The 72,089-nt window shown below is 40.7% G+C and overlaps 1 long non-coding RNA gene across 1 annotated transcript; it reads right to left on the bottom strand.

Annotated features, from left to right (window-relative positions):
* Positions 1 to 51,778: 51,778 nt before the first annotated feature.
* Positions 51,779 to 71,486, bottom strand: LOC115648633. The gene is made up of 3 exons (XR_003999625.1): positions 71,408 to 71,486; positions 68,629 to 68,634; positions 51,779 to 51,789 (listed from the first exon to the last, which is right to left on the bottom strand). It is a non-coding gene; the product is annotated as an uncharacterized LOC115648633 (long non-coding RNA).
* Between the last annotated feature and the right edge of the window lie 603 nt (positions 71,487 to 72,089).

Genomic DNA, 72,089 nt, shown 5'->3' with positions numbered 1-72,089 from the left:
ATCAGCTGAATGGGTAGAACTCCACATAGTCTGTCTAGAAAGTAGCTGTGCACATCCTGGCAGAACACAGGCAGGCCAGAATGAGATTTGCGCTTTGCTATTGTGCTGCCAATATCCATTTTATGATTTGACCTGGCTGTTCTTTAAAGCCTCCACTCTTTAGCATAATTGAGGGCTAATTCAGCAGAAAGAGGCAAGGTACAAACTCTTGTCTTCGTGAAACGGTGTTTATCACAAACACAGCTCTTTCTTTCTGGCAGCTGTTTTTGCCTGAAAACTCTGAAGTGCACAATCATGTTACAAGTGAAGCAAAGCTGATCTCTGAGCCAATAATGCTCTCTGGCCAAGTTAGTTCCCTTAGCCCCATTTAAGAAGTGGCAGATCCCTCATGCTATTGGCAAAGTGGTGGAAGCTGAAGGTACAACAAGCCCTCATCATATGCCAAATGCTGTTGTTTATATACAGAGATACAAATTTGGGGAAAGAAGAATTTTAGAGGTATGGCCTGCTGAGAAATCTTGAAAGGAAAAATTTGCCCTTAAACACATATTTTGCAATTCACATACCTGTTTGAGGAATAAAGCAACACTTCACAGGGCTAAGATTGTCTTAAAGCCTTGCCGACCCGAAGGCAGCAGTGATGCTGCAATGCACTTCTCCTCAGATGTACATATAAAGAATTCCAGAGAGAGAGAGATGAACTAATTAACACACTTACAGCCCATAACGCGCAACTTTTAAAAACTTTTGTCTAAGCTGTTTCGCCTTTTTAAATTAAATCTATGTAAAAGACTTCACTGAGAAAACTAGCTTATTTGTGAAACATTTTATAAAGACCTTAAAGCTCTATCCCTTATGAGTTTCGCCTAAAGCCCTGAGATACTGCCTATCTGAGTTGAACAACTGAAACAAAAATAAAGCATTTAATTTAAAGAGTATGAAAATCGAGGCCCTTGGTCAGCAAGGTATTTAAAGCACATGCCTCATTTGTTGAAAAAATTTTATTAAGGCAAAGATACAATAAAATGATAACATAGTACACTATACATTAGTTATTCTGGATCATGTTAACATTCAGAGCACCTGGCTAAAGATTCTGGTTGTCCAAGTGGAGAGCCCTCCTCCTCTGAGTATGCTAAAAAGGGTGACCACATTTCTAAAGACCTAATATTTAGGATGCACATTCCTGATTTTAAGTACACGGGTAGTTCGACTGGCTTCAATGGGATTAATCATGTGCTTACAGTTGAGTGTGTACTTAGATACATTGCTGAATTGGGGGCTTTAATACTATCAGGCCAATAATTTTGGGTACGTCTACACTACCTGCCAGATCGGCGGGTAGCAATTGATCTATTGGGGATCAATTTATTGCGTGTAGTGTAGACGCTATAAATCGATCTCCGAGTGCTCTCCTGTCGACTGCTGAACTCCAGCTCGGCAAGAGACAGAAGCAAAGTCGACGGGGGAGTGGCGGCCTTTGATCCCGCGTCGCGAGGATGTGAAGTAAGTGATTCTAAGTCGATCTAAGATACGTCAACTTCAGTTACGCTGTTCTCGTAGCTGAAATTGCGTATCTTAGATTGATCCCTCCCCCCCGCCCGTGCAGACCAGGCCTTTGTACTGAGGTGATACCCTGACAATGCACAAGGAGAAAATCTGGCTAGCTTCCTGTCACATTACTGCATAAATACAAAATAAACACTTCACTCTACATTCCTTTTTCTGCCTCAGTCACAACTCCACTGGGTAATCCTCACTTAAAAAGAAACAACCACTCTATGCCATATGTAGCTTTTCATTTCACAATGATTATTTGCTAATGTCCTGGATTAAAAAATATCAAGGAGTGCTATCATATTTGTATTTTATTACCCAACGAGATTTTGATTTTTTATTTTCTCCATCAGCAAGGATCAGTAATTTGTTCCAACACATTGTGGTTCATGTCTCTTGAAGCCATTCCATTACCATTTGACAAAAGATGGAGTCTGCTGCGATCCAATCATGAAAAGTACCCACCTCACTGATGCTTTTTTAATCATCAAGGATGACATGCCTGTCAAGCTCTTGATATATTATGTCAAAGCATATATCATTCAACATGCAAAAGTAGCATTCTAATACAGCACATTTGAGTACAAATGGGTTCATTTATGGAAAGCTGAAATTTAAAGAAAGCAACTAAGAGAGAAAAGGAAAGAAAGAAAAGATACAAAAGAAGTGTTTTACATTGCCAGAGGAAAAGCCACATTCTTTTTTCAATCCTGGTCCTCTCCTGCTTCTCATGCTGATAGAGACTGTGCGAATACTGAAGAGGCAGTGGATCACTTTTGCTATCATTTGTAACAGTGTAAAGTTGGCACAATTTCAATGGGTTCCATTTTCAACCCCAGCTCTCCCCATCTCCCAATCTCACTGCCCAGCCAGCCCCAATCTCCTTCACACCCAGCTTCCAGTCCCATTCCTCTTAAACTCAGAAGCAAGGTCTTCCCCCTCTTCCCCACTTCCCCAAATTCCAGTCTCACCAGGCTTCTTGTGCAAATATACTCCTTTCCTCTCCCCCAGCCCAGCTCTTGTCCCCTCTGCCTTCATGTCAGGGGGCTTCCTCCTCAATGCTGCCAGGGCACCAGCTGTGGAGTCACTGAGGTCATAGGAGAGACAGGCTCCCTGCTTTCAGTTTTGGTGCCTGATCACATCCTGGCCCAGGAGCAGCACTTTCACCTCTGTCACCTGAAGCATGCTCAGTCATCCTGTAGGGATTGCACATACCCAGTCTGGTTACCACCAGGAGCTGTGAGAAGCCCAGTCACACTCAATGAGGTTGGAATATTCAGATATTTTAGCTGCTAACCTCTAAGTCATCTCTACTAGCATGTGAGAACTGAGATTTATAAAAGCTTATAATTTGGCCAAATTTGTGCAGATATCCACAGGAACAGCAAAAGGCACATCCCTATCACATAGGCCACTATCCTTCCTGCTAAATTTCAAGTCCCAAACTATGGGATCGTTTCCAGCATTTTTTTTAATTAGCAGAACTATGTATTTTTCCCTAGCCTTGTTCTAAGAAATGGCAGAACTGTTTTGTCTCAAACTTTCCAAAAATCTTCAGCCTGAGGCAGACACCCGCTATGGAAAGTTTCAGACCAAGAGCTTCAAGTTTGGCAAAGTTTAAGCAAATGAAAACAGAAGATGATAATGGGAAATGTTGGGCAACAATAATGAATAACTGGCTGTGCTACCAGCCCCATCTATAATCTCTCTCCTCCACTCCTTTAGGGGAAGCCATCAAAATGAAAACCAATAGAAAACATCTCAGGCCAGACAAGCTGACGGGGGAGGCAAAAAGGGCAGGGACATTAAAGCGCTGCAGTGGCTGCGCTTTAAGGATGGTCCTTTGCTGCGTCAGCACTGGACCACTGATGAGAGGCAGGGAGGGGTGGAGGCATAGCAACGTTAAAGCGCTGCCGCGGCAAAGGACCTTTCAGCGCTTTAAGGTCCCTGCCCTTTTTGCCCCCACCTCGGCCGCTGATGTGGGGGGCAGGAAAAGGGGTCGGCTATTTAAAAGGGCCCGGGGCTCCAGACTCTGCTACTGCAGCAGCGGCATCTGGAACCTTGGGCCCTTTAAATCAACATGGGAACCCTGGGTGGCGTGGACCCAGGTGGCCTGGAAGGGCTAGCTGGGGGATGCTGACTGGTACGCAAGGGGGGGTGGCTCTGGCCCTTCCACCCCAGGCCCTGCCCCTTCTGAGGGCCAGAGCCACCCCCCCGTACCAGTAAGTGTCCTGAGTTACTTTCACCCCTGTGTAGTAGTAACAATCTTTTTATTAGATTACACATTTTAATTTATATTATTGCAAAGAACCATTAACAGATAGGCCTGCAGTATTTGGGACCCTGTGAATACGTATGTAATCCTAGATAATTATACATGTATATGTAGATATCTTAAGATATTTCAGCATGGCCCTCTTAACCCATGGTCTGTTAAGATGCGGTCGTTACGGCGTGACACCCGACATCCGCGCATAAATGGGTCTGTACTGTACAGGCTAAATTTGTAGCTCTGATTACAGTTCATGACATCTTGAGACTACAAATATAATACAGAAAATACAAAATTGTTGATAGAATTTTAACTTATGCATGTCCTTATTTTATTTTAACTGAGCAAATTATTTTTCAATTATATATACATAGACTTGACTGACTTCACCACAAAGCTTCAACATTTATCTGTACCTTAACATTTTAAAATCCTCTTTTACTATTATTTTTTTAAATAAAAGTTAAAATAGAATAAAAACGCTCAGAGCGAGGCAAGACAGTATAAAAAAATTAAAGGAAACCAATGCAATTTTCACTGCATTTCACATCATGCTAGCTTCTGATTCATGTACAGAAATTGAGACTCTACTAACAACAGCTGAATTCTCACTTTTGCTTTAATTCAATAATCTAATTATTTGGCTTCCTAACAAAACAAAAAGTGATGTCCACTACTATCCCTCCACAATGACAGCAGCTCTCAAATGTCATCGGACTTGAAATGCTACAAGTACACGTCAGCATAATTGGACTGTTTTGCTAACATTGTAAGGAGCAAACTGTCTGGACACTCACAGTTGATGGCATTTGAAAAAGATCACCAGGGAACTGATGGTCAAAGGGTAGTTTCAGTGCACTGATTTCCCGATATGTTTTAAAAAAAAATAAAAATAAAAAAAGGAAAACTTGTTAGCACAGGTGTACTTATTATGCAAGGACACAAGGTATAGAAAATCCTCCTATAACATTTTGTAAATTTGTGAGCTTCTGTCTCTCTCGTCTGATACATATACTACATACAGTACTCATCTTCTCACTAATGCTACCACTCAAGCTTTAAGATTAAGTATAACCTGCATCTTAACATGTCTTCCTTCTTTCTCTATTGTCTCAACAAACAAATGAAATAGATGACTGACACATGAGAAGGTAGTTACCTGCTGATAAAATCTCCTTCAGGATAAAGAGAGATTATGAGTCCTTTCAAATTGGAGCTATAAATCTTTGCCTTGAAGGACAACTACTTATTCCACAAAGATAATGCAAGATGGGTTGAAGTATAAAGAAAAAATATAAAACTATTGAAACATGTCAGTATTAAAATGGTCATCATCATCATCGCTGGCAACCTGTGCAGAGAAAGCTTGTCCTTCTCAACAACAGAAGTTGATCCAGTAAAAGATATTACCCTCACCCATCTTCTCTCTCTAGCATCTTGGGACTGACACAGCTACAACATTTCATTAAACTTTTCCAAACAGTTTGCTTTCAGATGTTTACCTAGCACATCCATTTACATTTGTGAGAGGTACATACACATAACTGCAGGCAGAATCTGGCTCAGAATGATTCCAGAAGTATGTTAATACATCAGTATACAGAGATGGTATTAGGGTAGACATGAAAAACTGCTGTTGCACTTTATTAGAGCCATGTGCTAGGTTGTTCTTTGCTACCATCAGATTCTAAGGCCATGGCTACACTCACACTTTACAGCGCTGAAACTTTCATGCTCAGGGGTGTGAAAAAACACACCCCTGAGCGCTGCAAGATACAGCGCAGTAAAACCTCAGGGTAATCAGGGCGGCAGCTCCCAGCGTTGCACTCTACACTCGTAAGGGATGTGGTTTACATGCAGTGCTGGGAGAGTTCTCTCCCAGCGCTGCCGCTCCGACTACACTCACACTTCAAAGCGCTGCCGCGGCAGCGCTCCCAGGGCAGCACTTTGAAATTCCAAATGTAGCCATACCCTAAGTTTTTCAGGCTGTGATTTTCAAAGGGGCCTAGAAGAGTTAGCTATAGATCTTCCTATTGACCTTCAATGGGAGTTGTGCATCTAAGTCCCCTAGGTCCCACAAAAACTCAGCCTTCTTACATGCCTATAACGTTCCCAAAACATAATGGATGCTGTCCACATAAAATAAAAAGTAACTTTTTTTTTTTTTTTACTAAGGACCAGATTTTTAAGGTATGTAGGTGCCAAAGGATGCAGATATGTGCCTATTAGTGGGATATTCAGACGTGCCTAAGCATCTAACTTCCCTTGATTTCCACGGAACTCAGACCCCTAGGTGCTTTTGAAAAGCTCACAAAATACCCAGGGTCCTGAGTCCCATGGAAAACAATGGAAGTTAGGTGCCTAGGCATGTCTGAATATCCCAGTAGGTACATATCTGCATCCTTAGGCACCTACATACCTTAAAAATCTGGCCCTAAGTGCCCAGTATGAAATTACACCAGTATTTTCAGTTCATCTGAAATTGTCATGAGACCATGTAACTGTGTGCCTGACTTTAGTAGTCACTAGTGGCCTTATTTTGAAAGATAATGAGCACCTACAGTTCCCATTGACTTAAATGAGTTTTGTGGGTATTCAGCTCTGAGAAATCAGGCCATAAAGCCTGCCACCCACATCCAGTCAGAATTGTTGATAGAACTGTGATGCTTTCTTTGCCTGAATCTGCCTGACAGAGCATGCCCATTCTCAAAGCTGAAGTGTCTACACCTGATTCTGAAGCAGTATGTCTGAATCAGTTTTATATCTTTTATCATATGGGGCCTTTTTACCCTTAGCTCAAAGTGAATATGATAATCTATGAACACTTTACATAAATACAACTAGATAGGCTTCAAGAAGGAAAAATCAGCTCAAATTAAAAGGACTATCAGTGTGCATGGCAACAGCCATATAGTTCAAATTATCTAACCTTTATGTGTCATTTGCCTGGTGTGATAGGAACTTTCACAACATCCTTCTGTGAAACGCAGCAAACAAAGGCGTTGTTTGGATGGCCCCATTTCAGTGAGACCTAGCTCTGAACTTACTCATACCTATCCAGTCAGTTTGCTAGCATATCACAGTGTCTCTGTTTTCAAAGGGATCTTGCTATTCAGGCATCAAGAACACATTCTGGCAGCCACTTTCATAACTGGTATCATTCTTCCTCTTTGCTGCTGAAATAAGATAAGAGTTTTACTTATCTTTACCACTAACTGCTTTAACTTATTTTTTCTGAAGCCAGCTGGATGGTAGGAAGCTCAACTGCTTGAAAGAGATTAGAAGGGATCGCAAAGACTGTCATGTCTTGAAACAATCTTCCCTTTCAGGTATATTTCAATCTATGCTCTCAGCTGGTTATAAAACTTAGCCCACAACAGACGCTAAAAGAAATCATAACAAATTGCTTCATTTTTGTGCACTGTATGAGGCAAATATATTAATGTATTCTTTATTAGCTAGGAAGACAAAAAAAAAAACCAAAAAAAACCACAGGTCTTCGGTAGATTGCATGAAAGCTATGGAAGAGCCTGGATATCACCAAAATTCTGGAGAACATGTTCTCCATTAGAGACTAACAAATTTATTTGAGCATAAGCTTTCGTGGGCTGGGCTGTAGCCCACCAAAGCTAAAGCTGAAATAAATTTGTTAGTCTCCAAAGTCCCACAGGTACTCTTGTTCTTTTTGCGGATACAGACTAACACGGCTGCTACTCTGAAACATGTTCTCCATTATACAATAGGAAACAGAAAACACCCCTTTCCTAGTAATAACTATAGTAAGGAGAGTAGTAGTAAAACAACAGTGACAACATTGACAACAAAGTACTTTACAAAGGTTGAGGGGAAATAGTCTCATTTTACACATACAAATACAGCAGGGGCACAATGAGGTCAAGTCAAGATCATAGAGCAAGTCAATGGCAGAGCCAGAGCTGGAACTCCAAGGGTGATTTTCAAAGTCAAAAAGGCAGTGAAATGCCCAACCCCTCACTGGAAATCAATGGACTCTGCGTGTCTGAAAATCTCTTTTCGGCATTATAGATTTCATATAATACTGTATCCAGCTCCAGGGTTTCTGCCGCCCCAAGCAACATAAAAAAAAAAAAAGGCTGTGATAGTGACCAGCGGCAGCTCCACCGCACCACTTTCTTCTTCGGCGGCAGTTCGACGGCAGGTCCTTCCCTCCAAGAGGGACCAAGGGATCTGCCGCCGGATTGCCGCTGAAGATCCGGATGTGCCGCCCCAAGCACCTGCTTGCTAAGCTGGTGCCTGGAGCTGGCTCTGATCCCTAGATTTTGAGAAAATATAATACTGAGTTCTGATCTGATATGAGCACATCTCAATCTTTTTCTTATCATTGACCAGATCTTAATAGGGGGACTGTCTCCTAGGCCAATTTCCTTCCATTCATAATCACATAGCCTACTCTTCCCTCTTCAGTCACAATTACACAGCATTCCTTTGGCAACTACAGCAAATGCCTACATAGAAGAGTAATGCTGGCAATGTGGCTTTAGCAGTCTTATAATACAATACAGCAGCTGGAAACAAGGAGACGAGCCAGAACCATGTAAGGACCATCAGCAAATATTTACTAGACCAATGGTTACGAGACCACAGCTTGAGGACTTCTGCATTACAATATGTAGTTGAGATAGAATTAGGAAAACTCATTTCTGTACCTTGACTATCATTTACCAGGTTTGTTTACTTCATAGCAATTAATTTACTTAATTAGTCACTTAATTACTGAAGTGTTATTTAGCAATATTTTCCTAAAACCACAGAACATATGGAGTTATGGAGTTAACACAACAGGCAACTGTGCAGACTGCTAAAACTACTTACTGATACGAAGTTAGTCAGGATAAGAAAACAAATAGTATAAGACAAATTGTTTTCCCCTTCAAAGAGCTGATTAACTAAGAGAATACTCCCCTAAACGAGAGAGAGGGAGCAAGCTAAGGAATTCTCTAGCAGCATTTCAATTTGCATTTGGGAAAATTAATGTTTTCCAGTGAGTAGTATGCAATCCTTTAGTTTTTTTGAGTATGCAAATAAATGTGATTTTTATAAAAAAAAATTATGGTATGACTTTCAATGTCTAAAAGTAGCAACAGGTTACACAAAAGACAGGATGCTAAACCTACTAGGAAAAATCAGAATGTGGTTTAAGTATAGGATTGCAGAAAAAAATGGTTCAAATGTTTCACTAAATGGACTGGTCAGATTTTGTTTTTCTAAATAATAATAAAAGAATTATGATTTCTAAAGATGATAAAAAAAAAAATCAAGGTTCTGCCCCTGACATGGATAACACTTCTTGCCTATTCAAAGGAGTTATATAGTGTTGTGATTTCTATTTTCTTCCTTTAATAGACTTCAGATATTCCCTCCTCCCCGCCCCTCGAGTTGCTCAGAATCCTTTCTCCTACTCCAGTTAAGTCTCTTTCCTCTGTTATTCACAGTGACATAACTATTGATAGCAGCTGTAATGTAAATGCAGGTTGCTGCATAATAGAGACCTGCCAATATGATGTACATAGCAATCGTTTCTGTACTATGCTACAGGCTCTGCCATAGTTATCAGACAACCCTTTCCTCCCTGTGTTCATTCCCAGAAACCAAACCTGATGGTCAAAGTAATCCTGAAACTTTCTGCAATAATGTAGGTGAGCAGAAGTGTATGGAGCCTTGATGAAGCGCACGTTGAGTAAAGCCATTTTCATTTACTGTACATTGGCAGCTTAGAAGCAGCAACTGCTTTAGACTGAATTCTAGGATTTAAAATAAGATTAATAAAAATTTAGTTTAAATTTCTCAAGTTTCTTACTTGTTAAATTATGAGGGAGTTTTTAGAGGAAGCGATTGGGGGCGGAAATAGGTGAAGGAGCAAGCATCAAAGTACATTGCATTAGAATTTACATTTGATCCTGTAGAGCAATTAGAACTGAATAAGAGAACAACCTTTCAGCTCTCACGGGAGAGAGAGAGAAAATGATCAAAAGTAATTTCATTACTTTTAGACAACTAAGGCTTCACTACTAAATAAACTGAACTATTTTAGTAAGTGAACATAATATTCTAAACCGAGGTTCTCAAACTGGGGTCAGGACCCCTCAGGGGGTCATGAGGTTATTACATGGGGAGTCGTGAGCTTTCAGCCTCCACCCCAAACCCCACTTTGCCTCCAGCATTTATAATAGTGTTAAACATGTAAATAAGTATTTTTAATTTAAAAGGGGGGGGGGGTCACACACAGAGGCTTGCTATGTGAAAGGGGTCACCAGTCCAGAAGTTTGAGAACCACTGCTCTAAACGCATGTGTGTACTATTAATTCTGAAAACTCTCACCTTATAAAAGAAATTGCAAGTGAAACAGATTGGCACTTCAAACTAGGGTGACCAGACATCTCAATATTATCCCGCTATTAGAGGCTTTGTCTTACATAGGCAACTATAACACTCCCACCCAAAACAGAAACTGCCCCAATTTTTCACACTTGCTATCTGGTCACCTTACTTCAGACACTCATCAGTTCTCCAACCTGCACTTTAGGCTGCATAAATCAACTCTTTTTGTCAAACCAAATCACAAAAAAAATGCTTTGCAAATGCAATCGACGGTGAATGGCCAAAATACCAGCCACTGTTATTAAATAAACAATATTAATCAACCTACACCAGACAGGAAGTCTTTGCCAGACTTTACCAAGATCCAGCATGCTCTGCAGGAAGCACACAATTTTGGACACACCTTGAGAGTAATTACCATTACCTGACATTTTCTCAGCATGGTACAGTTTATTCTGCTGTCACACAGGTGTGTTGTCCTCTCCTAACAACTGCAAAGGGCAAGGCTTCAATCTGTGGATGAGGACAGATTTACAGCCCAACACCCTGTTGCCCTCCCCATGCTCACACATATTCAAATAAGGAGGGCAGGTGGCTTGATCCAGCTGCTCCCTGGATCATGGTTTATTGACGAAATGTGCTTTTATACGAGAGAGTGACCTTTGGCAAAGCATCAAAGACGTGAGTAGGAAAAATACAAATTCAAGTAGGTAAATATAGTCTGGTAGTAGCAATATTCTGGTAAGATCACAATTTACAGGTACCAGTTAAGTAGTTTTTAGAAACTGAAAATAATTAAGCCATTATGTTTTTTTATGTTAACATTCATTTGTGCAAGAGCTTTTTCTAGGATAAGGGAAAAGGAGCACATTTGAGTAACAACTCCTTAGATTTTATCATGCATTATCCATGCGCAAGCATGTCAGGTGCTTAAATGGGAAAGATAACAGAGAATAATTAAAAATAGATTTTTACTCACAGGAAAGCTACAGCTCTACCTCTTTAATAAATTGAACTCCTTTTTACTGTACAGTTAAATAAATGGAAGAGTAAGTCATGATTAAAACACCCAACAATTAATATTCCTACTCAAGGGATAGTATCTCAATTAATCAGTGCATTCTCCAGATGTCTGTTAATAGATTCATTAATTAGACAGCTGTACTGTTAGAAGATAATTTAATTGTTTGGATTAATAACCCTACTAATTAATCCTAAAGAAAGTTATCAACCTTATAGTTGAGAAAACACTGACTTCCTAAATGTCCAGTTGTGTGATTAACATCCCCATTCTAAAATATGGTAGCTAGCTATAGACTGACTTACAGTACCATATGTGCTGTGGGAAGACAGGACACCCTTGCTACAACAAATCCATTGGGATCCAGGCCATTTTTCATTATAGCTAAGGGTTTGTTATAGCGAAAGAGCCTCGCCATAGGGATGAGGGCAGCTGACAACTCCTCCAGCCATGTCACTGTGGCAGGGCTCAAGGTGGGATCCAGGGACCAGGTTCATTATAGCCAAAGGTTCGTTATTATGAAAGATATTTTTAGCGAGGATGTACTTTATTGTTACAGAACAATTCTAAAATGAGTCATGTCTCAAGTCTCTTCTACACATATACGAACTGTACAATATCACAATTATCCAGGTATTTCTTGATTTTCTGCTATGGCATTGATGAGGGGATCTGAGAATAACAATGGCAGACAACAAACATCTGTGGAAATATACAATCATGTGACAAAGCATTTCTTAAGTTAAAATCACCAAGATAGGCAAAAAACACACGTGTGAAAAAGAAAATATCTTCTATGAGTATGTTTAGAGTTGGGCCAAAATATTCATATATAACCTTATTTAATAGCCTTGTCTGATCAAGAATGTAGCTTGCTTCCATTTTTCAGAAAATAATATTTTTTAATTATATAGAGGATTTCATACAAACTATATAAATTCAAGAATCACTTCACCTACCACTGAAGTGACAAATGATTGAAGGTCATCAGAAGGGCAGCCAACTCTTGGGTGGAGTGTCCTTGCTGTTCAACAGCAAGTCCAAAACCCCATTATGGGACTTTCCTCTCTTATAGATGGAGTTGCTAGCAATACTTGCAGTTAAAGTTGCCAGCACTGACCATTAGAAGACCCTTTTTTTCTGTTGTGTATACGTTTAAATGTGAAGGCTGAAAATTTCCATACTGGATGTCTGCTCCAGGCTTCTTTTTGCTGGAAAGTTTCAGCAAAAATGGTTCAGTCATTTTTGAGAACAAGAGCTAGTAAAAAACATGTCATTTTGCCCACGTTAAAAAGATGCTTACAACCCTATAGTTGAGAAGCTCTAGTCCTTCCATGATTTGGAGCAAGGACTTAAAATTTGTCAGAGGGGGTTGTCTGGTGTCACGAATGTGCCTTTTACTAATCCCATGAAAAACTGTGTAAATGTGGTCAAGTGGTCAACTGCCTAAATGTGGTCACACCTCCCATATGTGCAGTAGAGACAGAGTTTGGTAACTGAATGATCTGAAAATTCTGTCTACACTGACCATGCTCTGTCCCAAGGCTGAAGGGGCTGAGCAGGACTATCTCTGCAATTGCTATTTCGGACTGTTGTGGTGCCCAGCATCAGAACAGCAGAGAGAGTCTCTCTCCTGTGCTCTCAATGTTCCCACTTCTGGATCCCAGGCAGTGTGATGGAGTCATCACGCTGAAATGCAGAAGAAACAAGAACTGCACCAAGGCAGGGCCAAGGGAGTATGCAGGGCCAATGAGTCTAAGAGTGGGGAGACAGAGATTGGAACATGAGCCAGGGAGGCAGAAGGAAAGACTGGGCAAGAAGACTGGGGCAAGAAGCCTATGAGGGGAAATGGGATGAGGAGTCCAGAGAGGGAGACTAGAACTGAGTTGGGATGGGAAGAAAGGCTGGGAGTCCAAAGAAGGCTGGGAATGGCTGGGCAAAAAGAATGGGATAAGAAGCCTGGGGAGAGATGTCAGGAACTGGCTAGATGAGGAGATTGTGATGAGAGAAAGAGATAAGACTGGGCTAGGAACAGACTTGAGAGGGGTCAGGCATGGGGGGAGAGACAAAAGGGTCCATGATTACGAGCAAACGCTCCCCTCCAGAACCTAGAATGGAATCCAAGAGTTCTGAGTCTCAACATTTGTTTGCAGTCAGCAAATATCTGTGAAACCCACTGGCAACATGTCTCATCCTCCTCTAGCACTAGTCCACATAGAGGATGACAACCTACTGCTGCAATCAGTGACTTCGTTAACTCAAGTGGCAGTGGTCGGTGAGATAGATCTAAAGGTTTCAACCCTGTTGATGAACCTGTGGCTCTCAATATGATGCTACATGGTGGAAATTACACACAAAAACTGAGTTAAAGTAGTATTAAGGAAGCAAAGTCAAGCACTCGCAATCTAGGAAATTCCAGAGTGAAGGCTGCCTGTGCAATTTTAATTCTGCACCTTGTACAGATGCATTATGATACATCCTTTTGAATTACATGATCACATACCATCTTTTCCACAGAATCCCTGCCTTATTTGGTACACAGGATCGACCTGCTCCGGGAATTAATCGGGATGGTGTAGTGAAGGTGACTGTTCTCTGTCGGACAGCTGCTTCATTTGTTGTATGAGCAAGAAGTAATGTAGTGAATGAAGTAGGGAATTGCAGGAAGAGAGGACAGTCTCATTGTTAAGGCAGCTGAATATTGATCTGGATACCTGAATTCTAAATGCTGCCTCTGCCAGAGCTCCTTTGTGATGCTAAACTTTCCACATGTGGCCACTAATTGTATATTCCTCATTTTCTGTGTGCCCAACTTGAGACTCAGGAGTCTAATTTGCAGAAGTGCTGAGCAGAAGAGCTGCAGCTGAATGCAATGGGAGCTGTGGTTTGAACATAAAATGCTATATAATGCAACATATACTGAAAAATCAAGTCCTAGGTATGTCAAATTGAGCACCTAAAATTAGCAGATGATTTTGCCCTTAATCTCTTGGTGCCTCAGTTCCTCAATCATGAAACAGAAATACTACTACCTCATAGGAATGTTGTGAAAATACATTCATAATTTTTGTGAAGCAATAAGAGACCATAGTGATGAGCACAAAAAAAGCACATGAGGAAATAAATAATTCTTTATTCAGAGCAGAGTTTGAATAGTGTGCAGAAAATGAGACATTGGGCATATATAGAACAATAAGGATAAAACAAAATTTTGACCACCACTCAACCTGTGCACTGATTGAGGGATGGGTCCTACAGAAAAAGTAATATGTGATCATGTAATTAAAGATTTTTTCGCAATGCATATGCCCAAAGGGAATGAATTATGACTGTACAGATAACCTTAATTTTGACATTTCCTAAACTTTTGATTGCTTGATTTTGCAACCTTATTTGTCTTTTAATGTAGGTTTTTGTTTGTAATAACATTAATTTTATTAATGAAGTATTTGCACATACTTCACATTAGTACTATGCACAATTCTCCCAGACACCATCAAGGGCCATATTTTAAAGATATTTAGGTGCCTAAAAATGCAGACAGGTGTCTAATAGTATTTAGGGAGTTAGGCACGTAGGCACTTTTGAAAATCCCATTAGGCACCTTTACCTTTTAAAATCTTCCCTAAACCCATATTTTCAAAAGTAGAGACCCTAGGTTCATGAACAATAATGTATGCACCATTATGACTCTGCATACCAAGAGTATATGTGACTGCAATGCTATTTAGATGCCTGACCAGACTTAAAAATCTAACACCAATAATTTCATTCACAAATTTAAGGTGAAATCCTGTCCCCATTGAAGCCAATGGGAATTTTGCTAAGAATGCTTACTTAATATTCAGTATGACATTTGGACATCCCTACAGAAAACAAGGTTCCTATTCATCAAAGAGTGGAAGGATATGGATGTGGCAGACTTACAGTTTTCTCCATCCTTAGAAACATATTGACTACATTTGGAGATGACAAAGACTGGTGGATCTGAACATTTTGGAGCTATGAGAGAAGTTATGACTGGAGCTGGAGGGCCTTTGGCTTGCGTGTCTACGTGTTCTTTCATTGTGCTGTCCTGCATCACACAAACAGCTGGTTTAGCAGACCTCAATAGTGCCCAGTGTTATTAAGTGCTGAAGACTGAAATGGTGTTGTCTCAGTAACACTGTTCAGGCTGCCCAGTGATTCTGTCGTAAGAACATAAGAATGACTATACCAGGTCAGACCAAAGGTCCATCTAGCCCAGTATCCTGTCTTTTGACAGTGGCCAATGCCAGATGCCCCAGAGGGAATTAACAGAACAGGTAATCATCAAGTGATCCATTCCCTGTCGCCCATTCCCAGCTTCTTGCAAACAGAGGCTAGGGACACCATCCATGCCCATCCTGGCTAATAGCCACTGATGGACCTATACTCCATGAATTTATCTAGTTCTTCTTTGAACCCTGTTATAGTCTTGGCCTTCACAATATCTTCTGGCAAGGAGTTCCTCAGGTTGACTCTGAGTTCTGTGAAGAAATACTTCCTTTTGTTTGATTTAAACCTGCTGCCTATTAATATCATTTGGTGACCCCTAGTTCTTGTGTTATGAGAGGAGTAGATAACACTTCCTTATTTACTTTCTCCACATCAGTCATGATTTTATAGACCTCAATCATATCCCCCATTATTTGTCTCTTTTCCAAGATGAAAAGTCCCAATCTTATTAATCTCTCCTCATACAGAAGCTGTTCCATACCCCTAATCATTTTTGTTGCCCTTTCCTGAACCTTTTCCAATTCCAATATATCTTTTTTGAGATGGGGCAACCACATCTGGACACAGTATTCAAGGTATGGGTATACCATGGATTTATATAGAGGCAATATGTTTTTTGTCTTATTATCTATCCCTTTCTTAATGATTCCCAACATTCTGTTCTCTTTTTTGACTACCGCTGCACATTGAGTGGATATTTTCAGAGAACTATCCACAATGACTCCAAGATCTCTTTCTTGAGTGGTAAAAGCTAATTTAGACTCCATTATTTTATATGTATAGTTTGGCTCATGTTTTCCAGTGCGCATCACTTTGCATTTATCAACACAGAATTTCATCTGCCATTTTGTTGCCCAGTCATCCAGTTTTGAGAGATCCTTTTGTAGCTCTTCGCAGTCTGCTTGGGACTTAATCTTGGGTAATTTTGTATCGTCTGCAAATTTCACCACTTCACTGTTTACGTCTTTTTCCAGATCATTTATTAATATGTTGAATAGGACTGGTCCCAGTTCAGACCCGTAGGGGACACCACTATTTACCTCTCTCCATTCTGAAAACTGTCCCTTTATTCCTACCCTTTGTTTCCTATCTTTTAACCAGTTACCAATCCATGAGATGACTTTCCCTCTTATCCCATGACAGCTTATTTTGCTTAAGAGCCTTTGGTGAGGGACCTTGTCAAAGGCTTTCTGAAAATTTAAGTACACTATATCCACTGGATCCCCTTGGTACACATGCTTGTTGACCCTCTCAAAGAATTCTAGTTGATTGGTGAGGCATGATTTCCCATTACAAAAACTATGTTGACTCTTCCCCAACGAGTTATGTTCATCTATTTGTCTGACAATTTTGTTCTTTACTATAGTTTCAACCAGTTTGCCTAGTACTGAAGTCAAGCTTACTGGCCTGTAATTGCTGGGATAACCTCTAGAACCTTTTTAAAAAATTGGCGTCATATTAGCTATCCTCCAGCCATTTGGTACAGAAGCTGATTTAAATGATAGGTTACAGACTACAGTTAGTAGTTCTGCAGTTTCACATTGAAGTTCCTTCAGAACTCTTGAGTGAATACCATCTGGTCCTGGTGACTTATTACTGTTCAGTTTACCAGTCTGTTCTGAAACCTCTGCTAGTGACACCTCAATCTGTGACAGTTCCTCAGATGTCACCTAAAAAGAATGGCTCAGGTCTGGGAATCTCCCTCACATCATCAACCGTGAAGACTGATGCAAAGAATTTATTTAGTATCTCCGTAATGGCCTTATGGTCCTTGAGTGCTCCTTCAGCATCTTGATTGTCCAGTGGCCCCACTGGTTATATAGTAGACTTCCTGCTTCTGATGTACTTAAAAAAATGTTTGCTATTACTTTTTGGCTAGCTTTTCTTCAAATTCTTTTTTGGCCTTCCTAATTATATTTTTACATTTCATGTGCCTGAGTTTATGCTCCTTTCTATTTTTCTCAATAGGATTTAACTTCCACTTTTAAAGGATGCCCTTTTCCTTTTGCTGCTTCTTTTACTTCGTTGTTTAACCATAGTGGCTCTTCTTTGATTCTCTTACTATTTTTTTTTTAATTTGGGTATACATTTAAGTTGAGTCTCTATTATGGTGTCTTTAAAAAGTTTCAATGCAGCAAGCAAGGATCTTACATTTGGTGCTGAATCTTTTAATTTCTGTTTAACTAACCTCTTCATTTTTGTGTAGTCCCCCTTTCTGAAATTAAATACGATGTTGGACTGCTGTGGTGTTTTCCCCACCACAAGGATGTTAAATTTAATTATATTATGGTCACTATTACCAAGCAGTCTAGCTATATTCATCTCTTGGACCTGATCCTCTGCTCTACTTAGGACTAAATCAAGAATTGCCTCTCCTCTTGTGGGTTCCAGGACTAGCTGCTCCAAGAAGCAGCCATTTAAGGTAGTGGTCCCCAACCTTTTTGTCTGGCAGGCGCCAGATGAAGGACCGTGGTGGCGGTGGAGCATCCGCCGAAATGCCGCCGAATTTCTGCAGCGTTTCAGCAGTGATGCCTCTCAATGACATTGCTTGTTGGCGGCAAGTGGCATCATCGAGAGGCGTCGCCGCCAAATTTCTGCCATGGTGCCCGCGGGCACCGCATTGGGGACCCTTGACTTAAGGTCTCAAGAAACTTTATCTGTGCACATGAATCTGGTTCCCACTCATTCAGGATCGGACGGCAGGGGGGGCTGCTGGCAGGTATATGTAAATTATTGTTGAATTACCGGCACTGACTGCCAAGTACTCCCAGACATTTAGGAATAAAATTTAAACTACATTCAGTGTCTCCTGTCCTAAGGTTTGTCTTTAAGGAGAAATACATTATTACAAATTTTGGACATATTTCAGTTCTGACACAAATGCAAAGGAAAGTAAAATCTAGTGGAGAAAATACCAGTAGAAAAGTGTGACTAGATATTTTTGCTCAATGCACTGTCATATGTGCAAGGGAACATTGTGGTGTTAGACCCCCAAGTAGGGCCCCAGGGCGATGGGTGCTCCGGCCTCCACCCCCCAACGGATTTTTCCCCCAGCCCCCAGAACTGCCACTGGTCACGTAGCTGCTCAGAAAGCAGAACTTGTAACAGGAAAAAGCAACCTTGTGGTCGGCCGGCCTGGAGGGACAAAGTTCCCCTCACGACGGTTGCTTCCTGGGTAGGGATGTTGGGGCCCGACTGCCTCCCTTGTATGGGCATTTGCCACTCGCGACCCCCCAATTGGCTTATCACAAATTATGACGACAAATTCGCTATATATTGCCGGCCCCCTCCCGGGGACAGGCGGAGAGACCTCGAATTCCCGTCGAAACCGTATCCAGGCCTGATCAACCTGAAGAATCTCTCTCGGCTCACGCGTTTCCTGAAGCCTAACCGCTTGCCGGCCGTAATGAAACTTTTGTGGTTTGTATGTGTAAGTAGAATTAGCTGTTAAGTATACTGTGCTGCTAGATAAGAGGCAAAGACTGATTCCAGCCGCCCCAAGGCTCCTGCTAGGGGAAACCCGTTGACCAGGAAACCTTGAAAGCAAGGGGGACCAGTCGAGCCTCACAATTTGTTTAGTGAGATTAGTTGCTGCATTTATGATTACTAATAGCACCAATATCACTTTTACTAACCCCTGGAACGACCTGAATAATTACTGGGACTTGGAAAAATACCAGGGCCAGCTTCTATTTGTAATTGCAGTATTTGTATTATTCGTTCTGGTATTATATTGTAAGCCCAAGCTGTAACTAATCATGTTGTCCCTTATCCTAGTCTGTGACTCAGCTAATAAATCCTCATTCTCTTTAACACTAAAAGTGATTGCTTGCGTTTTCTCCGTCGCTACCCGTGGGCACTTGACACCCCCCCCAGGGCATCCAGTGATCGAACCTCCGCCCTACCCCAACGCTCATTACCCGGTAGATAACGGGCACCTGGTGGCCATATCGGTGGAGCAAGGGGCGAGAGTAATCAGGAATCAACATGTGGTAAGGGGAACTAACTATGTATCTCTTGCAAAAATAATCCAAAATGCAAAATTTCAGATCTATGTTATGAATTTGTGGGATATATCCCTGAAATAATCCTTACATCAATTTTTCTATTACATGGTGTTACAGAAAGATACCTATTTAGATTCTTGTAACTTCAGCCAATAAATGTATTTTATTACTACTGTTCTCAAAACAAATGCCCAGCACAGAAATGTATTTGACAAGCATCAAAAGAATTAAGAGAAACTGAATGACTTACTGCCTGTATTAGATTAACAACTGAAGCGTATGAGGAAAGATGGACCAAGTGGGATGAACTGGTTAAAAATAAATCATTGATATAACATTTGTTGTAATACCTTTGACTCATAACTTACATTGTTTGACTCTTCTGTATCCCCTTACCTTCTATATGTGACACCCAGTTTTTCTGCTTATGTAAGAAAGTAACTTGCACTGTGAACAATTCTGTTTATTTTACATAAAAAATAGTACCCTGAAAGCTACAAAATTGAAATATTAATTTTAAAATGAAAAGTTAAAAAATAGATTAATTTCAGAATATGGAAGAGCATATTTTAAATGTGGACAACAAAGTTATAAAATTATGTAAAAGAATATTTTTGGCCTGATCTGGCACTCAAACCACTGATGTCAATGGGGAGTTTTAGGCTGAACAAGGAGTGCAGAATCAGGGCTATTGAAGTTAATCATTATTACCACTATTGCCAAGGGCTAGCACCACTGGTGACCTAAGAATGTAAAACTCTTCTGTTATTCATTAGTTTTCTGATTTACATTATGTCCCCCTCAAGTCAATTTAATTTTAAAAATATATACTATTCAAACTAAGTAATTACATAAAGTCAGAGATTTTTGAGTTAGTGCAAAGTGGTTTTGAATAGGAAGGCCATTTTTTAATCTGTTGATGTATTTGATAATGTCAGGGGCAAAACCTTGAACTGTAGAGCACATTAAAATGTAATGCATTAAATCTTCAGTAGTTGGTCAATATCAGCTGATGATAACTGATCTGTCAGTCAGCAGCCTAAGGCAAAGCCAAAGGCCCTAGATGCTTCATCAAACAAGTTAATTACTGTAATAACAATGTGTATGGAGAATACTGGTACCCTTACAGTTGAGATAATTGAGAAGTCTTATTCCAGTAGTCCTGTAATAGAGATAATAATTATTATTACTATTTATAAAGCATTCCCTCCCTAAAGTGCTTGGATAATTTGTGCACAACACACACAAAAAGTACAACTAAATTTTGTTTAGGGGAACATTTTAGTTTTTACAACTTTCATATATTATAATTCAAAGATTATATTTTGAAAGGATATTACATACATGGAGGGAGGATGATTTAATAAGGGGAAAACAGTTATCAATTTTTTTTTTTTGGTTTATATGAAGAAAAAAGGCTTGAAGGTTTTTGGGGTTTTTTTAGGGATGTCAAACAATTAAAAAAATTAATCACGATTAAGCGCGTGATTAATTTCACTGTTAAACAATAGTAGAATACCATTTATTAAAATATTTGTGGATGTTTTTTATATTTTCAAATATATTGATTCCAATTACAACACAAAATATAAAGTGCACAGTGCTCACTTTATATTTATTTTTGATTACAAGTATTTGCACTGTAAAAAACCAAAAGAAATAGTATTTTTTAAATTCACCTAATACAAGTACTGTACTGCAATCTCTTTATCATGAAAGTTGAACTTACCAATATAGAATGATGTAAAAAAAACCTGCATTCAAAAAATGAAACAATGTAAAATTTTAGAGCCTACATGTCTACTCAGTCCTACTTCTTGTTCAGCCAATCACTCAGACAAACAAGTTTGTTTACATTTGCAGGAGATAATGCTGCTCACCTCTTGTTTACAATGTCACCTGAAAGCAAGAACAGGTGTTCACATGGCACTGTTGTAGCTGGCGCTGCAAGATATTTATATGCTGGATGCGCTAAAGATTCATATGTCCCTTCATGTTTCAACCACCATTCCAGAAGATATGCGTCCATGCTGATGATGGATTCTGTTCGATAACGATCCAAAGCAGTGTGCACTGACGCATATTCATTTTCATTATCTGAGTCAGATGCCATCAGCAGAAGGTTGATTTTCTTTTTTGGTGGTTTGGGTTCTATAGTCTCCACATCAGAGCATTGCTCTTTTAAGACTTCTGAAAACATGCCCCACACCTTGTCTCTCTCAGATTTTGAAAGGCACTTCTGATTCTTAAACCTTGGGTCGAGTACGGTAGCTATCTTTAGAAATTTCAAATTGGTACCTTCTTTCCATTTTGTCAAATCTGCAGTTAAAGTGTTCTTAAAATGCACAACATGTACTGGGTCATCATCCAAGACTGCTATAAAATGAAATATATGGCAGAATGAGGGTAAAATAGAGCCAGAGACATACAATTCTCCAGGAATTGAGTCACAAACTCAATTAACACATTTTTTTTAAACGAATGTCATCAGCTTGGAAGTATGTCCTCTGAATAGTGGCCAAAGCATGAAGGGGCATATGAATGTTTAGCATATGTGGCATGTAAATACCTTGCAATGTCAGCTACAAAAGTCCCATGTGAACTCCTGTTCTCACTTTCTGGTGACATTATAAATAAGAAGTGGGCAGCATTATCATCCGTAAATGTAAACAAACTTGTTTGTCTTAGCTATTAGCTGAGCGAGAAGTAGGAAGGAGTGGTCTTGTAGACTCTAAAGTTTTGCATTGTTTTGTTTTTGAGTGCAGTTATGTAACCAAAACAAAATCTACATTTGTAAGTTACACGATAAAGAGATTGCGCTATAGGACTTGTATGAGGTGAACTGAAAAATACTATTTCTTTTATCATTTTTACAGTGCAAATATTTGTAATAAAAAACAACATATACTTTGATTTCAATTACAACACAGAATACAATATACTGTATATACTCGATCATAAGCCGGTTCATTTATAAGCCGCCCCCGCCCCCCAAGATGGATAGGTAAAAATGGAAAATGTTTATAACCCGTTCATAAGCCGACCCTATAATTCAGGGATCAGCAAACTTTGGCTCCCGGGCCACCAGGATAAGCCGCTGGTGGGCTGAGATGGTTTGTTTACCTCGAGCGTCCGCAGGCACGGAGGTAAACCTAACAAAGTGTCCCGGTGCACCAACTGCTTACCCTGACGGGCCGGGACAGTAACTGGTGAGGAAATTTTTTGGGGGAGAGAATCTGGGAGTTAGGGGAGTAACCCCTGTGACCACCCCCTTCATGACTCCACCTCTAGCTGGGCAGGGCCAGAGAAGGATGTCTCTGACCTGGCTGGAGTAGCCACAGCCTGCTCTGGTGGTTGACCGCAGCCTGCTCTGGCAGGCACAGCTGCAGCCTGCCAGCCCCAGAGCTGCAGCTGCGTCCAAGGCTTGAGGGAGAGCAATGTGGCCAGAAGCAGAGAGACTCTGGCCCTGCCTCTTCCCTTCTGGCTGTGCTGCCTCTTCTTGCTCTATAAATTTCAATTGGTATTCTAGTGTTTAACAGTGCGATTAAAAAACTGCAATACATTTTTAATGGCAATTTCTTTTTTAGTTAATCGCATGAGATTAATCAACATCCCTAGTTTTGTTTTTGTTTTTTAAAAAGTGACGAGAGAAATCTGAGACAGATGTCAATTCCCACTCCCTGGGGTCAACCAGAGCAAAACCTGCTCACAGTTCATAAAACAATGATCTCTACTCACCTTTGTGTTTAGATACCAATGAGGAGAAATTCAAGAAGGAGATTTTTTAATATAGCCATTGATCAAATGATTTAGGGTTTTTAAAACCCACTCTGTCTGCCTCTTTACAGCTGACCCATGTAAAAAACACATGGTGCGTTAACAATTGTGCCAATTCTTGCAATTTTATCTCAAGTCTTGAAATATTTGGGTTTTTTTCTTGACGCATCAGCTCCTGGGTTAGGTGAGATTCTCAGCTTTAATTAAAAAAATGTTTCTTTTCACGGTTGAAAAGAGAAATGTGAAAATGTGACCTGAGTACTCCCAAAAACTTAAAAACTAAAAGAAAAACAAAACCCAGAAGGACAAAAAGACCCGGAATTCTATTTATTTACTTTAATCTTGTGATTTTAAAGCCAATTTCATCATGTCTTGGGGTCCTATCGGTGGTTTTAGAATTCTTGAGGTTGGCAACACTAGTGTAATACAACTGCATTTGCACAAACTAGTGAATAAAGCCCTGCTGCATTCTGAAGAAGCTGTAGGTAACTTTGGGTATATCAACACTGGAATAAAAGACCAGTGGCAGCTGTGGCTGGCCCAGGACAGCTGACTCAGGCTCTCAGGGCTCACACTGCAGGACTAGAAATTGCTGTGTAGATGTTCAGCGTGGACAGAGCGTAGGCTCTGGGATTCTCTCCCTTCGCGTGGTCCCTGAGCCTGAAAGTCTACGCAACAGTCAGCTGCAGGTATTTAATTGCTGCATAGACATACCCTTTGTGGCACTACTGTAATCTCAGCTACAAGGGAGTTATAGTAAGTAATCAAGTCTTATTATTTATGTGCTGCTGTTGTGAGGTCAGAAATGCAATAGGTGTGCAACTTGAATATACTATGCTGCCATACAAACACCGAACTTTCATCCCACATGGGGCTTGCCATGGTAAGGACATGCTGAAAGGGATACTAATTTGATTCACCACTTCTAAATTCATATCCTCAATTAATGATACTAAGAAAGAGCATCATCATAATTATGATCTTTATCCTCAAAAAAGACTAGTAAAGCTATTATAGTAAGACACTATTTTAAGCAGTTAATTAGTGAAACTAGTTAGTGCATTTAATCTCTGGAGACCCAAGTTCAGATTCTAATAAGGACACAGGAGAGAAAGGGTTTGACATTTAATGAAAGGTAATCAAAATTTTCAACATCTCCATCAGGCCATATGTGCTGTACCATAGTCACTTAAACACTCAGCTCATATAATCATATGTAAAGCTAAATTAAGGACTTGGCTGCAATGCACTGGTTCAGCTTCTTCCCAGTTCATTTCAGCGGAGGGGAAAAAACACTTGTGTCATAAATGACTAAAGTCTCTTGCTTTGCAGAATAATTTTTTTAGCAGACCAGGTTACTTTAATGAACACATCAAGTATAACTAAACTTTCACCATCTGTTCTACCTTCAAATTACAAAAGAAAGAAGAATGCACAATTGTGTCATAAAATTTAACATTTACATTATTTAAATATGTGCATATATCATTTATTTAGTGCAGAATGCATCTGCTCTTCCATGCAAGTTCAACATTTTATAGTATAGAAGGATTCATTGTTATGGGGTTTCCTTGTACTGGACTTTATGGCCAAATTCTAAGATGGCATACATCAGTGTAACTCCATTAACTTGAATGAAGAGATGACAATTTACACCACTGAAGGATTTGGCCCTATGCATTTTGAAGGATGTGTAACTTAAACCAAAAAGATATCTTTCAAGAAAGAAAGGTTAGGCTCAAGTGAGGGCCACAATTACCCAATAATTAATGGACTATCTTAGCTATATTATTTATTTTAGTTCTTGATAAAATAAAAACATACTGGGTAGAATTATGCTCTCAGATGCATTGGTGTAATTATACAATAACTGTTGTATTTAAATAGAGTTAGTCTGCATTTATTGCAATGCCAACTAAGAACAGAATTAGGCCCACTGTATTTATCTACCATCTGCCACAGATTTCAGCCTGTAATTCTGCAAGTCAGCTTGCTGCTTGAAGTTACAAGTAATGAGATTTATCTTATATTGGAAATGAGGAAATCATTTTCTCCATATCAGATGCTGCTGAAAAAGACAGCCAAAAAGGACCCACGGGAAACATCCTTCTGAGAACACTTCCAACATGTTAAATATGTATAGCTAAGTATTTTAAGCAATTGCAGAATTTTTTCCTTCACACAGATGATGTTGACCATATTACAAATTCAGCAAAAATATTTTTAATCAAATCAGAAGTTATTTTTATATCTTAATGTTTCCATGCTCCCCTCCCCCTCTGGCCACCTATTTCATTCTAATTCTATTCCCTTTATTTTGTATTTCTCTTTTTTGAGGAGGCATGGGCAGGAATTATTCTTTCAGTATATTTGCTTTTCTTCTAACTTTCTCTTTCATTACTTGTATCTTCCTCCCACCCCCAGGGCTCCTCCCCAAGCTAAGGTTATTATTAATAATAATAATCAGTGTCTCAATGTCCAAAAGAGAAAATACCCTCACTGACTTATTTTTGTATTACACATTCACACAATTATATTATTAATTACAATCATTTGCAGCAGCAATCTAGTGAAGAGATTTCCTGGGCATACAGTTGAGCAGTGAAGAAGCACAAAGGCATATGGAGTATGACTACATTTTATTTTTTGAAGCAGGAAGGCACTTTTTAGCACTTGTGACTGCTCAGAAGTAGAAACGGCTAAAGGATAAACTCCAGTTTTGAAAGTCTGTGGAAAGCTAATACAATACACAGCATTTCTTCAAAAGCATATGTAATGCAATAGTGGTTTGTGGTCTCAGAAGCCTTCACTACAGTGGTATGTAATGTACTTTACAAAACAATGCTCTACATAGGCTATGTGGATGTGCATATGCAGGCTGCAATCAGCTGCAAAGCATCCTATGATACTCTATCAGGAATTTCAGTATGCAAAAATGAATGTTCTTACTATGCACACCAGAGCTCACATCTGACCCACTGCTAGTTGAACTCTTAAAAGAGAATCAAAGTTAGGTTTAAATTCTGCCCTCAAATGCACATGAACACATTTCTTATTGAATTCACCTTGTCAATGAGGGCCACCCACATGCTTCTGAAGGCAGAATACAGTTCTTAAAATGCAATCACAGTGCCTCCTCAAATACTTCTCTCCTCATATCTCAGCAGAACCAGGTGAGAAAGAGCTGCATCCCATGTTTCCGAAGGATGATGCACTTGACTGTAGCAATTAGAGTGCTGTGTCCATCTCCAACGCTCTATGAAACAAAAATGGCAGGGGGCATGGAGGAGAATCTATGTCCAAAAGCTACTCACTTGAATAAACATTTTTCAAGAGGGCCTGGTGACAGTAAAGAGTCTCTTACATTTTTCTGGTCGGAAAGCCCAAGGGGGCAAATGTGCTGAGAGCAGGGATGCTGTATGGGTGCTGAAAGGAGTCCCCCTCAAAGGCCAACGAGTGACACAGAGCCTCAGAGCTACTGCTACCCCAGTAGCTGCTGCATCCTCACTGCACTGGGGCACAAAGCACAAAAATCTATAGGGCAATGGAACTGAATGGCTGGTGTTGGCCACTAAACAAATATAAAAGCATATTTTTGATATTATAAAGGAAGGCTTGAGAGCTAATTAGCTTATGTAATTAAACTGTACTCAACAAGTGATCAATAACAAGCATCAGACACATCCCCTATTATGAGGGTCAAATACTGCCTTTGCAAGGAACGAGTTTAAGGATCTAATACAGAAGATGATGGCGATATCATACTTCTTGTGATATTTGAGTTATGAAAAAATGCAAACACTGTAAATAGTTTTCAGCTGTTATGTAGAGATATTTCACTACTCTTCATTTTGCCCAATAGCTCTCACCAATACATGGCACAAGACTCACAAATTCATCTTGTCAGAGTGTATAATTTATACCACAGTTTTATTTAGAAGTGTGCATTTTACTTAAGTATTTTAGATGCAAAATTTAAGTATCATATATTCCTCCATCTCCTTCCTAGCTGATCTGATCTGATATGGAAAATGGATCATTTGCGCAAAATTGGAAATACATGCCAGTGTGCTCAGTGCTGCCAATAGCAGCTGTGAAAGTGTGCTGGTTGCAATCATATGATCTCTATGTAAACAACCAAATCATGTGCCCTTTCTCAACAGAGTTGGCTCATAACCATCTAACTGACAGCTAGCTGCTTTTAATTAATCAGAATGCTGGATGCTTCCTGCTCCACCAGAATCAGGCATGTTCAGCTCTGTGTGAGAATACTCACAGCTTCCCTTACCCCTCACCATTTCCAACGCCAATGCCCTTCTGATGGCCAATTAAAAATGCAAAGGTATATTTTATTTCTGAAAGTTTAGCCATAAAAATGCCTTTCCCCCCAGAAATAGCATGCACAACCCAGTGCATATTATGAGTCATGAAAGCCCATGGCTTTCCAGGACTGCTGGAGCCAATGTGAGTGTTTATACTGTATGCATACACTTCAGCATAAAATAGAAGGGGTGTAAGTGTAGCTAATTATAATTTCAGTTTTTACCCCAAAGTGTTTTACTCATGTCATGTAAATAAGAACCAAGAAAAATATAGTAAAACAAAAATGGGAAGGAAATTACCTGAACAACACAAAACTAAAGATGGAGGTCAATGTAGTTCTTCGTTAGTAAGCAAGCAAATTAGCCTCTAGTTAGAGCTGAAAGAATTCTGTTATCGCACTGCTGAATGTGTGGCAGGAAATTATAAATTCGGGGGGCTCGTACCACCTTTCTTTTACATCCTTTTAATTTCCATACTCCCCTGACCTTTTCCCTCCATTGCATTCACCCTTCAGCCTGAAGAGCATTGTTGCACCTAGGTCCACCTGTTCACCCTCTGCCAGCTCATGAACAGAGCACCTCTCTGCAGTGCCTCTGATAAGGATTTCTTGTCCCACAAAGCAGAGGCTTTATCCCTAGATAGTTCCCTGTTAGAGATGCTACAGAGGAGCATTTTGCAGACACATGCAGAGGGAAAGCGGAGTCCTTGTGGGCCATCTGGGAGCTGTTGAAGCAAGCTGAAGATGTGGGGCAGGCCTTCTGTGATGAGGGATTATGGGTTTGAACTCTGATGCTGGAATAAATCTGGAACTTGTTGCTCTCTGTGTGACTGCAAAAATCAAAGCTTACCATATTTAAGTTTTTAGTTAACTGGGCCCTAGATGATGTATATTTTGTAGGATTTTTTTTCCCTTCAACAGTTCATGGTAGTACTGAACTGAGTAACTGTTCCCCCCCTCAGAGCCCTAATGTGACATCTGTTGCAACATCTGTTCCATTTCCTATTCTATAATACATAGAGTATAAATGCTATACTCATGTTAAGAATTATAAATGTTGCACTTTTAAAAAATTTAACAAGAGGGCATATTATTTTTTAAAAGATTTTATAATCTATTTTCATTTCGCATTATCAGGCCTTATGGGGAAAGGTTGGTACAAACCCAATACGCCAAACATGCCCTGTGGCGACCCCTTTTTCATCACCTCCAAAGAAAACATCTTAGTTACAGAGTACAACGGGACAGGACAAACCTCAGCATCAGTCTATACGAGCAACTCTCTGCCAAGCCAAACATCATCAAGGGTAATAGAACACTGCCTGTTTCATCTTAACTTGATTCCCTGCTTGCCCTCATCTCTGTGCATTTTAGATGTGCAAAGACAAGGATTCATAGATTTTTCCTTAAAGAGATGTAGCTTCCTATACTCTGCTCCACCAGAGAGGAGACCAAATCAATTATTCTGTTTGTTATATCCTTTTAGTTTAAAGGGATATGTGCAATTTCCCCTATTTTGTGGGACTTGTCTACTAAAAACTAAACTAAGATCACATACGCCTTTCACACAGTTCATCAAACAATCCTCTAACAGTAATGATTTTCCTCTCACTATCAACATGGGCCAAAGTTGAACTGGTGACATAGCGGTCAAGAGCTCCATATCTCATTATCTCCACGTTCCCTTTCCTCAAACGTGTGAATGAAGCGAATACAGGAAGTGCAATAAATGTCTGATATAGAGTGTGCACATAAAAGTACATGCTCCTCAACAAACCTGAGAACTTTATTGGGAAAGAGGTTTAAAAATAAAACACACAACATATTGGTCTTCAAAATATCTTTAAGACAGAGACTCATAATCAGAAGCAAACAATCTGGGAACCCAAGACACATGCAGAGCACCTCAGAGATGATCTCAGCAGACTATGTGTAACACTGCAGTAAAATTGTCACCATTAAAGAACATTTAACATTTTTATGGCTCTCTCTGATTTGCAGTCAGTCATGTTTTTTCCACATTTCCTCTCTTTCACGCCATCATTCCCACTCTAGCTGGCCACTATTGCAATCGCTATCCTCCATGTGGAGGTTAGGACTAGAGCTGTGTGAATAATTGATTTGTTGGTTCACTGGCAATGAGGAAAAAAATGTGTTTCAGTGCAAATGAAACATTTACCGTAGTTCTAGCCAAAACAAAACGTTTCACTTCAATTTTGAACTTTAACTGTTCTTTTTTAAATGAAATTGAAGGAAATTTTGAAATGAAGTCATTTTGAAAGGAAAAAGTTGAGATGTTTTGTTTTGAAAATGTCAAAATGAAACATTTCAACTTTTTCAGGGTTTTTTCCCCAACCGAAACAATTTAGTGATATCAACAAAAATTAACAAAATCTTTTCCTTGACCCAAATGTGGTGAAAAAAAATGTTTTAGCTTACAAATGTTGACCAGCTCTGGTCAGGACAACCATCCTCTCCCAGGAACATTACCCTATGGATTATGTGGCTATCAGGAAGTAGTACAATGCAATGTTGTGCAAGGTGACACCCCTCCCTGCCACATCCTATCAAGATGAAGGCCACTTCTGCATAATAGCTTCCACCAGCAAGGATTGCAGAGCAACATGGTCTGCTCAAGACCTTGGCTTTTAAAACAGCTAAGAAGCCTGCTGCTCCATCAACCCAAGGGCCCAATCTTTCTCCTCCTGAAAATAAAGTGAGTTTTGACATGAATTCGGTGGGAGCAAGATATTGTCAACAGGAAAAGCTATTGGTAAATGTAGGACACTGCATTTCTGTTTTTTCTTGGATAAATGTATGCATGTTCACCTTTATTCCCAAATCTTCCCAATGCCACTCATTTTGAGATGCCAGCACTCTCTTACAAAGGGATACTTTCTGGTAAGCAGATAAATTAATTTTCATTAAATTGATACTGGAGCAAAGGAAGGGACAGCTTTGTTAGTTTTAAACTTCAATTTATACAAAAATAACCAAAATTGTCAGTTCATCTGACCTGGACCTCAATATTAATGTGTCAGCCCTTATTAAAATAATGCAGGATTTAGCAGCACTTGGTTTATTTCCAAGTGACCGCTGACCTCAATCAAATCATGGGATTATCATATTAATCAGTTAACTCTGCTTTTCATCTCCTTAATTAGCATTCTTTATCATCTTCTCTGAAACAAACTAAAAGGTATATTTAAAAAAAGAAAGTCCAGAATGATCTATTTAACAACACAGTGTGCAAATCATTGTAATGCAACATGAAATGAAATGTAATACTAATTAAATTGTAAGTTTCCCTATTAATTAGTGTCAACAAAATCTTAAAGTAACCTGGCAAGATTCAGAAATCTTAAAGGAAGCTATGTGCAAAGCAGCACATTTTGACAAGCAGTAAACTAAGAGCATAACATTTTATAGTTTGGTTTTTTTAAAATACTTTAATATATAACACACCATGTAGAGTGTTGTGTAAGTAACTATTTCAAAATGCTCTACCTAGTAAAGAGCTGTCAAATACATAGATTCTCTCCTGAAATTCCATCTATTTAATAGGTCTATTAGTTTGATGAATTTGCCTTTTGTAATAATTTATTTAATAGGTGTGTGTAGCTCTCATGAGTATCTCTGTTCTGGACTATTCGTGCAGCTTACAATAGAGTTCTCAATTATTTTTAAAATACATATAGTTTTAAGTACACAAGTACATGTTACATTCTCTTTTACTATGGCTTGGCCAGACACTCAAATTACTTTCCTTTTACATGAAATGGCCCTTTATATCAGAGTTGTGGCTTAGAATTTTTAGTATAATGTGTACTTCACAAAAGCAGGAAAATATATGTTACTGAAAGCTCAACTAGCTTTTCTTGGCTAGAGATATTTTTGTATGCATGTGAAAGAGGGGGATTAGAGTAGTGAAGGCTTTATATATTTTTAGCATTTTAAGTGCAGCATATGCAACTGCAACATCATGTTCAAATGTGCACTGTTCTTTTTAGTGATGGTTTCAATTTCAACCACATTTTTTGTTTTCACACTAAAATGATTTTTAACTAAAAATAAATAAAAAGATCTCCTGAATTAATTTTGGCCAATTTAATGGTAGGAACAAGCGTTTCAAGATTTCTGAATATATTTGCATATAAGGATTATATCAGTTCATTGACAGCATTTTGCTAAAGAGCTGTTTAGTATATCCACTGAAGCAGAGAACTGTCTTGCTAAGCTATGCATTATTAAACCTATGATCCTGAAGAAAGTCCTCAGAGACAGCAAATAAAGGACAACCAATATACGAACCAATATATACGAACCAATATAATATACGAACCAATATAATAATCTCCACTCCATTAAAAAAATTATAATTAATCTATTAAACAAAGAATGAAGAGTTGGAAAACCAAATTAGAACCAAAAGGAAAAGCTCCTTTATAATAATGCTATAAAACTTGATCAGTTAAAACACCAAGATGGTGTTCTATAAAAACAGAAGCAGACATTCCGATCTAACTTGTATTAGCTTACCAGAGGACCCCAAGAAAAGATCTAATGGCACAGGACATACTATCACACTTACTTGGGAGGATTTGGAACATACAGTACTTTCTTTCATGACATCACTAAAATAAAAAAGCATTCAATGCCATTGCAACTAAGTTGTCCAGAGAATGTAAAATTTCCTCACTTTAAAGAAAAAGATAAGGTCTTAAGCAAGGTGAAAGCCAGTGGATTGTTCTGTTTTGTTACTGAAGTGGTTTATGGGCCAAATTCCAGCTTTGGATGCAGAAACACACAGCTCCCAATAATTTACAGGGAATGGGGGCTATGTATGGATATTCAAAGCTACCATACGAGGCGGCATATGCCATCTAAAGGAAAAGGTGGAGATTTTCCAAGAAAAAACACAGTTGAAAATATGTAATGCTCTCTTTTGTCCTCCAACTACCAAGTTGTAAAGCACATTTTCTCTTTCTCCAAAGTCAAGGCCCTGCTCCTGAACACTTCCTGAGAACTGTTCTTTAAGGACTATCATGTTTTTCCTGATGTCTTTGAGCAGTATTGTGCACAAATATCTTTGTGTAACACAGTTCAGGTGTTTGCTTGCACTCTCACAGTGAAAACTCATTTATAAAAACAATGCAAGTGAAATTAAAATACTGGAGTAGAACTGATTTGAGATTTTTATGCAATAACTTTACATTTTGGCATTCATAATTCATGTCAGAAACAAAGGTGGTCTCAGATCTGACATTAGGGGCTCTGTTGTTTTTTAATGCCTTAGTTAGAGGCTCACCCTTAATTACACAAATGCACACTGCCTGTAGGGCATTCTGAAGGGAAAATCTATGACCACATTTAAAATTGTTCAGGGTTTGTCTTTTTCAAATTAAAAAAAAATTAACACTTTTGCCCATAGAACAATATAATATTTTAATGCTTTGTTATTACATATTCAAGCTCCGGCTTAAAATTGTTTCTTTGGCACATAATTTATTTCAACAATGCAAATCAGCTTATTCTTCCCTCTTAAAAGTTTGTTCTTTTCTTTTGGAGTACTAAAGCAAAAACTAATCTGATCTGTAAACATCAGCCATTAAGAAACTGATGCATTCCACCCCAGAAAAGCTCTATAAAAAGCGTTGAGTGATTTGATTTCCTACTTAAAAGTTCCAACCAGCCAAATTATAAGCACATTTTACCCACTGATTACAAAATGGCCTTTATAGCAGCTGCTATTTGGTTTAGGGCCATCAGAATATGATTTACTGGCAAAACTTCAGTTTCAGCTAGCTAGTAGAGGATGCACTAAATACAGCCAGGAAGCCGCAAGCAGGATTGCTACAGGTTATTTAACATAATAGCATCCATTCAACTTTACAGCTGTTCGGGATGGGCACAGAAGGGTGCAAAGATGCAAATTTAGCAGAATCAATCACTCCCTAATTCATGCATTCCAGATACATCATCATCTTGGTGAAAAAATATGCAAAATTCACTGTCATAAGCCTCTGATATGTTTAATTCCATTCCAGTCTCGGGGGTAAATAAAACATTCTGTGGTCTTCCACGGAGTGTTTTAATTTCTGTTCTTGTGGGGAGAAGATTTTTCCCCCTCGTCCATTTGTCAAACAGTGCAGGGGGGGAGACAGTATTCAAACATTTGAAGAAGAGAGGTTTTATTTCCAAGTTCCTTTCAATTAATTATTCAATTAACTATTGCTACTGTTTAGACTAGTCAGAAAATAAACATACATTCTTCAGCATAAAATTAAAATTAAGCAATATAGTCTTTTTTAAGATACAATTCTCTCCCTCAAAATGTAGTTTGGGTCCTTTGGGGTTTGCTGAAATTATTTTGCTTACGTTTTTCCTCTCCCTCCCCCTTGAGATTTTTTTAGTTCTAACCCTCCACTATGCATATCATCTGCTCTCCTTCCCTCTGTTCACCTTATCCAAGATCACAGCATGTAGAGTAAAATGTATGGCTAGTCACACTTTCATGCCTCTTCATTTTCTTTCACAGGCCCAGATGCTTTAAAATAAACTCTGGTCAGTTTCAACCTAAGGATGCTTCTGTTGGCCATGCTGTTGGGGAAATATGTGTGTGCAAGAGCAGTAACCATGGCATCATCTGTCTTTGCAGGACCATCACTCCACACAGTTGATTAAAATTTAGGCTAAAAAGGGTCATGGTGGGATGAAGGTGGAAACATGAAATATCCACATTCCTGTGCAGACTTAGGCTCCAACAATGAAGGTTTTTACAATAAAAACAAATTTTGAATTACAAAGAAAACTACACTATGTTAAGTAAATAAAGAAGCTAAGACAGGCCTGCACAACTCGTAAAGCAGCGAGGGCCACATTACTCCAAAGAAAACTGCTGAGGGCCTAAACCCCTCAGCCCCACGGAAACACCCCCCACCCAGGACCTCTCGGCCCAGCGGAAACACCCCGCCCCAGCACCACCGAGCCCTGCAGAAACAAACCCTCTTTCCCCAGCGCTGCCCCACCAAAACATCTGTGGGCCAAAAAGGAAGGTTGGGGGTGGGGAGGTGATACCTGATTTTAAATCAACCAGGCGCTCCCAACTGAAGAGGTGGCTGGGAGCCCTCAGGGTCAAATTAAAGGGCCCGGGGCTTCGGCGGCTGGGGGAACCCGGAACTTTGAGGGGCTGGGGCAGGGATTTAAAGGGCCCAGAGCTCCTGCTGCTGAGGGGAGCCCAAGCCCTTTAAATCCCAGCCACAGGCCATCCGCTGGAGCTGCGGCCGAGATTCAAAGGGCTCTGGGCTGCCTGCAGCCGCGAGGAGCCCTGAGCCCTTTAAATCTCAGCCGCAGCCGGGAATCTCTGCGGGCAGCCCAGAGCCCTTTGAATCCTGGCTGCGGCTGGGATTTAAAGAGGTCTGGGCTCCCCACGGCTGTGGGCAGCCCAGAGCCTTTGAATCCCATCCGCGGCTGGCAGGGCTGGCTTTAGGAAGTGCGGGGCCCAATTTGAACATTTTCAGCAGGGCCCCAGGAGAGATAACTAAAAAAAAAATGTAAAAAAAAGCCTTTCATTTCTTAGCAACCGTCTTCTATAAAAAGTTCTGCCACATGATGTATTTTTTGTACCAATAGGATTACCATACGTCCATATTTTCCTCCCGGATGGCGATTTAAGAACCAAAAAGCCTGACATATCCAGGAAAATACAGATGTATGTTAACCCTACCTAAAGTTCTTTTTTAAAAAGATGGGTCTGAACTAGAAATGAGCTCTGCCACTCCCTCAGCATGTGCTAGGGTGCACATGTGTGGGTCCCAGCTGCTCCCTGCCCACTTCATTGAAGCAGGTGTGCAAGGTTACTTCCCTGGGAACTGCAGGGCACCAGTAGACATGGGGTTGGTTGGATGTGGGCGGGAGGAGGGAGCTGGAGGTAGGGTCTAGCTGCAGGCTGGGCAAAGGGTGTGGGGCAGGCTGGAGACACAGGGTGTGGGGTGGGCTGGCTGGCTTCAGGCAGGGCAACAGGGCGGGTGCGGCATGGATTGGCAGGGCTGGAGACAAAGGAGTGCGGGACTAGCTGGCTTCAGGCAGGGGAGTGCAACAGGGGTTGGCTGGAGACAGGGCAGGGGGTGCAGAGCTGGTGCAGGCAGGGCAGGCGGTGCAGCAGGGGCTGGCTGGAGACTGGGCAGGGGGTGCAGGGCTGGCTGGAGACGGGCTGGCTGTGGGCAGCGGGTGCAGGGCTGGCTGCAGACAGGAACTGTTGCAGGGAGGTCAGGAGGTGCAGCAGGGGTTGGCTGCAGGCAGCTGGTGCAGGTACAGAGGTACAGCCCATCCTGTATGGTGAGTGTCCCCTCCTCCTCCCTCCCATACCAGGGTAGAAGCAGCAGCCCAGGGCTCAGGGGCTATTTAAAGGGCCTGGGGCTCCCCTATTTCCACTGCCACAGCCCTTTAAATAGCTGAGGGAGCCCTGGGGAAGCGGTGTGGCTTCGGCGGCTATTTAAAGGACCGGGACGGCAGAGGCAGCTGGAGCCTCGGCCCTTTAAATAGCCCCTGGAGCCCCCCTGCCACCCCAGGGCTCTGGGGACTATTTAAAGAGCCCGGGGCTCCCCTTCTTCTACCTCCTCAGCGCTTCAAATAGCCATGGGAACCCTGGGGAAGCGGTGGGGCTCCTGCGGCTATTTAAAGGGCCGGGGCAGTAGAAGCAATAGGAGCCCTGGACATTTTATATAGCCCTCAGAGCCCCACAGCCCTACTCCAGGGCTCCAGCAGTGGTGCTCTGGTGGCAATTGAAAGGGCTTGGGGCTCCACTTCCTGCTGGGAGCCCCAGGCCTTTTGAATTGCCCCCTAGGGAAGCTAGGCCACCCCGGTACAGCACACTGGCTTTTGCCAGTACACCGTACTGGGGCGTGGGCGTGGGGCCCTCTTAGGGTCGGGGCCAATTCAGGGGAAGTGGTTGAATTGGCCTAAAGCTGGCCCTGGCGGCTGGGACTTAAAGGATTCTGGGCTCCCTTGCTGCAGGCAGCCCAGAGCCCTATTAATCCCGGCCGCGGCTGAGATTTAAAGAGCTCTGGGCTCCCCGCCGCTGCGGGCAGCTCAGAGCCTTTTGAATCCTGGCCGTGGCTGGGATTTAAAGGGCTCTGGTCTCCCCAATGCTGTGGGCAGCCCAGAGCCCTATGAATCCAGGCTGGGGCTGGGATTTAAAGGGCTCTGGGCTCCCTGCCGCTAGCCCAGAGCCCTGATTCCCGGCCGCAGGCCACACAGTGAGCCTCCCCGGGCCGCATGTTGTGCAGGCCTGAGCTAAGAAATTAGAATTAAGGCTGATGTTCCCGCTCCAACTCAGGATGTTCTACCACTTATTCCTTTTCCTTTTATTCAACAGTGTGAGTTAGGGATGGAGTTTGATATGCCATACTTAACTTCCCAACTTTATCAAGTATCATTATAGGACTGACTCTATAGTTATGGTTGAGGAGGCAGTTTTATTCTTATCTCCTGTTTTTTAGGCTCCTACAGCTTTCTGGAAAAATTATCGTTTGGGTTGAAGATACATTTTCTTCTGTTAGTTCAGTAAAATTCTTTTGGGATACTTCGAGTTATAAGACTGTGGGGAAAATGGAGTTTTTCACACTTCATATTTTCCAGATGCTGCCCCCACACATGGATAATTAACAAATGAGTTATTTTTAATACTTCAGACTTGCAACACACTTAGGCCCCAATCCTCTAAACTTTACTTTAATGGGACTTCTCATGTGCATAACAATAAGAATGTGCTAATTGTTTCCAGGACTAGGTCCAAAGGAGAAAAGTGCCTTTGAGACTGATATACAAAGAAAGTTATGAGGGTTTGAAAATGTTGTACTGTAAAACACTTCTTAAATCTGCTCATTTTTAACATGCTTAAGTTCACAGGTCAGTCTAAGGCTACTGGATTTATTTCAATGGGTAATCTTAAAGGAAAACCTTAAAATAAAAACATGCAGTGAGATTCACACATTCAAATAAAAGCAAGAACATTTCTCTCTCTCTCTTTTAACAGAAAGATAAAGGAAATTAATAGCAAACAACATTAAAGCAACCTAAAGCTTAGAATTTTTATGGACAAAAGTTATGGTTTTCACAGTAACCATAACTGAGCTATATTGCACATATATACTAAGGTACACAAATATGCAAAAATGATTGTCAATGTGTGGCTGCCACGGGACATAGCTGCCCTGTAGTGCCCCCTGCTGGCCAAGTGTGGCACTGCCAGCACACACTGCCTCAGTTCCCTACCCTGAGGTGAGTCTCCTTAGTTCTCCTCACACTGGTCTGTGCTGGAGATGTGGCTTAGCCTAGTCACAGACAAACATAACCCCTTCCAGGGTAGCAAAAAAGTCCCAAACAAGCAAAACAGTGCCCTTTGGGGATTCTCTTAAGCTCACTCTCTGGGCCCTGTACCCAGCCACTTTCTGGGCTATCTTGAGTTTTCTCTGCTCCAGTATGGAGTACTTGGCCCCCTCAGTCCGTTTTCCCTGGAGTACCATTCTCAGCCCCTAGCCCAGGGTCTTTCACAGCAGCCTTCCCACTCACTGGGGTTACAACTGCCAGAACGATCTCTCTCAGCCCTCTAATAAGGCCATGTGTCTATCAGCTATCACTTGACTCTCCACAGTCCCACTACTTAGGCTGGGAAGCTGATAATGATGGTACAGGGTGCAGCTGGCCACCATCTCCCCTTAAAGGGACCAGCCACCCTGTATTCCATTGGAACAAAATAGATGTAACTTCATTATCAGAGTGGCAAGGGGGCAGAAAATGGTGTAAGGAACAAGCAGGCAGCAATAACCTAGAAGTAGACATGGTCACGGTGGTTAGGAATCCTGCGGATCCAATAGCTCCACTTTGGCCTTGTCTAGACTAGAATTTAAAGGTGTGTTACAACATGTTACTAACACATTTTAAAAATCTAATGTAGACAAGGTACGGAACTTTTAACACACGGTAAGCTGGTCAAATTGACACCTGTGGAGGAGTGTAGGATTTACCTTGACTAGTTAACACATATTAAAACTACAAATTGCCTTGCGTACACTAAGATTTTAATGCATTAATTAACGTGTTAAAAATACACCTTTTTGCTTGGTGAAGACAAGGCCTGTAGGAGTAAATCTGTACTGGGGTACAATTAGCTTAGCTGGAGCAGGAGTGTAACTCTTTACCAGCTTTGCTGAATCTGATCCTCTCTGTTCACAGGATGTAGTATATTTGGTTTGTGTGTGTAAGTGAGTGACGTTGACCTCTAGTTGATACCCCAGCAGAAGGCTAAGGGATCCACTAATTCTCCAGCTAAAGGAGCTTTCCTTTAGTTCATATGATCACTGTCTATTGTGTGTTTTGGAATCTGAATGTCTGATGTTCTAGTTGCAGCTGTCCCAAATATGTTATTTTTATAGTAGTTGTGTCTGTTGTCTGCAACACAGAGGTTCTTTCCAAGAAGAGAGAGACTAGAATTGCCTCTTACACAGGAATGATTTCTTGGTGAGCAGGAATTAAAATTTTCAGCCATAGCATTGGGTAAAGATAGTACAAACTAAGTCTATATTCAAAATAAACTGTGACTCCGCTTCTCACCTGTACATATTTCAGTTACCTAGTTTCTTACCCATTGAGGGCCCCTCCCATTCTTGCAGAATAGTTATTTACTCCACTGGAAGGCCCCCTGAAGTCAACAGAAGTAATTGTGGAATGAGGTGATACTTAGCAGGAATAATGGTATCCCCATCTGGCCCTAGGGCAGCAATAACATTTTTAAACATTTAAGTAAAAAACTGCCTGTAAAGCATGAATGAATCACTTTTTCAATTATAAGACCATCTATCCTATTTTCCACAGAAGAAATTCTCATACAGAAAAATACTTTCAGGAATGTATTAAAATAAAACTGTGGAACCCAAAGCAATATTATATAAGCATTCGCATTGTTGCACAAGCCCTGAAATGATTTTTCAGGGCTTGGGCAGATTTCAGCACTGTTAAAAGATTTTACTGAATTAAGCCATTAGTATTTAAACTGGTTACAAAAAACATTAAACGCGTAGAACCAATAGAACAAATATAAAGAACAATTAAATTCCTGACATTTGGCCCCAGTAATACACTATTTTATCCTGTATGTATTTTAAAAAGCATTTCATTTTTGAAATCTCATTTTTACAAAAAGTGTGATACAAAAATACATTCATAAAAGACTCTTCTAGTCTTAAATTATGTTTAAAAGTTTATTTCCTTCCCAATGTTCCAATGAAATGGCTTTTGGCAAAATTAGCTGGAAAGTAAAAACCAAATCTAAATGTAGACTTTAAGCTATTTGTTTCCAACATTAAAAAAAATGGACATTTATACAAATAAAAAAAATTGTCCCCAAAAAAAGCAAGTTCTAGAAAGAGCACTCTTCCGTTGGCATAATTACTTCACCTCCACAAGAAGTGGAAGCTATGTTGGTGGGGGAGTGTCGCCCACTGACAGAGCACTGGTGTGGACAGTGCTTAGGTGGATGTAACTTACATCACTGGGAGTGTGTGTCTTTTTCACACCCCTACGTGATGTAAGTTACATTGTCTTAAATGGCAGAGTACACCAGCCCTAAGATAACGAATACTACAGCTGACGCAGAGTCTTACAGCCTCTGCATAGATAGTGCTATACTTTTTGTGGTTTGCAAGCTCTTACAGATCTTGGAAAATCTGTACGTAAGTGGTGGTTCAGCTCTCATAGTTGGCTTCAGGGAATTTCACTGAGCTTTCTTTCTTCCAGGAGCCCTCATCCAGGGCAATGATCCAGCTATTTGCAAGTATCACAAAAGGCACTTAACTGAGGGCCTGGTTCTCCAAACACATGTAAATAAACACATGTAACTTCGCTCATGTGAGCAGTTGAAGTCAAAGGGGACCACACATTTAAACAGTGATACACACATCATTAAATATTTGCAAGGAGCAGGCCCTAAGGTTGTTTTCAGAATAAGTAAATAAGCACATTTCTTTCACAAGTTGGCAAAGCTCTGACAAACCTTAAATGTTAAGTTTATATATACATATATATATATGATGGTCTACATTTGCTGCCGAGTAAAATTACTTTCCCACTCCATCATGATTTTATTCATACTTTTTAAATCATAACATTAATATCTTTGTTGTGGTTGGGGAAGGACAGCTTGATCTCTGGATGAATTTGAAAGTTATATTAACATTGTAGGTAATTAAGCATATTAATGATACTTAAAATGTATAATAAAATATAACCTTGTAAATAATTATATTAACCTTGCAGATAATTAAAATAATTAATGTTTGGAAAGCACTCTGAACACGAAGACAGACAAACTTGGTGCTAACTATTACCATTTCAGGTATTACCAGTTATTAGTATAATTTTAATCAAAAACCTAGCTGCTGGAGGCAGCATCGCCTAGTGGATACAGCACTGGATTGGGACTCAGGAAACTGGGTTCTTTTTCCAGCTCTGCCACTGGCTGCTGGAAGACTTTGAGCAAATCACATCTCTCCTCTGTGCCCCAGTTTTCCCATCTGTAAAATGATGCTGACTGCCTTTGTGTAAAGTGCTTTGAGATCTACTGGTAAAAAAGCACAACATAAAAGTTAGGTATTATTAAATACATTAGAATCTTTCAATCTGTATGCCACTAAAATATTAAAGCCCTGACTTAGAAGATTCTACTCCATCAGTGGAATAGAAATGAGTATGTGTGATGTGAAAAAGTACTCTAGCAGCCCTTAGGGGATAACTCCTGAAATAATTTTTTTTTTTAATCCAAAACCTTGCAATAACAGAAATCCCACCTCATAAAAAAGGCACATTTTTTATACAGTACAATTTATTTCTAAAATCATCTTCAAATCCCCTAAGAGAAAAAACCTCTTTATTCAGCCAAAGAAAATATTAATTTGGACAATTTGCGTATATTTTTCTGCTTCAGAAATATTATTGGTCTTAAAAGCCAGGAACCTAATTAACTCTGGACTAGCCCTCTCTCAAATCCCATGAAATCCAGCTGCTGGAACACTAAATACTAACTTGAAACCACAGGTTTTGAGCACTAGAGTAGTTAAAAAAAAAAATCAGTGTTTATCTAAAACAAATGCCAAAACCAAAGACAAGAACTCAAGCAGAACAGCTTATAATTATGTTCCACAGCATTTCCATCTTTGTCTGGGGAAGCACTAATAAACCTCTGCCTACCTGAAAACATAAATAAAAAAGCATAATTAACATAAATGCTCTTATAATGTTTATATTGCACTATCACTAAAAATACATTCAGCTTTGCTCCAAAATTTTGTGAACATAAAATGAGAATAGTAGCTTTGTTCATGATAAGAGAAAATATAGCATATATGAGGGATAGCTCAGTGGTTTGACCATTGGCCTGCTAAACCCAGGATTGTGAGTTCAATACTTGAGGGGGAGCCATTTAGAGATAGTAGGGGGGAAGTATCAGGGACAGTACTTGGTCCTGCTGGTGAAGGCAGGGGACTGGACTTGATGACCTTTCAAGGTCCCTTCCAGCTCTTTGAGATATCTGTGTATATAAGATTTTATTTATTACAATATTAAGTAAATGGGAATGGAAGGAACATCAGTCAGCTCACTACGCAATGCATATGACTAGTTAATTTTGCGCATACCAGGGCAGAAAACATCTCTCTTCCTATAGTGCTTCAATAGGATCCAAGCAAGATAAACATCATGTGACTTGATAGGATGCAAGCCCCAGAAGACCCCAAATGCTGGCTGTACATCCTGGCAACCTATCCAGGAGACTGGCCCATTAGGAAAGGCCAAAAACTAAAACAAACAATTCTCAGAAAGGAATTGCATCACCCTTGAAATGGGAGAGGGGTTAACAGCACATAGGAATTAGCTCTATAAGCTTCAGAGAGGCGGCACGATCTGGCAGATAAGCCACTTGACTAGAAGGCAGGAAGGAGATTTGGGTTCTATTCCCAGCTCAATCACTTTTCACTTCTGTGCCTCTCCCACACTTTGCAGGGGAGCTGGAATAATTTGTATAGTGGGGGTACTGAGAGCCATTGAACCAAACTGTAAACCCTGTATCTGATGGAAACCACTTCAAGCCACAGGGTGCTAGTTCCAGCACCTATGACACATAGTCTAAATAGGCAAGACAAAGTTCTTACTATGCATTTGTACGGTGCCTAGCAAAATGCGGCATGGTCTCAGCTGGGGCCTCCAGGCACATACATAATACAGTCATCATCAAGCACCACAATTCCATTTACTAAGTCAGATTTTCTATATAAGTGGAACAATATGGCTTTAAACTTAGTCATTTTTACTTACCAATAAAAAAGACCAAACCTGCATTCATTTCTCTCACTTAAAAAGCCAATTAGTGTAAAGCTAAAATATAGCACATGCTTCTCCTTGGGGCTTTCACAGCCTTCCCCCGCTTAGCTACTTTTCACTCTACTCCTCAGTTTCTTCCTTCCATCCTCCCTGTTACCTTTATGTCTGAGGCACAACCAGCTTGTAAAGACTGCTATTGCCAGACAGGGAGTGGATGGGCAGAAAACACGCTGGCTGTGTGCAGTGGATGAAAGCCAGTCTTATTCAGAGAGCCAGCACGAGTCCCATGCACCACTTAAGTCCTACTATGCACGTGGGTGCAAGTGAGGACTTAAGCAGAGCATGGAACTTGTATTTCATTTGGTAGATATACAACTCCTATTTTCCTGCTCTAAACACGCGACACTTAAAAGTTTTACAGGATGTCCAATTTTTAAAAAATTCACACACAAATTATATGTTAGCCACTATTCCTGCACTTATATTTGCTATTTTTGCTGCTTCCCCCATCACTAGAATTATCATTTTTTGTCTATTCAGTTCTTTAAAAGCTCCTAGTTGTTGGGGTTGTAATTTCTCTAATAAAAACTGAATTAGTATTTATCGTAAGGCACATTTAGGATATAGTAAAAATAAATACCAACGTCTATTTTTGATGTTTTCAAGGTTTTATTTTAACCCTTTCCCCCAAAAATGCTTTGCATTTTCACATATGTGGCTTTGAGGAGTTTATGTTTGGGTCTCCCATTCTGAAGATTTCATATATTTAATACAGAAATTTACCACCATCCATTTATCTCTATTACATTCCTTCGACCATGTGACATATCATATATCTTGAATTCATCATCAAGAGGTGACTTATTTCATGTGTTAGGTCTTCATAGCTGATATTTTTCCACTATGAAGAAAATCATCTTATTTCAGGGCACAGAGGGAGATTAATGAGAGAACCCTCAGGATTCTATATCTACTTGACAGGTTACTAATGAGAGATTACATTTCCTATCTTATACTGTAGCGGACAAGCACTGGCTGAGCAGCTCAGAGGAGAGCCACATGGTCCAGAAGAGACAGCCAAACGTGGCTGGCTTCTGGATATCTGGGTTTCAAGAAACAGGATGATTACATAGAGTAAGAAGGAGATATAAGTGGCTTATGTATTAATTTATACTGATGTCTTATGAGACAATCGAAGATGAGATTAAAGAGAATGAGCGTAATACAAAGAGAGCTTCAAGGAAAGATAAGAGTTGTTCGGGTTGCTACAATGGGGAGAGAGCATAACTATGCAGATGGGCATAACAATGACTGGAGAATTCATGCGGGGCTATTATCTGTCATCTTCCCCACGCCTACTCAGTGGGACTTGAGGATCCGATGGTGGGCACCATCTCCAGATATACCAGTCTATGTAAACAGATCGAAGGCTGGAAGGCCTAAGTCTGAGCTGTCCTCAGCCAGAGCCACCTGCGCAGGAAAGGGTTTCTCCATCAGTCTGGTGGTATGTGTGAAAATCTGACTCCAGCAGAGCAGGTTAGAGAACCGGGTCATGCTTCTCAGACAGATCTTTCTCCTTCAGGGGACAAAAAATATCTCCAAAAAACAAAAAACCTGATGCCAACAAATTGCAAAACTGGCACATGCAGGACTAGAGCCTCTTTTGATAAAGATCATAGGGAAATTATTTAAAGGGTGTAATTTAAAGGGTGTAAAAAAATGTTCTGTACTGTCCAGAAAGGCAGTCAATATGAACATCTTGTAGCTTGGAAAGAAAACTATCAAAGGGAACAGCTCCTGCTTCTGATCTGCTACTTAAAATGCTCTTTTTGCTGCTGTAATTTTTTTTGCTTTCAGATGAAATTCACCCCAGTGGAGAGAACACACAGAAGGTCCTATGCACCAATTAAACTCTGTGTTACACATCTGAATGGAGCTTAGGTAGGGTAAAAGGCTCTGAGCAGGCTTTCCACTCCAAGGTAAATTTCACCTGTAAGCTGCAGAAATTTAGTTTCAAATATGAGGACCGGTGCATTGGTGAAGGAAGGAAGGGACTAGGACACGCAGGTACTCATGAACCAAGGCTCACACTTCAACACACAAGGCTGAAGAGGTTCCACTAGCCGCCATAGTGCAGTAGATCAGGATCAAAAGGAGAGTACGAAGTTTGAAGAGAGTTTAGGGTATGGAGACATTCCATGTAATGGCTAGGTTTTTCCTGGCATGGTGAAGTGCAACTCAGATTTAGGAACAGACATCTGTCATCTGGGTGAGCCAATGAGTTTTGGAGCATTTCTGTTAACCATACTAGAGTAAGTGGGACTCCTGTCACATCTGATAGTAGCTAACCCTTGCTGAGCTTAGCAAGGGAATATTCAGTTAGCATGCAGTAAAAATTTGTCAGATAATTCAGACTTGCAGGTTATAGGCTTAACATAACAATGTATGTTAAGGAACATAACAAATGAAGATAACATCTGGAGAGCAAAAGAGAAGTTCATTCATCAAGTACAGATGCTGAAGAATCTACCTGTGTGTCAACAAAATTTCTAGACAAAAAAATGTACTTTTAGTTACTCACAGCAATCTGTATTTGCCGTGTCATGGGACTTTAGGAACCTAGAGATTTTTTTCTAGTCTTCACAGAGCAGGTAATATTTTGTTTATAGAATGACTATCTGCCTATGTCCTGTTTGTTTACATTTGGGACTGTGTTTGAAGTTTGCCCTGCTTTTCTCCACTTAATATATTGTCTTTGTCCTCATTTGTGGTATGTTCTCAGCAACTAATGATTTATTACACCTGTTCCTAGAACCAAAAGGAACAAATTTAATTGATTGTAATAAATTACTCTGCCTTTCATCACTTTTCCACCCTTATCACTCCTGGTCTATACTCATCACTTACCTACCAGGTTCCTCTGATGGAAGATGTGCTGGTGAAGCTTATTGCTCATACAGTAAAATAATGCTCCCACTTTTCAACAAGTGGTGAAACTAAACTAATAATAAATGTACAAGTAAAAACCTTCAGTACTGAACTCATCCTAGAACTGATTGACCATGAGGGCCTGTGGCTGATCAAAGTACTTACAGAAGACCCCATAAATTTGCATGCAGGTTTTTTTTTTTTCTTTGAGGCCAATCACTGAAGTTGTACCTAATACCATGCCTTTACAGACAAGTTACATTCCTACTCATGTACAGTTAATATACCACACTAATAAAGTAACCTTTATTTTTAGCTACAATTACAAGACAGTTCATGCCAGCTGCAATTATTTCACATATATGGTCTTTATTGTGTGAATTCCCTTTTAATAAATTTTGAAGACTTTTAAATGGGCACAAAAATTTATTCTTGCCATAACTCCAAGCCCCAATTTTGTAACTTTTTATTTATTAATCTAATCTTTTGTTTTAACATTAGTGTGCTATTGATGCAACAAATTTAGAAAATAAGTAAAAATAGACAATTTACTCACAAAACCTGTTGCAAGCAATAGAGTTGTAACCAGTAAACTGAGAAAAATAACTCGGGAGGCACCCTCATTCTTGCATGCAATTATCTTTCTACACACATGCTGGGATGTGGCTTAGACTATTTTTGCAGGTCTATGCACATATACATACAGGACTAATGGCTATATTATAGGACACGTTTTAGGGCAGAAAAATGAAAAATTTGATTAGACAGAAAACAGAGGAGGGGATATTAATATGACTAGATGAACAATAATTAAAGAAACAATCCTAATGTAAATAATGTGTTACTGGAATTCCTTATGGGCCCTAGTAATTCCATTTTGCGACATTTCCTCTTACAAAAAAGTATTTATTATACATTACAATTTATAATAGGATCCATACAACCAAAAGAAACAACTTTGTTTTGAAAAGTGATCAAGGTGTTGCTGTTGCTATTAATTTAAAATAAATAAAGAGGGATAAAATGAGCCAAATTCAATGCTAGAGAAGGTGACAGAACTGCATCAGAATGCAAGTAAAATAGAGCAGGGGACATACAATTCTCCCCCAAGGAGTTCAGTCACAAACTTAATTAACATATTTTTTTAATGTACGTCATCAGCATGGTAGCATGTCCTCTGGAATGGTGGCCAAAGCATAAAGGAGCATACCAATGTTTGGCATATCTGACGCCTAAATACCTTACAATACCAGCTACAGTGCCATGCAAATGACTGTTCTCACTTTCTGGTGGCATTGTAAATAAGAAGAGGGCAGCATTATCTCCTGTAAACGTAAGCAAACTTGGTTGTCTGAGTGAGTGGTTGAACAAGAAATAGGACTGAGTGAACTTGTAGACTCTGAAGTTTTACATTGTTTTGTTTCTGAATGCAGTTATATAACAAAAAAGAATAATCTACATTAATAAATTGCACTTTCACAACAAAAAGATTGCACTACAGTATTTGTATGAGGTGAATTGAAAAATACTATTTCTTTTATCATTTTTACAGTGTAAATATTTGTAATAAAAATAATATACCACTTTGATTTCAATTACAACACAATACAATATATATGAAAATGTAGAAAAACATCCAAAATATTTAACAAATTTTAATTGGTATTCTATTGTTCAACAGTGTGATTAAAACTGCGATTAATTCACAATTCATTTTTTTAATCGTGATTACTTCTTTTTTTGAGTTAATCGCATGAGTTAACTGCCATTAATTGACAGCTCTAATTTAAATGTTAACAAACAGTGGTAGTGATCATTACAAATGTCTGACTTATTTTCTATAAAAACATCAAATTGTTGCTATCTCCCAATCTGTCACTTAGAGGAGAGGGAGATGGGAGAATTGACTTGGTGGTAAAAGGAGAGAGCAGTTTGCATACTGCAAACTTACCAACATTCAGCAGATCAGAAGGATTCAGTGAAACTTCCAACTACAGTAGAGAAGCTGTGCTACTATAGAGACGCTTTGTCTTGCCTTTCAGATCATTTGTGTTTTATATTGTTAGCTCTACAAACCCCATAAGCAGCATAGAATCATTATAATATATTATGGTCCTACACTTCCTGTTTTCATCCACTTGGTAATTGAATGCTGTAAACACTTGTGTTAAACACAAAAGTGAAAAGTATTTATGCACCTTGGAGCTTCCCAGCCTAGTCACAAACTCTGAAGACCAGAGTTACAAAGGGTAACTTCTACAGCGAGCTGAATTTCAGATAACAGATTCAGATAATGTTAGATCATTTCACATCTGGATAAAAAGAGTCACAAATTAAAAAAATATTAATTATGATTCATCTAGCTGCGTAACTTGCATTAGAATGGCCACTGAGGACATGCCGCCTGGATACAGTCTAAATTTAGACAAAAATCTGTCAGATGGAGGAAACATACAGGAAAAAAATTGAAAAACTCAAGTATTACGACATTCTATCCAGAGTGAAATGTTGTGTCCTTACTCACATCCATTATTACCAGAGAGATAAAAACAACAGTCATTAAACGTAAGACGTGATTGCTGAACAGACTGGCATGAAACTGCTGTTAATATAAAACTTAACCAGAAAGCACTAAGCAGGATAAAATTAAGTTAGACCAAATAAAGAAGTCACCCTACTTAACCTGTGAAAAGAACATCTGAGCAGCTATTTTTGCTGTTTTGAAAGTAAAATCATCCCTATCTCTTTTTCTTAACTGAAACTGCAGTGACACTTGACAAGCTAATTAAGAAGAGGATGATCATCTGCCTTTGCCCTGCTACAAAATGCAGTCAGTAAGCAGTTCATGACTCCAACAGATGTTCCTGCTGTACAGAGCAGTAGGAACTTTAAGGGTTTGTTTGTTTGTTTTCCGTCCTTCCTGTACTACATAAGAAGTGTAGTCTGAACAGAGAAATCAACACAATATTAGTAGTATTGACTCATCCAGCACAATCTGCTGTGCAAACCAACCAAGAACCAAACTGCTGTATCTCCATAATTATTTCATAACTAAAAAGTTTGTGCTCTCTCTAGATAAGGATTAGCAACAGCAAGTTTCTGAGCAGGAGAATTTTGCCAATATTGTTAACTACTCTTCTTTCTGCATTCACTTTCCTTTCCAGAGCTGAAATTATCCTGCTGACAAATTATCTTAATACTGTATAACGATCAATAATTTACTTGTCTTTCCGTATCTCAAGTATACTATTTATGAATGATTCAATTTCTAACATCCTGCGCGTTTGATACACCAATTCAAATCCAAAGGACTGTCTGTGATAATTAAAAACAGATATAGTCAAATTCATCCTTAGTGATGCCAAGGATGGAGTTGGGGCCTTTGTGCCTGGGGTGCAGCATGGGTTGAGCACCTCTGGGGCAAGGAGAAAGCCAGCGTCTGTGGCCTTAATTCATTTCCTGACTTCTCTAGATGGCTCACCCTTGGCTCAGGGCTTTCAGCACCTCTAATCTCTTCTTAGAGAGAGCATTGCGTGGAAGGCAGGTTTATGCCCTGTCTGCCACAAGAGTGGTTGGTAGGACAGCCCAGGCCCTTCCACTCCACTATGCTCTGACCCAGGGCTCCATGAGAGGCAATAATATCAAGCAACCTGGAGTGCATCAAGGCTGCCTCCATGGGCTACTTCCTATCATTCACCTCTCCCCAAAGTCTCAAAGCCCAACATAAGATAGCAAAAAGACAATACCTGCACCTTCATCTTAACTGGCAGCCCCTTCCAAGCAGCAAAGAGCTCTGCTGTCAGAGCTCTCAGGATAGATCTGTCCTCCTACCTTGTCTACCCCCTTCTAAGCTGTCTGGCTATGCAGGTGCAGAGGGGCAGAGTCATCTGGGCCCAGAATTCCTCCTTAACCCCATCAGTTCCAGTGTCTGGTTTAAACACGCTATCATACAGCTATGTATATTTTTCACTTACACGGGAATGAGTTTTATGATCTAGTGTATCTTTTCCATCTGTCAGCTACTAATATCCAGCCAGAAACAGGGTAACAATATGATATAATGAAACCCAAGTCAATAGAATGGCAATATTCAAAGGCCACGCCTAAGACATAAAGCACAAGACAGAAGCACTATGTTCATGGACCTGAAAGTTGTCCTGACAGTACTTGACACATGTCAGAAACTAATTAGATTCATAAGTCTGCCTACAGCTCTAGCATCATTATTAATCCTTTCTGATTCAAGTTTATTATACTGTAAGCTTAAGGTGACAGATATGGCAATTTCCTGCAACATCCTGGACTAACCTTATTGAATTAAGTTAAACCTTATATATCTTGGGAGTTCACTGTATTCAAGGTGCAAGTTTATGTATTATTGTGGAATTGTATGCAGCATCCCTAGGATTGGAGATATGATTCTGGGAAATGGTATAAGCTTCAAAGGACTATCTGAAACAACATTCCAGACAAGAATTAACTTGTCAGGAAAATCACTAGGGGAAGGGAGGTGTATGCAAATGTACCTGCTCCGCTTATGCAAGAACTCAGCCTTTTAAAGCTTCGCCCCGAGGAGGGGACCTTTGTCTACAATTAATCACCTGTTATATGAGGAAAAGACAGGAGGCCCAAACTGTAAAAAGGAAGGACTCGCAGATTCATGGAGTGCTTGTTCTGAGCAAAAGGTGTTATGAACTTGTAATCATAGAAAACTGTGTGAGGTTTGATGGACTGATCACCTGCCAGAGCCCTTGTTCGAGTTAGGAGTGATTTCTGGTAAGCTTAAGAGCATGTGTGTCATTTTTTTTTATTGGTTTTCAATATGTTTTCTCTATAATCCTTTTACCTTAAGAATAAATGTGCTTGCTTAGGAAAGCTGTGTGATATCTTATAGCTTATACACTGTTTCAAACCTCTGAGGAGAAAGCAAAGCAGGCCTGCTTAGGTGGTCTGACTTGCTGGGTAACTCCCTGTAGGCAAGGAACTGTGCAGCCTGGAAAATCCCTGGTCAGAAGGGAGAGGGATGTGTCTCCACCCAAGAGAGGTGATAACTGGGGAGCTAAGAGTGGATGCCCTTAGTGGACCATAAGGGGGAATTACAAGTGTAGTTGCCCTGTGACGCTAATAAGTAAGCCATCTCTATAATCAGACAGCACGAACTGTTACTGGGACCAGAAAATAAAGTGTTAAAAATATAAGAGTAAGAAATATGAGAGAGTTATGTTCTGACACATCACACTTGCTGAAGAATTGGTGTTCAATCATCTTTGGTATGAGGAGGATGGCGCCTCAACAAACAAGTAGCACTAATTCAACAACTAAACAAAACAACCCATCCTCAGGTGGTCGAGCAAAACCCTGACCTATAAAACAATGTTTATTTTAGAAATGAACTCTTCTTCACTAATTTTGCGTATGTATTTTATATATCTTTCTTCAGTAGAAGTTCCACAGATTTAAGTAACTGAAGACTTGCAATAACTCTGACTAGTGACCTGTCTGTCTAATCTAGTATTCTATCTCCAACAGTTGCCATTTTGTACACTCAGTGGCCAAACGTTTCCAAAGTATTTAAACACCCATAATGGACACTTACAATGATGCAATACCAAGCCTATGATGAGAACTTCATCCTAACTCAGGCAACAAGTGGTTAGCTATATCCGGAATCTTTATTTCATCTTTGCTGTTATAGGAGTTCCTCTCATCTTTGATCCTTATACAATTCTAATTCATGGTCAAAAAGGAAGAAATCCTTGTGTCTGTACTGAAATTCATATTCAGATACACAGTGCACATTTGCATGTTTTGGATGGATATTATACTCCTGAACACTGTGTAGCCAACACACTTTTCTTATCATATGGAAAACATAGTTGGGAGAGGCTAAGTGAGGGGTTGAGGCCCAATTCTCTCCTGCCTTGCGCCTTGTCAGATCACTTCCCCTCATGCAAAATGGGTGCAAAATGCTGTATTCTAATTTAGTAATGTTTTAACTACCCATTTTGCATTGGTGTAACTGACTAGATGAGGCGCAAAGCACTGGAAAATCAGGCCCTTTGTGTTCGTGCAAAACTCCGAAAGAGATTTAAATGAAGATATGACTGATCTAAGCGTGTTTCTAAAGTGTCGTTTCTGTCATCTTGGATGGAGAATCCCTGTGTTTGGAACTTTAGAAGGAAAACAGATAGACTTTATTTTGGAAGCTTTCACAGTAAGATATAAGTACAGAAATGTTCCTCTAGGACAATCATAAATTTTTAAACTATTCATATATTCTGGATTTTACACAAATAAAATATAGGCTAAAAGAAAGTGCCGTAAATTTTATTGTATTTGATTTTATTGGCCAAAGTAAAAGGACATTCCTAATATGATAATTTTGTTGAAACAAGCTGCTGTCATTCAACAATTGTGAATTTTTCCTGTTATGAGATTTTTTTGGTCAATGTCTCTACTGAATAGTTGTCTAAACAATGACTATACCAGTGTGATTTATTTTGTGACTTGACTGTTAGCGATCAGATCACCACCTAATCTTACCAAGTTCAACAAGAAGAGAAAGGTGCATTTGTTTAATGCTGAAATTTTAAAATGTTCTGGGAAGATAATTTGTTAGAATAATATTGACTCACTTAACAGTTTAGGATTCAAAAACGTACCAGTATAGAAAAAACAGTTCTTAAAAGATGGTCTTAGTTTGTTATATCAGAGGGAAATGAGAACAAAACAGAGCACAGGAATATTTAGAAAGCAAAGCGGGAGAAGGGTGAAGAAAACCTATGCATTCTGTGACTTACTCCAAACCTACTGAAAGAAAATTTGCTGTTTAAATATTTCTGTTTCTCTCTGACTGAGTGTAAAGATCTCCATAAGAGGTCCAAAATGTATCACATCAATTTATGCTTACAAATCTAACATGCTACCTTTAAGTTAATTGTGTATGACTTTTAAGTGCACGTGCTTAAAGCATATTAACTAGCCTAATATAAAGACTAGAAATATATATTTTGGGGAAGAGAAAAGGAGCAAGGACTTAACTTACTACTCTATTTTCTGAGACTGCTGTGACTCTTGCAGCTAATCTTAAAATTTGTAGAAAGCAGCAGAAATCAAAAGACAATGAAATTTATATTGCATTGCTTGTTATAAAGCAATCACTTCATTTTAACTTGAAATTATTTTAAAACACGAAGAGGAGACAAAAGGATACATATGTATTCTTTAATGTACAAGATTATAATTAATATAACGTCTGTTTCAAATTTACTGTTATCTATTAAAGAATAAATAATTTTACATCTTTCTAATGTGCAGCTCTTAAGCCTTAAATCACTGACCATAACTAATAAGCAGTGTAATGGCAAGAGTATCCTAACTACATCCACAGACTGCAATTTTGTTGATTGTAAATCATCATCATCATTTTTAATGCAAAAGCAACAGCAAATCTCTGTAATTACTGGGTGCATTTTGAATCACTTTTATGATTACGGCTCTAGATCCATTAAAAATCCAAAACACTGAACTGCACAGGGTATAAAATTGAAATTATGACACACTACGAGCTATAATTGAAATCCATAAATTTTCTTACTAGTATTCAAAACTACTTTGTTGCCAAGAATTGCAGTCCAGCAAAATGACTTTAAAAACATTTACTTTATCTGCCGGAGTGGTTGTGGCAGCAGACACATTTTGCCTTGTGGTTTAGAAAAGCCAGGTTCAGGAGTAGCCTTGGCATTCTTGCTTGTTTATTTAATACATCTAGGTTTCCAAATTACAATTAAAAAATCTGCAACAACTGACATAATTTCAAAAAGCCAAAGACAATATACATGCAACTTGGACCCACGTGTAAGGACTAATACCTGCTAGTAATTACCACTCAAAATATCTTCAAAAGGAGATTTTGAATATTCGTAGGACAGCCTATTTGATAGGGAAAATGTAAATTTTTTAAGCAAATGGATCTAGCAAAATCCTCTGGCCAAATGACAAAATATATTTAAAAAACACAACTTGTTTTTGGCTGACCTACTGTGTTCCACTGGTAATAAGCAAGAGTTTTATCATATATGAGAGTGTTGGACAGTTGATGTTAAGAGGGCCATAAATATTAGTAAGATACACATTAATTAATTTCTGTTTTGTACAAATTACTGGAAGAGGAAACATGTTCGAGAAGAAAAAAAGACCTATTAGATAACCATTTCCAGCTCTCTAGATACATAAGTACATAAGAATGGCCGTACTGAGTCAGACCAAAGGTCCATCTAGTCCAGTATCTGTCTACCGACAGTGGCCAATACCAGGTGCCCCAGAGGGAGTGAACCTAACAGGTAATGATCAAGTGATCTCTCTCCTGCCATCCATCTCCACCCTCTGACAAACAGAGGCTAGGGACACCATTCCTTACCCATCCTGGCTAATAGCCATTTATGCACTTAACCACCATGAATTTATCCATATACATGTGAACTAATTAGATGTCATTCTTTGTTTCAATTGTCTCCTTAAGATTATTTTAACATCTGTAAGAAATGTATTTTTCATTCCATGTATGTTTTTATGGAGCATAACTTCCAACGGAGACGGTCTGATAAGTAAATTGTGATTTGCAGGTTTACTATAAAGGCCTTTGGAAATAGAATATGAACAATGTCAGTTAAAATTATGCCTTCTCTATTATTTTATAGTATGAAATAGAAATTCCATGTGAATGATTATCACAGAAAAGTTAGAGATTATAAATGACATGTTAGTGATACCTTAGTTAAATCTGAGAAGAAATTTTTATTCTAAGCCTCTATGACCCTGAGCCAATGAGGTTTAAGCAACCAGCAGGCTAAGTGACCCAAAATTAACCTTTAAGAATGTGTTAGAAAAGTACTGAAATGGAAAACAGGTCCATTCCTTGTAGACAGTTAGGAAAGCCATAATATATAGCCTAGAGTTCTTGAAACTGTAAGCCTGTATTTTACCAGAGAATAAGAAGTAGATACTAATTGTATTCGTCTGTTTATCTTTATCTTATTAGAAGTTCAACAGTATGATCTAATTAGCTTGTAGATGCTAAACTTTGGTTCCTGTCTGTAATGTTTCATTACTATATTCTATTCAGACATCAGAAGAGGATATTAACTTTTAGATGAAACTTGTAATACCATTGTCTCTATTTCTGTTTGATGTTTGTAGTAAACTACCTGTGAACGTTTGAATGGTTAATTGCCTTATGCTAATCAATGCAACTAGTTATCTGTGTATGCTTAGGAAATAGAGATTTACTTCAAAGCAACAATATGTATTACCTATTCTTCGTCCAAGGAATGCCTCCTGTGATCACTCAGGGCCACGGGGTTTATCAGCTGAGCTTCTGCTGTAATGGAAACTTCAGGCTTGATCCTGTTTTATCTCAAACCTGGTTAAACTTTATTAGGGGAAGTTCAAGTCACAAGACTGAGGCTCCAGGTGTATCCTGGATTATCCCTGCAAATTCTCATGGAAGAATTGAACAAACTCTGCACATAGACTGCTTACTGGATTATGATCTATTCAAATGATTCAGGAAGGATTTAACATCCTCGCCATGCTATGAAGCTGACTTGAGAACTTTATTCATATCTGTATGTCTAATGAACTTTTAACCATGGTGATTCATTCTTTTCTTTTAAAATAAATTTTAGATTTAGTTAACAAGAATTGGCTGCAAGTGTGTATTTGAGTAGGGTTGATATATTAACTGAGCTGATAGTAATGTGTGCGATGTCTTGGGATCAGTAGAACTCTATATATGGTGAATAAGGTTTTACATAACCTTCACTGTATAGCAGGGGTAGGCAACCTATGGCACGGGTGCTGAAGGCGGCACGCAAGCTGATTTTCAGTGGCACTCACACTGCCCGGGTCCTGGCCAGGCCACCAGTCTGGGGGGGGCTCTGCATTTTAATTTAGTTTTAAATGAATCTTCTTAAACATTTAAAAAACCTTATTTACTTTACATACAACAATAGTTTAGTTATATATTATAGACTTATAGAAAGAGACCTTCTACAAATGTAAAAATGTATTACTGGCACACAAAACCTTAAATTAGAGTGAATAAATGAAGACTTGGCACACCACTTCCAAAAGGTTGCCAACCCTTGATATATAGACTTGGCTGTCTGAGTGGGAGCCAAAGGCTGGCTTACTTGAAGGGAACTGTATTTTAGCTTCTTGGTAACCTGTAAGGTATTATAGAAGTGGTTTTGTTACTAGCTTGGTAAATGTATTAGATTAGACCACCAATTTCGGGGATCGTCTACCCTATTCTTTGCAGTTTGCCCTCAGTGAGCAATCTCAGTACAGTCGCACCAGCGACCATGATCACAGTCTCCATTTTCACTGGCTTACAAACTTTCCTACATTACTTTTAGGGCAGATATTGTTCATGATTATTCTCAGCTCAAAACTTGTGAAAGGTTAGAAAGACTCACTGGACTTCACCACCACTGAATAGTGTTTAAAGAAGAAGTGCGAAGGTCTGACTGATCACCTGTTTCAGTGAGCTTAACTACAGCTTGCGGGGAGGTGGAATTTTCATACTCCTGACTGACATAGTTAAACCAACCTAATTTTCTAGTGTGAACCAGGTCTTAATGTTTGTAAAACACCTGGGATAAAGAAGCCCATACAAGTGCAAACTATTATTATTTAGTAAAGTATTTCAATTGCCTGGAAGCAGTTGTCCCATCAAGTTACACATCCAGTGAGCGAAGAGAACAAAAACACAGAATTCATACAAGCACAGAAAAAAAACCACAAGGCTATGATTAAAATATGTGATAGTCTTATTCCCAGTGACCCTGAATTAGGTCAATGTATCTCAAGGGAGATGCAACACAGATATTTGTTTTTATAGGGACATGCCTAGTAGGGGGAAAAATTTCAAAGGTTTACACGTTTGTGTCTGACTAAGATCAAATGAGGGTATGACTGAATGTTAAGAGACTTAATTGCAATTTGTCTGTGACCCAGGAGAATATCTGTTTTCTTCCATTCTAGCATTGCTGATGTGGTGCAGTCTACTATATTCAATACATGTTAGGTCAGATCCTTGGGAATGTCAAAATGCTTATAGCACAAATCAGGAGATAATTTGTATGAGTTGCTTAAAGCCCTCCTTTACATTGCCCTCCTTTCGGTGGTTTTCTGTGCATGCCATTTTCCAGTGCTATCTTACACTAGCTTTTAACAAGTTCAGGGTGCTGAAAGTGCAGCATAGCATGATCCTCTTTTCCCTACCCCTGCTCTTTATTCACTACTAAATTAGCAGCAAGAAGGGCGTGTGAGGCGCAAGATACTTTGTCTGCTCTACCATCAGTGCAGGATCAGCCTTACACAGAAATCAGCTGGTGAGTCTTGCCCACATGCTCAGGGTTTAGCTGATCGCCATATTTGGGGTCGGGAGGGAATTTTCCTCCAGGGCAGATTGGCAGAGGCCCTGGAAGTTTTTCGCCTTCCTCTGCAGCATGGGGCATGGGTCACTTGCTGGTGGATTCTCTGCAGCTTGAGGTCTTCAAACCACAATTTGAAGACTTCAATAACTCGGACATAGGTTAGGGGTTTGGTATAGAAGTGGATGGGTAGGGTTATGTGGCCTGCTTTGTGCAGGAGGTCAGACTACATGATCACATTGGTCCCTTCTGACCCTAAAGTCTATGAGGTAAACCTACCTGGACACTTGAAAATAGGTTTATGGCCATATTATATTGGTGATCACGGAGCAGTCACACTGCTTCAGAGGAAGCGGCCCACTGTGCACTGTACTCTCATTTGGCACTGGTGTTTTTATCATAACGGTAAAAATCAGCACTTTACCAGCACCATTCAAATCAGATCAGAGGCACAAAACTGGCAACAGAGTTTCACAATAACCTAAAGTTGTCAGAATGAAAATGTAGGAAGGAATCTACCCCTTCCTCTTGCACAACTAATTGCATGAATCATTACAATAAGCAAGAGCCCAACCTATCAAGTGAGACAATCAAAATCCAGCTCAGATTTGAGGTGAAAGTGACTGAAAATTGTTACCATCTTGGAGCTGTTTGTTCAAGGCCAGCATTAGGTTTTTTGCTGCCCCAAGCAAAAAAAATTTTGGCTGCCCCCACCCCAGCCCTGGGCTCTCCCCTCCCAACCAGTATCCTCCCCCACCCACACCCCCTGCTCTGGGCTCTCTCTTGCTCCCCCCATCCGCACCCCCAGTCCTGGGCTCCCCCCACCAAACGTGACCTCCTCGTCCATTACTGCAATCCCCGTTTACACTTGCAGTGGGGATCAAACTGTTTCTCCTATTTTTATTTCATTTTAGTATAAATCTCACACACACACCCCACATCTCCCGCAACCCCATCCTTAGTGCTCCAAATGCACATGGAAGGCATAGGGACTAACCCTCAAACCTTGTACCCGGAAAGGGATGGGATCTAGTAAAGAGAGTTCAGGAAGAGGAACGGGTGTGAGGGTGCTTGGGGGCTCTACACTGGCAGAGAAGCAAGGTGTGATGTACTCGCAGAGGAGGATGGAGGCGGAGAAGGGGTATCAGGAGGGTTGCAGGAGAAGAGGTGCAGGGGAAGGGGAGGTGCGGGAGGAGAGGGCTGGGGGAGGGTGCAAGGGGAGAGGTGCAAGTGAAGGGAGAGTACAAGGGGAAGGGGTGCGGCAAAGGAGCGATGGGGGAGGTACAAGTGAAGAGGCTGCGAGCAGAAAAGGGGGTGCAAGGGCTGAGAGGGGCAGGCGCTGACAGCTGCTTCCCCAGCCCCCTGCAGGCAGAGACAAGAGGACGGACACTGACTCCCAGGTGCCCGAGCTGCAGGGGTTCCCCGGCAGGGCAGTATCCCCCACTGCCCCGCTCGGAGCCGGGTTCTGCCTCTCCCCACCTCTAGCACTGTGGGGGCCTGGGGCAGGCAGCGCAGGGCAGAGGCAGAGGAGGTGAGCGGCGGGCTGGGTCCAGGGGCAGGAGGGGGTGGAGGCAGCTCCCTGGCAGCTCAGGCTGCCCAGCCACTCACCCCATCAGCACATGAGCCAGAATCCACGCCCCCTGCCCAGCGCAGCAGCGCCCTGCACAGCCCACTCAGGCGGGGAACCACCTGCCGCCCTGGGGAGACTTAGAGCAGCAGCAGTGGTGGCAACAGGACCCCTCTTCCCTCCCTGCATCCCAGGCCCTCCTTCCCCGGCTCCTCTCACACTCCGGGAGCCCGTCTCACTGCCGCAGCCCAGGCTCAGCTCCAGGGGACAATGCTCTGGCTCTCCAGCAGCAGGGCTCTGGCCAGGGCTGGCTCCCGGCTTTTTGCTGCCCCAAGCGAAAAAAAAGGGTGGGAGAAGGAGAGGGGGTATCAGGAGGGTTGCAGGAGAAGAGGTGCAGGGGAAGGGGAGGTGCAGGAGGAGAGGGCTGGGGGAGAGTGCAAGGGGAGAGGTGCAGGTGAAGAGAGAGTACAAGAGGAAGGGGTGCGGCAAACTGCCTAGCTTAGAGCGCTGGTGCCTAGAGCCGGCCCTGTGTTTGGTGGCCTATGTGAAACAACTTGGTGGTCACATTCCTTGGAGTAGTGTCCCTGGTGAACACGGATCCAAACCCCTTGGATCTTAAAACAAGGAGAAATTAACCATCCCCCCTCCTTTCCCCCTACCAATCCCTCGTGAGTCCAGATCCAATCCCCTTGAATCTTAAAACAAGGAAAAATCAATCAGGTTCTTAAAAAGAGAGCTTTTAATTAAAGAACGAAAAGTAAAAATCATTTCTGTAAAATCAGGATGGAAAATACTTTACAGGGTAATCAGATTCACATAGCCGAGAGGTACCCCCTCTAGCCTTAGGTTCAAAGTTACAACAAACAGAGGTAAAATCCTCTCAGCAAAAAAGGAACATTTACAAGTTGAAAACACAAAAATAAGACTAACACGCCTTGCCTGGCTATTACTTACAAGTGTGAAACATAAGAGACTGATTCAGAAAGATTTGGAGAGCCTGGATTGACGTCTGGTTCCTCTTACTCCCAAGAGCGAACAACCCCCAAAACAAAGAGCACAAACAAAGACTTCCCTCCACCAAGATTTGAAAGTATCTTGTCCCCCCATTGGTCCTCTGGTCAGGTGTCAGCCAGGTTTACTGAGCTTCTTAACCCTTTACAGGTAAAAGAGGCATTAACCCTTAACTATCTGTTTATGACACGTTTGTTGATTGTCTCAGCAGAGACGCCAATAATTTAGTGTCATAGAAACATGCTCTCAAATGCCTTGAGGTGATACTCTCTTGGTCACAGTTTAGGCATACTGAGGGGGAAGTGTGGGAAACTTGCACTGCCATGCTAGAGTAAACAATATCATTTCATATAGTACCATACCATGGACAAGGAGACTCCATAAAACTGTACATGTCTCCCCCTCCAACCCCCCACCCCCGATATCTCTGTCAGGTACTACCTTCCAACAACATCCAGCTCTATGATTTAAATGCAAAGCTAATATAAGGAAACACAAGTCTGTTCAAATTTTTTTAGCATTTGAAAACCACTGACAATACTTGGGAAACTAGAGGTCCAATTCTCATTTACATTAATACTACTTTACACTGCTCTAGAAGCAAAAAAGGGGCCTTAAAGTAAATGTAAATGTTACTTGCTCCTCCACTAAAGTGCTTTTACACTTCCAGCGTGATGTAAGGTGGCATTAGTGTAAATAAGAATTAAGCTCATAGGGTCTCAAAGTTACAATTACATCTGCCATTCTTGCAATAAACCAGAAACTCTGGAAAGAAAACGGATTCTTTGGCAGGAGACCATTTAACTCCTGTCATCACACTACTAATAAAGAGGAAATGTGAATGTTTTAGCTCTAATGTCTGATGAATTTCCCATTTGGCACTGAAAGGACAAGTCAATGGGCCTGAACTACCACACATCTCCAAACAAAATCTACCATCACATTTTAGAGTCAAAAAGTCACCTCTTCTGGAAGTACATAACTCCAAAATAATACAATGTTAACTCCCAGCCTAAACCTTCTCTTCAAGCCTGGCTGTTCTGATAGTTCCTTTATCTTAACTATGCTTTTTCTTCAAGCTTGGCATCCTCTACTATTGCATCCCTCAGGCTCTTTTGCCCTCTACCAGAGGGCAATTTAGAGGGAGGTCCAATGACTCATGCCTGCCCCAGTAAGATAGCAGTAATTAACCCGTAAAGTTCCAACACCTCTTAACATGATGGGGCAACAGGAAAATCCTGACACTCTGTTACAGAAACATTAGATTAGTGTGACAGCACATTTCTGCAGCTCATAATGGAAAACAAAACCAACCCCTCCTTCCTGCACCTCCCCTTCCAGTCCCCAAATACTTGCTTGCACATGGGAAATAAATTGGTGCAAACAGAAAAAGATGCTGTGTGTTTAGTTTTTAAAAGCTGTGCATATTAGAAAAAAAATAAGTATTAAAAATTCAAATAATTTTTTTAAAAATCTGATTTATTACAATTTATTTTTTAAATGATGAGACATTTCATTACTCATAAGAGGACAATTAAGTGAACCTGCCAGTGACTGTTCTTTCAATAGCCCATCACTGTCAAAATCACCTGTAAAGCTTTTTGCATCATCAGCTATTTTTGGTCTAATGATCTGTGATGTTTTATTTTCAAAAGACAGGTTGAAGTGTCTTATCCTAGCTTGCTTGTCTGTCTGATTTAAAAGGTCTTCACCTGGGAACAATCTGGCTGACCACAGCCTATATTCTGTATGAATAACAGCATCCTAAACAGAGGCCTGAAAATTAGAAAGCAGCTGCTAGGACATGGGAGTTCTGCTATGTTTTATGCTATTTTAGACTTGCCATGAGGAAAAATTGCCCAGTGACAGTAAATAACCAGGGTACAGCTGCCAGCCTTGTTATATATAGTCTTTTGAGACACTCTCTCAAACTTTATTCCCTTAAAGATTTCTCGCATGTAATGTTTTCACTCTGTCTCCCTTACCTCACAAACAAAAATACAAAAGCAGCTGCAGCCATGGCACACTGTTTGACAGCATGCTGCTCAACAATTCTGTGAAGTGATCTTTTTGAAGAAAAATAAAAGGTGGGAAGAAAAGAGGGCCTTGCTAATCTTGTAATGCAAGAGGAGCTACAGTTCCTCAGTCTGCAGAACATCCTTTGTTCTGGCACCCTGAAGAGAACTCATTTTTCAAAGAAATGTGAGAAGACTCAAGCCCTCTTCCGGATATAAACTCATATAACCAGGGACTACCTCGCATTCATACATTTTTAAAATACTAAGCAAAGCCTCTTAGAATCAGGGGGAGGCAAAAAGCAGCATCCACAACGATGTCATCTTTGGACATTATGCAATCCTAAATTATCGCATTTAGCACAGTGGCATTAGATTGACTGGTGCTGTGCAGTCTGTTCCCACTGAAATCAATGGCAAAACTTGTATTGACTTCAGTGATACAGGGTCAGGTTCCAAATACCCAAAATAGATTAGAGCAGTTTCTCTCCTGGTTTTAAAAATCCTACCACAGGAGGCAGGCAAGATAAACAGGTAGCACTTAACTCTGAAGCCACAGTAGTCTTTGCTGATTCATCAACCAGGTGTTTCAGGAGCAGCCCACTCTGACAGGGAAGCATTTCAATCAATCATATGTTCTGACAGTATCATTTTCAAACTTCTTGGAAATAGATTCTTTTTAAAAAATAAAACAAATTCTATAATATGCTTATGAAATACATTCAAAAAGGATAAAGAACAAAGAAAACATGAATTTCTCCTGTTGTATTACAGAAATGTGTACTGATGCTTGCAACACTATCTGCGTTTAAAGCCTACCATATTTTCTAACATGGTAATTAATGAAACACCAAGGTCTATCAACGATTAAGCATATGGACATCATCTTATAAATGGGAATTTAGTTGATGACAGGGGGTGGGGAACCATCTGAGGCACATCTGTGGTTTGCATAGTGTTCTTTATTTCATCAACTCTGACTATGTATGTGTAATGCAGAAGTCACATGTTAACAAGATCATTGTTAAGATACATTTTATATTGCTACAGAAGTACAGACGAATAAACCACGGTATTCAAAATTCTCTGCCACTAGCACTGTATCCCTAAAACCTGGTAATGTACAACATGTGAACCTGTGACAATGGTCTTACAGTGTACTGGTCACCATAAACATGCTATTTGTAATTCAAATAATTATTTAAAAGAAAAAAGTTTCAGAAAAAGTTATTTTCTAATTAATAAGACATCCCTGAAATAAATTAAACAGTTTAGCCAAGGGGTCTCAAACACGCGGCCTACAGGCCGCATGGCGTGTGGCCTGCCAAGCTCCCCGCGCCCCTCTCTGAAGCAGCTGGCAGCATGCCCCTTCAGTCCGGGAGGGGGAAGGAGGCATAGTGCCTCCTTCCCGGCACTGCCCCCTGGAGCTCCCATTGGCCAGGAACAGGAAACCGCGGCCAATGGAAGCTTCATGGGAGGTACCTGGAGAAGTGGCAAGAGCAGCAGACGCACGGAACCCTGAGCCACTCCCCCATTCCAGCTGCTTCTTGGAATGGAGCAGCGCAGGGCTGGGGGCCGGGGCCAAGGCAGCAGGGGTGGCTCCAGGCCCCAGCACACCAAGCGCGTGCTTGGGGCGGCATGCCGCAGGGGGCGCTCTGCCAGTCGCTGGGAGGGTGGCAGGCAGGGTGCCTTCAGCGGCATGCCTGTGGAGGGTCCACTGGTCCTGCAGCTTTGGTGGACCTCCCGCAGACGTGCCTGCGGAAGGTCCACCAGAGCTGCAGGACTGGCAACCGGCAGAGCGCCCCCCCGTGGTGCGATGCCATGCTTGGGGCGGCGAAATGTCTAGAGCCACCCCTCCGGGGCAGGCAGGGAGCATGTCCTGTCCCCAGTGTGCACCGCTGCCCCCCACCCCCGAAGACGCTCTAGGTAAGCGGCACCGGGCTGGGGCTCGCACCCTGAACCTCTCCTGCACCCCAACTCCCTGCCACAATCCACACCCCTCCTACACCCAACTCCCTGCCCTGAGCCCCTGCCGCATCCCGCACCCCAACCCTGTGCTGCACCCCTCACCCTCTTGCACCCCACACACGAACTCCCTGCCCTGAGCCCCCTGCCATATCGGGCACACCTCCTACCCCTCAGCTCCCTACCCTGAGCCCCTGCCGCACCCTGCACCCTTTCTGCACCCCCTGAGGCAGCGTTGGGGTGGGGACTTCAGGGAAGGGGTTGGAATGGGGCAAGGAAGGGGTGGGAAGTGGCAGGGCCTAATGGAAGGGGTGGAATGGGGGACGGGGCCAGAGGCAACAAGGGGTGTGTGTCAGTGATGCAGCCCTCAAGTCAATGCACTAGTCCTCAAGTGGCCCTTGTGGCCATTTGAGTTTGAGACTCCTCGTTTAGACAGTAGCAACACATTCTTCCAGGAAGGCATTCCCTTCTCCCCTCACAATCTTTCAATGTAAACAACAGAGCAGTAAGTTTTTTAATAAGCTAAGTCTGGTACTCTAAACATCTGTCAGTTTCATATTACAAAAGGTCCAAGAAAATTAATGGGATTTATTCAGCAAATTTAGAATTTTTTTCAGTTTATTTACTTCTTTATGCAAATCTTCCGATAGGCACCCCCATAATATTATCCCTAACAATGTGAAAACAGAATCAAATTATTGTCTGTATTTGAAGATAAAGTAAAAACACACAACTGTTGATGTATTTAAATACAAAGCTATCATAATAGATAAAACAATAAAAAGCACAAACAGTAATGCATAGAAATTTCAACATAAACATAAAAGCACTATTTAGATGTTGACATTTATGCATGTACAGAAATCAAGATAATGGCTTCCAAATTCACATTTTGGACACACACAAATTTACATCATTCCCAATCAGGTCTGTGGAGGCAACCTGCCATTATTTTATCCCAGTAAGTCAGAGGTTGCATTTTCTACACCAAGAATTTTCAATCTTTTTCTTTTTAGGCACTCCTCCTCCCACCCCCCAACATGCTATAAAAACATCACGGCCAGCTGTGCCACAACTGTTTTTCTGTATATAAAATCCAGGGCCCGTGTTAGGTAGCAAGGAAGGCAATTGCTCAGGGCCCCATGGCATAGTAGACACCATGAATCTAAGTTGCTCAGGCTTCGGCTTCACCCCCAGGTGGTGGGACTTGGAGCCCTGGGCTCAGTCCCACATGGCAGGACTTTGGCTTTCTGCCCTAAGCCCTAGTGTGTCTAAATGACAGCCATGCTTTTCAGACCCCCTGAAACATGCTCGCAGCCCCCCAAGAGGCCCCAAACCCCAGGTTGAGAACCATTGTTCTACACTGCTGTATTAGGTGAATTTAATACTAATTAATAGCCCTGGAGTCTGAAAGCTTTACCTATAGGACAGAAACAGAATAAAAAATTGCACTGTGAACTTCCTCTTATTGACCTGAAAAAGCACTGTAACCTCGACATGAAAGGACCTAAATTAGAAGAAATCAAATAATTGAGTTTATTTCCATTCCTAGCTTCTATGCTGAAATTATCAACAAAGGTGCCAGCTGTGCTATTGGGTTTTGTAATGTGGGCACTTACGTTAGGAATCAGGAGACACATGCTCCTTCCATTTTCCCAAAAGTTATGTCTGATGGCAATGACTTTCAGTTCCTTCCAATCTAAAATAGAGTTGAACCAGTAACGCTACAGGTGAAAGCATGCAAGTTTTCGTTTGAGTTATCTATTCTTGTAAAATAAAAAACAAAACAAAACTGAAAGTTAGTTGCAATATACTGAAAACAAAAGTGATGCATATTTCCAGACACAACATTTACACTGTAACAATTGCTAAGGGTAAAATTGCTATTCTCAGACACAGGTAAAGTACAGTTTTAGTTTGTTGTAAAGGCATGATCTTACCAGCTTTCCCCAAACTATGCTAAAATTTTGGACAGTCCCAGTTTAAGGTTCTGTCTACACTACAAAAGAACTTTTTAGTTGTGCTAGCTGATAGCTGGGTTATAATTGAATCATCCAAGACAGTTATAGCTGAGTGCAGGACAATCCTTAAAACACAAACATTTTCCTCTAAACTGGTAGAGGGAAGGCAAGCCCCAACTATCACCAATTTGGTTAGTCTCAGGTGGAATTAAAAAAAATACATATATATATATTGAAAAGTACTAAAAGAGAAATGCTTCAAAGTCCACTCACAAGAAATAGACTCATTAAAATCCAAAAAAGGACTATTTCACAGTGCGATTTTTATTACTGTAAGAGTAAATGAATGTCTTACAAGCAGAGGAAATAAATGAAAAAAAAAAAAGTATTTTTTCAGGTTTAAACTTTTTGATTTCCAGTTGCTAAGTTATCACAGTTACTGGGTGAACTGCACCTCTGACCCCCTCTGGTCTCATTCAGTGCACCCCCTTCCCAGGTCTCAGGCTGTCAACTGGCTCTGGGTGGAATTACATAATCCTCCCGCCTTCAGATCAGGCCCCTGATTGCAGTCCCCTTGTACTAACAGGGATTGCTTGAGCAAGACTGACTTAGGCCTGGTCTACACTACGCGTTTAAACCGATTTTAGCAGCGTTAAACCGATTTAACGCTGCACCTGTCCACACAACGAGGCCCTTTATATCGATATAAAGGGCTCTTTAAACCGGTTTCTGTACTCTTCAGCGACGAGAGGAGTAGCACTGAAATCGGTATTACCATATCGGATTAGGGTTAGTGTGGCCGCAAATCGACGGTATTGGCCTCCAGGTGGTATCCCACAGTGCACCATTGTGACCACTCTGGACAGCAATCCGAACTTGGATGCACTGGCCAGGTAAACAGGAAAAGCCCCGCGAACTTTTGAATTTCATTTCCTGTTTGCCCAGCGTGGAGCTCTGATCAGCACGGGTGGCGATGCAGTCCCAAATCCAAAAAGAGCTCCAGCATGGCCCGTACAGGAGATACTGGATCTGATCGCTGTATGGGGAGACAAATCTGTTCTATCACAGCCCCGTTACAGAAGACAAAATGAGAAAACATTTGAAAAAATCTCCAGGCTATGATAGACAGAGGCCATAGCACAGTGCTGTGGGACAAGCCTAATGGAAAGCCGAAGAATCAAACGGACGCTCATGGAGGGAAGGAGGGGGTACTGAGGACTCCAGCTAGCCCACAGTCCCCGCAGTCTCCGAAAAGCATTTGCATTCTTGGCTGAGTTCCCAATGCCTGTACGGTCAAACACATTGTCCGGGGTGTTTCAGGGTATATGTGGTCAACTTACCCCCCTTCCCCCCCCCCCGTGAAAGAAAAGGGAAAAAAATCGTTTCTTGACTTTTTTATATGTCACCCTATGTCTATTGCATGCTGCTGGTAGACGCGGTGCTGTGGCAATGAATAGCAGTATCCTCTCCCCAGTGGCAGATGGTACAATATGACTGCTATCCATCATCATCATCAGCCCGTGAACACTCCTGGCTGGCCTCAGGTGAGGTCGGCCGGGGGCACCTGTTTAAAAATAGGAATGACTCCCGGTCATTCCCGGTAGATGGTACAGAACGGCTGGCAACTGTCCTCATCATAGCAACTGGGGACTGAGTTCCATCAGCCCCCCCACTCCTCCTTCACATCTAAAGAAAAGATTCTGTACTGCCTGGACTATCATAGCAGCTGGAGGCTGCCTCCCTCTCATTTTATCTCACTAAAAAGTCAGTGTTTCTTATTCCTGCATTCTTTATTACTTCATCTCACAAATGGAGGACACTGCCACAGTAGCCCAGAAAGGTTGGGGGAGAAGGGAATCAATGGGTGGGGTTTTTCAGGGGCACCCCCCGTGAATGGCATGCAGCTCATCATTTCTGCGGGATCTGACACGAAGAGCCTGTGCTCTCTGGTTCTGTGATACACTGGTTCTCTAGTACCCTTGCCCCATATTCTAGGCAGGACTGACTCTATTTTTAGATAAACCATAAAGGAGAGATTGACTTGGGGAGTCATTCCTATTTTTGTCTTTGCGACCCCAGCCGACCTCAGCTAAGGCCAGCCAGGAGCACCCATGATAGCAGCAGACGATACAGAACGACTGATAACTGTCATCTCATCGCCAATTTACAATGGCATGACAGACAGTACAGAACAACTGGTAACCAGCTCTGCTACCTTGCAATGGCAAACAAATGCTGCTGTGTAGCACTGCAGTACCGCCTCTGTCAGCTGCATCCAGTACACATACGGTGACAGTGACAAAAGGCAAAACGGGCTCCATGGTTGCCATGCTATGGCGTCTGCCAGGGCAATCCAGGGAAAAAGGGCGCGAAATGATTGTCTGCCGTTGCTTTCACGGAGGAAGGAATGAGTGATGACATTTACCCAGAATCACCTGCAATACTGTTTTTGCACCATTGTGCATTGGGATCTCAACCCAGAATTCCAATGGGCCGGGGAGACTGCAGGAACTATGGGATAGCTACAGGATAGCTACCCACAGTGCAACGCTCTGGAAATCAACACTAGCCTCGGTACATGGCCCACACCGCCGAATTAATGTGCTTAGTGTGGCCGCGTGCACTCAACTTTATACAATCTGTAGACATACCCTTAGGCTCTGACCCTGTAGTTCTGTTCATTCTGGGGCAATGACAGTGGGAACCACCAATCAAACAGCCTCCTTAAAGTGAAGGATCATTTATTAGAACAAAAAGCATTTCAAGGAAAATATATTTTAAAAATGTTAAACCAGGCTGTACTCATACCTACCTTTTCCCTAAATCTTACCATTCCCTGGACCTGGGAAGGACCAATTTCTTTAGATTCCCTCCACAGACTCTCTCTCTGCCTAAGCCTATCTCCTTAGACAGCTTCTGACCAGTGACGACCTTTCACGGCTCAGAGGCATTTTAATTGTTTAGCATCCTTTTGATCTCTACATTCACAGACTGGCAAAACAAGCTTGCAACTTCCTTGGAGACACGAGGTAAGGTCCTTGAATCTGACAGTTTTGCCCACTGTCTTTCAAGTGTGTGCTGGGGTGTTCTTATCTGGGGAAACCATTGTGTTTCTTCCCTGTTTGTTCTTCCCACAGCCCCCAAATACAAGTTAGATCAAGACCATCAAAATGTATATTGAGTTAAAGAATTCCCTAGCATTTTCCCTCACTGACCTGGTCACAGTGTTCACAAAATGATTATGTCTCAGTATGGATAACAGTATTATATATAATCTATACTTCTGTATAATTGCGGCAATCAGAAAGGGCATGCTACATGCAGCTCTTTCCACATACATACATTTATCAGTATCTTTTCTGGCAGTCTAAGCAGAAATGCCAAGGGTTAAAATGGCACAAAGAGGTATGAAATAGCCTCTCAAGTACATAGAGGTTTGCCTGCAGGTTAGCTGTCTATTTAAATCTTATATATCACCTAGGCATTTGGTCATCTTTTCTGGTGTACAGGTGGGATGGAGTAGAGAGACTTGCACTGTTAGTATCTGTACCATGCCAGTATATGAATAGATTATCTCAGTCTCTGAATATTGGTATGGCATTTACCAACAGCACTACAAAGTAATTAAAGGGGAAAAAATCCAACACTAAAGTGACGAAATTATTTTTTATGTGTATTGTAATTTAATCATGGATAAGAAATATAGATACAACTGAAAACATTTAAAATTAAAATAATTAAAAATTTAGAAGTGTGTGAACACTTCCCAGGAGTATCCAGGACTGTGAGACACCTTGCTACCACCTGCCCTTCATGTGTCACCTGCCTACCTGTTGGGGGTCAGCTCCTTGACTCCACCAGCATCATGAGCCCTCCCCCTTTATGCCCCACAAGCCCCATTCTCTCAGTTAGCAATAGGCACACTACAACCCTCAAAGCCTCTCCCTGGAGTGTTTCCAGCCCCTGTTCCACTAGGCACCTGCAATAGTCACAAATTGAATATGGAGATACACCTATCTCACAGAACTGGAAGGGACCTGAAAGATCATCAAGCCCAGCCCCCCTGCCTTCACTAGCAATACCAAGTACTGATTTTGCCCGAGATCCTTAAGTGGCCCCATCAAGGATTGAACTCACAACCCTGGGTTTAACAGGACAATACTCAACCCATTGAGCTATCCCAAATTCACTGCTGCCAAAGAAACAATACACCCCAGCCTACTAAATCCACCTCAGATCACTGCTCTGCTTCAGACACAGCACTCAGATATGTACATAATGAAACCAAATAGTTATTTATTTAACAAAGCATAGAGATTCAAGTAGCAGCAAGTCTTGGAAACAAATGGTCACATATGAAATAAAATCATAACACATTCTAGAGCTTAAATTTAATTAACAAGATATGAGTATCTTGTAGAATAATGCTCACACAAAATCACTGCATTGGTTTACAGATAGGTTGTCTGTCTCATGAAAGGAGGATCACAGCCATGTGATCTGCTTGCCCCCTAGGTGAATGGTATTGTGTTTCTTTCCCTCCTCCCAGGTAAAACACTCCCATCCTTTGTCTTTATTCATAAACAGGACATCCCATGCTGTTTGTTTCATCTTGTAGATTTCCTTTCTTGTAGATTTGAAGCAACTTTTCTTTTGCCCATGGTTCAAGGCCTGGTCCACACTACGCAGTTAAATCGATTTAAACAGCGTTAAATCGATTTAATGCTGTACCCGTCCACACTACAACACACTTTAAATCGATTTTAAGGGCTCTTAAAATCGATTTCTGTACTCCTCCCCAAAGAGAGGAATAATGCTAAAATCAATATTACTATATCGATTTAGGGTTAGTGTGGACGGAAATCGAAGTTATTGGCCTCATCATTTTACAGTAGCTACCCATAGTGCACCGCTCCAGAAATCGACGCTAGCCTCGGACCATGGACGCAGACCACCGAATTAATGTGCCCTAGTGTGGACGCATAAAATCGATTTTATAATATTGGTTTTATAAAACCGGTTTTAGTTATTTCGATTTTATGCTGTAGTGTAGACGTAGCCTCAGTATGCAAACAGGCACACAGTGTGAAGCACTCAATACACAAACGGCTAGACAGGGAGATAGGTGTCTGCTGCCTCCTCCTGAAAGGAACATTTCCAAGGTATGTCACCTCATGGTGACTGGCCTTAATTTCAAGACCTTAAAAATATAAATTTTAGTATAGAAACATAACTCTAAAAATTATCCATGGGTATATTTTGCAATTACAGTGATGACCAGTGGGCTACTGGCTCTCAGTAGAAGAGATCTTATATGACACCATTCAACGATATGATACGCATCTCTCTGACCAAAGGATCCCAGTAAAACCATATACATTCTGCCAACTGGCAGAAGGGGGTGCCTAGGTCACAAACAGTATATGACTGCTGTAGCAAGCAATGCTAATTTAAAAGTTTTGGATGTTTCAATCCAACTTCGTGACATTTAAAAAACTTATGGCATATGTCACATTAGTGAGAAAAATTCTTCGTGATTAAATTAAAACTTGGTGGAAAAAGGCTCATGAAATTCCTTCACTAGCTCATCTTAATGAATTAGCCTCTTACAGTTGGTATGGCTACTTCCACTTTTTCATGTTCTCTGGATGTACATACATCTTCTTACTATATGTTTCATTCCATGCATCTGATGAAGTGGGCTGCAGCCCACAAAAGCTTATGCTCAAATAAATGTGTTAGTCTCTAAGGTGCCGCAAGTACTCCTGTTCTTTTTGTGGATCCAGAATATCACAGCTGTTACTCTGAAACCTAGTTTTGCCTTGTATTTCAATACTATATTAAACTTAAGGTTCCATTAATACACCAGCATTATGTATTAAAAGACAGATTTTTTTTCTATTCTGGCAGTAAGAAGGGTCATAGCACTATATCCTTTTCATTGTTTTCAAAACACTAGTCAATACTATTAATAGCTGCATCATCTGTAGTCACTTTAAAGATTTATAAAGCAAGTTCAATCAAATTAATTTGTTCTCTAGTGAAGGTCTGCTGCTTCTTCCTTAAGCCAACATAAAGCCCCCTACCCACCCCACTCCTCCACACACACAGGGAGAGAATATTGTGGTGGCCTATTACCTGTTAAATAGGAAAACAAATTAAAGGAACATACCGTATGAATAACCTTGTAATGTAAATTCTCTTTTGTACATACCTCTGACACTTTGCATAGTTCAGACACTATAGTTACTTAGGGCTAAATT

This window comes from Gopherus evgoodei, chromosome 3 (genome assembly GCF_007399415.2).
Source record: "Gopherus evgoodei ecotype Sinaloan lineage chromosome 3, rGopEvg1_v1.p, whole genome shotgun sequence".
Lineage (NCBI taxonomy): Eukaryota > Metazoa > Chordata > Testudines > Testudinidae > Gopherus > Gopherus evgoodei.
Note: the sequence above shows the minus strand (reverse complement) of the source record. Positions and strands in the feature narration are given on the sequence as shown.